Source organism: Falco punctatus (assembly GCF_963210335.1).
Source record: "Falco punctatus genome assembly, chromosome: Z".
NCBI lineage: Eukaryota > Metazoa > Chordata > Aves > Falconiformes > Falconidae > Falco > Falco punctatus.
In genome coordinates, this window is record NC_137586.1 from 18959063 (window position 1) to 19031151 (window position 72089).

A 72089-nucleotide genomic window follows, 5' to 3' on the forward strand; every position below is an offset into this window, starting at 1 on the left:
TTCCCAGACTCTGCTCAGGCACTGGGATGGTGCTAATGGGCCAGGGCCAAAATGGTTCCAGGGACTGCACTAGCAATTAGCAGTACACTCACTTGTGCACATGCTCAAGCCCATCAGTTGCTGTGATCTAGCACAGGATGCTCCCTGTCTCTGCAGCTGTCAAAGGCAGCTCCTGAATTTGGCACCCTCCTTTGACAGATTCAGTTAATAAGGTGGCAGCTCCAAATTCCAGCTGCCATGTGCTGCTTCTGTCCTTTTCCCACCCACAGTGGCATGGCTCAAAGAACTGAGCCACATGAAGCACAGCAACCTTTAGGTGCTGCCCAAACCAGTGGTTCCATCTCTGACAGTGAAAGAAGACACCAGATACAAAGCTGGATCTACCTTGATGTTCTTCAGTTGAGCTATGACTATCTGCTAGCATTGATGCAAAGTAGACAAACTCAAAAATCTTGCCTCAGTTTACAATGGAGCCCTCAAGGGCAACTGGTCTCACCAAACCGCTGATGCCTTTGAACAACTATAAAATCTTCCTCTGCTTCCAGAAAAGACAAAATATTTCTCTTAGCTGAAGTACTACAAAGGGACAAGTTTAGATTTGCTGAAGTAAATCTGAGCTGGTATGAATACCTCCTCTAACCTACAAACACTCACACATTAGAAAAAGATGTTGGGAGAGAGAAAAATTAATTAATTTCCTGAAACACAGATACTCTTACTAGGTCTATCTGCATGTGACTGAAGGTTCAGTGTGAGAGAAAATGTGCAGGCTGATAACTGATACAGTTAAAAAACCCTAACAAACCAAACACATAAAACTTTGGGGAACACAGTTTTTCAAGTCTTTCTCTCAAAATCCCTGGAAAAAAATTGGTAAATTCAAAAGTTTGGGATATTTTCCCACCTGCATTTAACAAAGGATATCACCTCTCCATATAACCCATTACAATTCATCATTGCTACAAAATTACTGCTGCTGTCTGTTCTACTACATCTGACTTTGAGCATATTCATTAATGATTGAAAGGTTAATTTAAAACACTCCTATCTGTAAAAGCACCGGATTTGTAAACCACTGTCCTTATTGTATCTCTGTATTATGTTGCCCAGAAAGATTTTTCACATTTTTTTTTCTGCAGTGTTGTTGCTGTTTTGAAAGGGAAAATCAGTATACAATTTTGTTTCCCCACAATTCAGAAATATTTGACAGGAAGAAAGCATAGAAACGTAACTATTTGAAAGTGGAAATTTCTAATAGGATTATTTACAATAGAAAGTATTTTGCAACCTTTGATTAATATGAAGACTATGAAATAATGGCTTTAGGTCTGCCATTTAATTAGGATTATACAACACAAGGGCGTTGCTTGTTCTTATCAAAAATTAATTTCTTGAAAGTTTGTTTAACTTTCCATTAAAATTATTCTTCTTCCACCTTCCTTTATTTGGGGCAGGAAAATGCTAAATTTACTTGCTTGTGCAGAATTTTGGTATCTGACCCTGTCAAACTGTGCTGTCAAAATTGAGAACAAGGCTGGCTTCTTCTGGAGGAGAAGAGAAGCAGAGAGAGTTAGTTAAATCCAACATCTCCTCCCGTAGGAATTTCATCACTTTTTTGTTTAACAAACTTCTAAGTATTTTTTCAGTTTTTCAGTAAAATTTAAGCTGAAACCTTAGCTAAGCTTTTTTCAAAATGTCAACAGATTTTTAGTATAATCAGAATAATTTTAAGAATACCACCTTTTTTTCCCCCCAGAGCCAAAATCTGTTCAGTCTTTTACAATATTATAGATTATACTATAACACTGTGCTTTTGCACCACACATTTTTGGAAACTTTATGCCATTTGAGGTTTTGGCACCGAAGACAATCATATTTGACTCTTGATTTATAGCCGTCTGTCTTCTTTAAACATGAACACAGCACTATAATGCTCCCAAGGCATAAGTACTGTTATTTACTCCCCTTTTACAGTTGATGTATTACAAATAAGTCTCCAAGAGAACAGGGGCTGTGCCAGTCGTCCTTGGTTGACTAGAGGAAATACGGCTGGAATTGGATTAAAAATAAGACAAAACTCCTGAAAGTAACACAGTATGCTACAGACTTGCTTATCTTAATGACCCATGAACGCAGAACCATTTTAGATGGTGAAACGAAGCAGCATGTTAAAAAACAAGTGCAAGAAAGTAAGTCTGATCTTCCATGTCTTTGTACAGAGTGCACCATTTTGCCTGTGAAGCGTTACCGGGATCTTTCCGGGGCCAAAAATACCCGTGCCGCAGCTTCTGTGCCCAAGCAGGAGGGGCTCCAGGCTCTGGGGACACCAGGGCTCCCTGCCCTGCCCCAGGCACGCAGAGCCGCCAGCCCCGCCACTCTGCCCGGGGGCCGTAGGGCCGTAGGGCCCGTACCAGCCTCCCGGGGCTCGTCCCCCGCCACCTAGAAGGCGGCCTCATGCCCAAAGCGGCCAGAAAGCGCTGCCGGGCCGGAGGTGCAGCCGGGAAAGGGGCGCCGGTGCCCGAGGGCGTGCAGGGCCCCAGGCCTAACCTTGCAGTGGGGTGGCTGGCAATGGGGTGCCCGCAGCCGCCCACCCTCACCGGCCCCTTTCCCAGCCCTGTCTGCACCGCACCTTACCCCCTCCCGCCGGCCCCTCCCGCTCCCTCTTTCCGCCCTCGCCTTCGCGTTTCCTGCCTGGGCGGAGGAGGTTTGGCCCTGCGACGCCGCCGTCTCCCAGCGGCTGCAGCGAGCGTCATGGCGGCGGCTTTCTCAATGTCAGCGGCTCTGAAGCACCTTGTTGCGAGGAGCGGGGTCGCCGTGGCCCGCCTGTCGCCGGCCAGGTAACGGGCACTGCGGGTGCTCCGCCGGCGGCCCGGCCAGCGCCGCTGCAGCCAGGGGCCTGCCGGCGGCCGGTCGCGGGGGCGGCCGCGCTCCCGGAGTCTGACCCGGGCCTACGGCTTTGCCGTGGCCGCCTCGGGCGCCAGGCCGGGGGGGGGCGCGCAGGGCCCCGCCGCGAGTGGGGGGCGGCCGGGCTGCCAGTGGGCGGCCGGGCTGCCAGTGGGCGCCCGGCCGAGGCCCTCCTCCGGGGCTGTGCGTGCCTGCCCGTGCCTGCCCTTGCCGTCTTCCTCGCTGCGAGCGCCCGGCCTGTGTCCTTGCGGCGCCCGGAGCCAGAGCTGATGCAAACGGCGGGGGGGGTCCCGGCGCGGCGGGCAGCGTTCACCTGGCTGCCAAGGATCCGGAGAGCGTGGTGGCTCCTGCTATGGCCAGCACGGTCCCCAGAGATCTTCACCCCTTTCCCCTGTTCTGAACCCTGTAGTTTTTCTGTCCCCTTCCCGAAATCTGTTGGGTTTTTTTCAGAAGGGACGTAGCTACTCTTTTGTTGATTCATCAAAATAATGCTGGAAATCGGTTTATAATTTTTGGTGGGACTTTGTTTCATTAGCGCAGAGACCAGTACTGAAAGACCAGTACATGAGCCGACCTCAAGCTGAAGAGGTGGGCGTGTGTTTACTTCTGTGCATGTCACAGGACTTAGGTTTCTGTAAGAGTCTCTTCTGTTCAGGAGGAAAAATACAGTTCAGTGCCATCAACTGTGATTTGGAGGGTTTGCTTTTCCATGCGACTTAGATCTTTATGTGTAAGCATACACAGTACTTTTTTAAAATCTGTGGGGTATTTATATATATATATATATTAAAATATAAAAATATAAAAACACACAGAGAAAGCTATGTATACACGAATACGGAGAGAAAGAAGAAATATGGCCATACTGTTTTTCCCCACTTTTTATGTTCTGACTGTCCCGTTGGTTACTGCTGCTTGCTCTTTCTTAAGGTAACATGTTTTATAGTACTCAAGGTAATTATTGGTCTCATAAAAATGCTTTGGAATCTGTGAATATAAATTCAGGAGTTCCTTTATGCTATGCAGAAACCTACTGTTCATGTTTGACTACTTGTTTCTGCCCTTCTTTTAGTCCTCTGTGGTACTGTTGCCTGTGCCATGTGGTATCTCAGATCAGTCACCTGATTCCGGTTAAATATAACTTTGTTTGTTTGTTTGTTTTAAAGTTTTTCCTCTCTACCTTTTAAGCAGTTATTCCAGAACAAACAGTAGGGTGTAGCAGGGTTGGAAATGAACAGCATGGAAATGTGAGGTAGGGGCTCTTAAGTTGGCATTTCTTCCAGGAAATTTATTCTTTGAAATAGTGCCACAGAGGGAGACTGAAGAATTAAGTGTCCCTTAATTTTTTTTTTTAATATGAGGGATATTGAAGGTATTTGCCTGAGGGGCACTGCAACTTAAGCTTCACATTCTGTAAGAGAGTGGCCTGATGCAGGTTTCTTGGAGAAGAGGGAGGGAAGAGCACTGTGAGTCTCTTTAAAGTTTTGCACATCTTTGCTATCGTTGCATGTTGGAAGAGCAGGAATAAAATTTTTCTTGGAACAGATTTTCAGAGAGTTTCAGAGTAAGATAGTTTTGGCAATATGGAGGAATGGTTGAGGCTGTCCTTCAATACATAATTTTAGTAAAGTAATTAATTATCTTCTTCATGAAGTAGGCACTGAAACTTAGATCTTTCCTCTCTTGTCAGTTACTGTTTTATGCAAAAAGTGTTAAGTAGCCTGTGCAGTCTCCGTACTTGGGAGGGAGAATCAAGATGCATAATTAAGAAAAATTCAGGGCTCTAAATTTTGAATTCAGCATGTCTTCCTGCAGTTCATAGACAGGTAATAAAATCAGATAGAGGCGCATGGGAGAAAGTGTGTCTTTTGCTTCTGTACTTTCCATTGCTTCTTGAAAGCAGCTGTTTGGTTTGTTTTCCTTTTGTGGATACTTTTCTTGCATACCATATAATCCTGCCTTTGTGTTTTACCAGAAAGATAGATGACTCTAGTATAAATTTCAGTGAACAGGTAGATGCCTTAAAGCTTGGCAGTATACCCGTCCCATTTCTAGCTTTAGTATCTTGCATCTAATTTTCTAAAAAGGGGGTAAAGGAACTTCCCTGCCTCACAGAATTTTGAATGGTCTTCTAATACAAACTCTTTAAGCTTATTTTCCAGTTATAATGATCAGCAGCTATCCAAAAGCCTACTTCTTTGAGAAGCCAATGGTTTGCAGCATGTCTTGCAATTGGGTATAGAGATCTAGAATACTTGTTTCCTTTCAGAAAAGCATTTTGACAGATACAGTTTGGTACAAGCAGCTGCTTTGTTACAATAAATTCAGACTGTATTTAAAGTTTTCCGAGTAATCTGTGTATTTGTCAACCTACAGAAAGAATATACTAGTATGCTAGATGTCTGTCTTAAAGTAAATATCAGTGTTAGAATCACTAACAATAGAAGGCAGCACTGTTCTTAGGAGATGGCTGGAGAAGATACTGGAATTGGCAACTGTGACGGCATATGAATGATTCTTCTGTCACTTCAGCAATGTGCTTTTGTTTACACAGATTCAGGGTAAGGTTTGGTCAAGTTTGGTACAACTTGGTTAAATTACAGTTTCATGTTATTTACCGAAATTAGGTTATGAGAGTAACATAGCTTATTGTTTCAGCACTGTAGGATTAAAGTTTTTAAAGGATTAAATGATTCAAGCAGTGTTTTTTGCGGTTTTTTCCATGTGAAACTTCTGATAGTTCTCCAGTTTTCAAATTTTCAATTACAGAATAGTATAACTGCCCTCTGATTTTGAAAACAATTCCCAAGATCGCTTTCTGGTAGTCACAAGAGAGATGCTGTTCTCATTTCCATGAGTTGTATTTGTTTCTTACAGATATGACACCCTCTAATGTTTAAGCACTTCAAAATATGCATGCCCAAGCTGCTTGATAATTTGGAAGTAGTTACTGGTAACACAATAAGGAAATAAGCGTTTAGTCTGGAAAGTTAGAAGAACTGGCAGCGACATTCCTTATATCTTTATGAAGTTCTGTGTGCCTAGTTTAAATCACTGAAGCAGTGGTTACTGAGTCCATCATGATTCTGTCTAGTGGTGAGCCTAGTAGACCATCAGCAGATGGTTTGAGCTGATCCAGAAAGTGGAAGTGCCTCCTTTTCTTGGATCAGTTTTGAAGCTTTTGTGCTCTAAGGTCTGTCAAGGCTTCAGGAGCCTGAAGTTACGTTGAATGTGCCCTTTTGAATTTGACCTCTTTAGGATGAAAGTTGTACCTTCTTTGTCTGTCTTACCTAATTACTTCAGGTTTTACCTCTTATCTGCAGCCACAGTTTGATTTGGTATAATGTAAGTAATACGGTTATATTTCTTTAAGTCTCATGTGAATTGGATGAAAGCATAGGAGGGACTTGTAAGTGTCGTTCATTGTCTTGGGAAAGATTGCAGTGTCTCCTTGCATTAGAAAATGTGGGTACATGGAGCTGGGAAGAGACTTAAGATGAATCTGTAATGAGCTGGGAATCAGCTGTTTGTTCCAAAACCACTTAGTGTTTCAGAGTCCCTTTATTTCACAAAGTATTGCAGTCAGGGTACAAAGGTACCAATTTCTGTTGCAGAAGGGAGATGTAGTACCTGGCCACATAGTCCCTACATACCATGATAATGGCTTGTTCTTCTCGCTTCTCAGTGATAGATGATAATTCTTCAAAATGTATTACCTTCCTCTTGTAACTGTTTTAAGAACTCTGAGCATGACAGGAAGTGTTTTGCTGCTTCATCATAAATGGAAACATGAGGCTATGAAAGCAAAAAGTTACAGGCATTTCTGTAGAAGAAAGCCTGTTATTCAATTCATGCTATATGCTCAAGAGAATGAAGAAACCTGGGATGCCATTTAAATCTTGCTCTTCAGTTATGTTCTACATAAGCAAGCATGCCCCTCAGTAGAAAGAGGGGGAAACCATTTTTGTGGGAAAGGAAAAGACTTACAGAAGATACCTGTTTCATTTTCTGTCTTGCTTTTTCATGAATAACAGAAAAAAATGTTTATTAGCTTTTCAAAAAAAGGTGGTTTTTTTCCCCTCAAGATAATGGGCTTGTTGTTTTATTATTTGTTTTGTTGAGGGTTTTTTTCTTTCTTCAGAATAGTGTTGACTTTTTTGTAGCACATTCATACTAAGCCATATGTTAAAATATGGCTTAGTAGACTTCCCAGATCTGGGTAGACCAAAGTGCTACACAAAGACGCACAGAGATGCATCTGGTTAATAGAAGCACTATTTAGCTGGTGTTAGTGCTAGCCAGTGTGACAATTTTGTAAAGTTTGGAGTAAGTAGTGTGTTGCAGCAGTTACATCACTTACTATTTCATCCAGCTGTAATGCATATCTTCTACTTCCTCTCATACACTGTGCAGGATAATGTATGTGTGCTGGTGCCAGGTTCAGATGCATCAGAAGCTTTGGTTTTCGTTATTTAAAAAAAAACAGTTCTGCAGCACTTCATCAAAATTAATTTCAATAGCTAACTGCATCTGCAAACAGTACCTGTAGTAAAATTTCAAGATAAGACCAGGATAAAAAGTTTTTTGAGGTCTTGCCCTTGCTGTATAACTTGTATTTATACGTAGTTTCACTTTGGTTATTCGTAGGGGAAAAAGACCTGTTAAAACATACATTTAACTTGAATTTTACAATTTTATCTTGAATATTGATTTTGTTTTTAATGCATATCAGAGAAAGTACAGTGAATCAGACTACACAATAGTACAACTGAGAACTGAAATGTGGAATAAAGCTCCAGGGAGTTTTTTGGTTGCAAGATTGTGGTGATGTGAGGTTTGGAGCAGACTCAAGGTGAAAGATGTGGAGAGACAAATGGACGTGGCAAGGGGAGAGAAAGATGAAAAACTGCCATTTGTACGCTTAAAGAGCACAAGTTTAAAAACAAGACTCGAGGCAGCAGTGAGTATTCGCTTGATCTTGCAGACAGCCTGAAGCAGTAGTTTCAGAGAAGTAGATGTTCTGTATATCTAGAGTGTAGAATTTATTTAAAACCCATTCCCTTTGACTTTGTCCATGCAGTTCAAATAGTGATTGTGTGGATAAGACAGGGTTTTGCAGCCAAATCTTGCATATTCATAGTGACTGAAAGCATCATCAGTGGTGATTTTTTAGTCACATGTCTTTTAATGATGATCTGGTGTCTGGCTCTTGTGAAGGAAGGCTGTCTTTCCCCATTAGTTTTGCATGCTTTAAGGGAGAGAGAGGAGAAGATTTCTGACAAGTAGAATGACTTTGAGCCCTTTTACAGTACTGTATATAGAATATCAAAGTTGCTAATCCATCACTACTTGCCTCTGTAGTGTAGGGTGTGATGGGACAACAACATACCAGTCATATTCATGGCTGATGTCTTGTCCATGGGTGCCTTTATTAGAAGGTCAGAGTGGCTCTGGTGAACCAGAATGGTGTTTCAGATTTCCACATTTGGCTTCTCTGGCATTATGGGAAGTAGGCTATAGGAGTGGTCCCGCTTTCCTTTAAAATTGAAAGAGGAAGCTTTGGAAAGCCCCCATGGAGAAGTGGAGATGTTGGGTGTGATGAAACTTCAGAGCAGTAGGATGTTGCTATCAAAGTGAAGAATACCATCACAGATTGGAGAAATGAAAAAGTGAAAAAATTCCATGTATCATGTAGTTTAGCTTTCTTCTAATGCACAACTTCTAGTGAGCTAAGATCCAGATCATTCTTACTCTTAAAGTTGTATGGAACGCCCATAATGTGTCTTAACATTCAGGTACTTTCAATATTGGTCTAGGTGAGGAAGAGGTAGAAAGATGTAAGAGGGGCAGAAGGGGGAGATAGGGTAGGAGAACCAGAGTTTGAGCATGGGGGCAAGGGAGAGAGGTGTTGTTCTGGAAATGGCTGTTTTTCTAAAGTGGTTGTGGAGAAGTAAGCAGAGCAGGCATTATGACTGCAAAATGTTCCTGATGAGGCTTCTTAAATTGCTGTTCCTTATTGGACATATGCTACAGAGTTACATATTTTAATACATTTCATTCCTTCACTTTTAGAATTAGAAACCCAAAGGGGAAGGAATGACAGTCTTTTCAGCAATAGAGACAAACAGACAAACGTTTAAGCTGTTTCTGTCTTGAAAGATAACTAGTAAATAAGTGACGTGCTTGCTTCTGCATTAGAACAGCTGAAAGCTCTTCTTACCAGCTCTGTGGAACTAGTCGTTGTGGGCTCAGAACTACAGGTCACTTTACCTAAAGTTTGGTGCAGCATTAAAAAAAGGATTATTGCATGTTAGAATAACTTTTCCTGTAAATCTACTGGTCTGAGAACCTAATAATCTTCTCTCTACTTTGAAGATTAGAAGAAGAACGGAGATATGAATAGAACTCCAAACCCCCACCAAAAGAGAAAAAAAACCCCAAACACAAAAGCCTTGGAGGGTAGAGATGAAGCTTGTTGGCACTAGTATCCCAAAGTAGATGGACCTAATACTTTTCTTCAGGGACTAAACAATTTAAATTAGCTTCTGACACTGTGTTTGAAAATGACGCTTACTTGGTTTTCAAAACAAAACCCAAGACTTTTTTAATGGAAATTCATGTTGTTATTTCCTAATACCAAATATCTGGTATCTTGAAGTTTAGCAGAAATGTATCTTAAAGCACCTTTTTGTTTTTTCAAATGAATAAATTGAAAGAAAGATTATGAAATGCCGTATGAATACATGGAGAAGGCAAATTTGAATGCCAGCTGTCAATAGATAGAATTTCAAATCTGTGTTAACAAAATAATAAAATTTGCCTTAGTGGTGGTGGCTTAATATATACTATTTAGCAGATTTAACTCATACTGGGAAAATAATATATTTTGGGTTATAAAAATGACCTTGATGTTGCTTTAATGTAGGTTTGAGCATTACAGCTCAGTTAACCATGTTATTCCATTACACATATGAACTTGATGCAATATTTTTATATGGTTGGAAAAGCCCAGTAGACAGTTGGAATGGGTTGTATTTCTGACTGATGGGAACTGTCGCTTTCAAAGCTGTTCTGCACAAAAGCAGGCACAATCAAAATGCACGAGTGAGATTCAGAAGTTGTTAAATTCCAAAGCCCAAAGTAACTTGCAAATTTTATACCATCTGCCTCAGTACAGTGCTGCTTTGGCCTTTCACTCACAGCTAGACACAAGCAAAACAGTATCCAATACCTCTGGTTTTGGCAGGAGATAAATGCAAATGAAATCAACAGTAGGAAATTAAACTATTGTATAGCTCTTGGTGTATTAGACCAATGTGATAGGTCTTCTGTGGCACTGTGGGAGATCTTGCCTGTTTTTAAGTGCATATTGATGAATATTGAGGGTGGAAACACCAATTACAGTTAATATGGTTGATACTTTCAGCTTTTATCTGTATTCTCAATTTTGAATGTTGCTTTTGCTGATGCCTTTGTATAATATTCTATGGACAAATCATCTATTTAGTATAGTAATAATTACTCATCATCACCAACCTTGTGACTGTTTCCGTCAGGTTGTTGTTTTAAAAGGAATCTGAGCTGTAAGCATGCTTGAAAACAGTGTTAGGCATAAGGTAAATTTCTGGAGATACAGGCAATATCGTAGTTCATAGTTACTATGATTTATGCAATTCTCTGTGATGTAGTAAAACAACTGTTCTTAAACTTGCACGTTTGGTTCTTTAAAAGTGGACCATGCCTGTTTGCCTTTTTTGTTTGTTTTGTTATCATAAGGCATGACATAAATTTTTTAGTATTTTAAGAAAAGCTAGAAATTAAACATACCCCACCCTTCCAGGCTGCTGTTGATTTTTCTGCTGTTGGCCAAATCATCTGCCATAGATAAAATCGTCTGTTATAAGAGACTGAAATGCTGAGAGGCTTATACAGTTAGCATGCAAGCTTGAACCTCCTCACAGTTTAAAAAACCCTCAAGTTTTTAAAAAAACTTTTTATACTCATAGTTTAAGTAAGTTTGTATAATTTATATATTTTATCTATGTACATGTTTTAATTCTCATGACAATGCAGTGGATTTTGGTAAGATTTTTAAATTCTTTTGTAAGAATTTGATTCTCTGTGTTACAAAGTGTACTTCCAAACTGTCTTTTAAGATTACATCTTTTATTGTTTCTAATAAAACTGTTAAGCTAGCAGGAGGCAGGCCAAAAACTTAACATTACCTTCTTTATAATGCATGTTTCTGTATTTCCTAAGAAATGAATGGTGTATTTCTGTCTGAGTTTCAAAGTGCAGTTGTTTCCTCCTGACAGTATAACAGTATGTATAGGTACTGTTTTGTTAACAAGCCACTTTCTAGTTGCAGGAATTTCTGTCTCTCTTAATATTCCCTTGACCTGTGACTGATGTTGAGGAAGTAAATTAGCTTCTGACTCAACTAGACAGACTGTAGGCAGCTCCAGAATGTGTGTGGGCAAACAATTCTTACAGCTGCTTATTCCTGGAGTGTTAACATGAAAGATTTCGTAAACAGCTTCTATTCATTAGGTTTTAAATAACAGATTTGATGTATTTTATAGGAAATATTTGAAGACCTATCTTTTTTGACTGTATACTTTATATGTAAATACTTCTGATGTCATTTGCTGTCAGTCTACTAAAGTATTGTTGGTGATACCATTTGTATTAAAGTCCAAGCCAGAATTTTGTTGCAGAGGATAACTGTTTAACTTTCCATCTTTTCTGTATTTTTCAGTAATTTTAAGTAGAGATTTTTCTGGATGTTGTATCTGATGTCAGTAATGTTCAGAAGTACCGTCTTTCATTATAAAACCAGAGATGTATTTTGTGGCTATTTAAAGACCCAAGAATAAACAAGTCGCTTACTGCTTTCAGTAAACCCACTGTATTTTAAATGAAGGGAAAAAACAGCAGAGCTCTTCATGCAGTAGCTTTGACTTTTCTGTCATGTATTCAAGGAGTATTTGTATGTGCTGCTTAAGTTATTTGAAGTGAAATTCTGCAGCCGTGATGTTTTGCCATATGTCAGTGTTGATTGTGCCTACTGGAGAAAGAGACAAATAATCCAAATGTTGTTGTCTGAACTGGAATTCAAGAATAAGGTTTGCATTTGAAACACCAGTTTTGCCTTAAGGGTTTATTCCACTTTAGAAAAGAGTGAGCAATAGCAAGGCTAGGAGTCTCCTTTCAGGGAGCTAATAGCTGCTCAGATAGTAAGAATATGAAAAGAGACTAGAAAAAAGAAAGAGTAGTACCAGTGGAGGAGGAGAAGGTCAGCATATAAGAGAACACACAAATAGGGTAAACTGATGAGGTTATTTTTATTCCCCGGGTTGAGTTCTCCAAATATGCTTGTAAGGTGTGTTTATGTTAATAAACAGTGATAAATGGGGAAAAAATGAAGTAGGATACTGATGGAACAACAGGGCACTCAGGCTTTATTTTAAAGTGGATGTCATTTGAGTACCTTGGTAGTTTCATTACATTATTTTTCTAATGTACAATAATTTATCCTTCATCAGACTACAGATGCTGATACAGTGCCCTCTAGAATAAAGGATTTCCCCCACCCACCCCCAGAACTAGTGCCTTGTAATTGTTAGTTGCACTTGCACGTAGAATAGCACTTAAAAGTTCTGATGTGGTAATATTTTAAGACTTGGAGACACTTGCATATGTTGCTTACATTGCAGCCAACCATTTGTTTTAAGCTAAAGACAGATGTGTATTGTAGAAGCTAATTAATCACACTGGTACTCACAACAAAAAAACCTGTGTGTTTAGTATCTTTTTTAAAAAAGAGATAAGTTTTAGAATTGGTCATTATAGAGAGATTACATAAAAATTAAGTCCTGTGCATTTGTTTCAAAGTAATGAGGCTGAAAAACAAGTGTAAATATGTTGCATACACTGCAAACACTCCAATCTCCCTAGAATTTGATGTGGATTAATGACTAGTGAAGAGTCTGGAGCAGCAAAGGCTGGCTGCTCCTGAAGGTAAGGCAAGCTGGAAGCCAAGCCTGATCCCAGCAGGCACAGTGCCCTCATGACCAGTGCACAGTCTTACAGCATCTGTACATGAGGAGAGCTGGGTGCTGGTTATAGGGGTCCATCAACCGTCCCAGACACAGCAGTCATAAGTGAGGTCCAGGGTCTGTCTGAGGAGTCCTTTCAGGAGCAAAAGAGACATGTTTGGAGACAAGCTGCAACGTGTTTCTGAAGTCCATCCAGGCAACAGGGTCTGAACAGGACTGGAGTCATACTGCAGCTTGGGTGAGGAGTCTAGCCAGGCTGAGAGACAGGAGCCAGAGCCAGGGCTAGAGGCAGATACACTTAATGATGTCGCTTAGGCAAGGGTGGAAGATCCAGAGCTGAGCTTAAATGGAGCTCCAGGGCCACAGGCAGGGGGTGGTGATGGAGGCCCTGGATGAGGCTGGTCAGGGCCATTAAGACCTGTTAGTGCCTGTAGGGTCCTGATGGCATGGTCTGACAAGAGTTTGTGTTCAGACTGTTAATGTTAGTGCAGAAGCTGACTTGAAAAATCAGATTATATTCTTTCTTGTAAGATGTTATCTTCTCTGCATGTAACTCAGTAGGCAAAGATTTATTGAGATACCATGGGGGTTGTTCCACTCAGAGGTGTGTGAAAAGGAAGTTGGAAATATGCCAACAAAGGAATGATGTGGATAGGCAGAAGAATTAACAAATGGGCTGTGGTGTGATTAAGGTGTGTGATACAAAGGAGAGTAGCCAAGGTACCTGATAACTGTGGAGTGGCAACAGTTCAAAAAGGAGTTGAGGACAAAAGCTTAATGTTGGGAAGGAAATTGAAGAGTAAGATGGCTGAGACAGGTGTTTAAAGGCCAGGTTGGGTGGAGCTCTGAGGAACCTGGACTAGTGGAAGGTGTCCCTGCCCATGGCAGGGGGATTGGGACTAGATGATCTTTGAGGTCCCTTCCAACCCAAACCATTCTGTGATTCTATGAAAGCTGACAAAGCAAAGGTGGCATAAAATCGTACACAGTAATATTAGCTATATTATCCCATTCTTATCTAGAACAGCTGCTGAGAGCATGTGGTTCTGGAAGTGACCGGCTTCTGTATGTTGCATTCCATTTGTGAGGGATTTGCCTGCCTCTTAAGTGGCTTTTACAAAGTACTACAAACACATATCAATATATAGGTCTTAAATACATTTTTTCATAGCTGCCCAACACCTGAGACTTACTAGCCAAATAGCTTCATGGACTTTTTTTAACCATTATAAACCAAGATGTAGTTTTCCAGTATCACTTTATAGGATTGTTTTTTGTACCATGGTTTAGTTCAGTAGTTTAAGTTCAATTGTTTGAGGGCATTAAATATATGTAAGAAAGAAGTTGCCTTTGTTTATATGCCATGTTTTACAGACATTGCTATTACTTTAGGTAATTAGAATAAGTATTACTTAAGCCTACAACTGCAGTCGGATAGAAAGGATAGTCGGATAAAGAGGAAAGGATGAGGCTGAAACACAGGACCATACTATGCCATAAACCAGTTTGCAAACACAGAGGAATCTTTACTAATTTTTTTTTGCTTAATGTTACATGATTCAAAGGCTCTTGTTCAAAATGCATAAACTTCCCTAAGACAGAGGTGGGTAGTGGAACATTAGTTTCATTCCTCACAGTTTTGGAATTAAACCCTTTGACTTCTGTTGTTCTTACTATAAAGAGAGCACAGTTTATAGTTACTGTCTAGTTGTATGAATGCCTTAATGTGTGTGTGGGGGGAGAAGTTTGACATTTAGAAAGCACAATCAGAGCAAATATGTCACCTGTTTATTTTGTATTTACTCCCTACATAACTTTCCCCTCTTCCTTTATAACTTTATTAGGCTTTCTAACCAGATACATAAAATTCAGTTGATAGTTGATATGGGCTTTGTAGCGTTTCTAGTATTTGCTTTTCAGCTGACGTGCCTGCAAGAGGTTTCCACTGGTTCACAAGGGAACCTGCTGTTCTCGGATTGTGATTTGAGGCTGATTTCTCAGATTAGATCTTCTCGTTTGGAGAGTAGTGTGTCATGAAATTGCTGATCAGCAACTGTACAGGTGGCAGTGGTTCAGAATTCCTGTCACCTGGCAGCAGTTGGACATCTTACAAATTATGTATTCTATTGCTGTAAAAGTAGTACATCAGATCACCTTTTATTAAAAGTTTTATAATTTTTATGACAAAAGTATTTAAATAATTTTGGGTCATTTTGTTCTTAGCATGCTAAGCCCCTTTCACCTGTTTTCAGTCTGTTTGCTGTAATCTGGGGGAGACTACTAGCATACTTTGAATCTCATGCATATGAGGGTCTAGAAGCACTGGTATGACTTTGTTCAGAAGTTTAGTTGCAGATAAGTGACAGAGTTTGCATCCAAGCACATGCAGAAACAGTCTGCTGTCAGCCTGGGACTTGCAGAGAATTGTTTCAGTATGTGCAGCTTGAACCCAAGCTAGCTCTGTGCTTTTTGCCTGAACTGTTCCTCAGCTGAAGCTATTTTCATCGTGTATATGCTTGTGCCATGCATGTACCCACCTTATTAATGCTGCTACAAGGCACAACGCTAAAAAGCAGAGTGGAGACATTCGTATAGCTCTGCGGGAGTAGGTTGAATGGGCCTGTGCTTACTGTATGGCTATTGCAGAGCCTTCTGAAGGGTTGTGCTTGCCTTTGTTGTGTGCGAAATGGTGTCAGCTCAATTAGCTAGCTGGAGAGCAGCTCAGAGGGGGCCTGTTTAAGTTGGGGGCAGTGCAGGCTTGGCACTAAGTCAGAGCTAATCTTCATCTTTGTTGACCATTAGAAAGCTGGTTGAATGAGGGAAACTGATGGTGGGCAAGTCAAGCTGTGTCTTAAGAGAGCTGACACTTGTCCTGGGAGTTAACTGGGGTGCCGGGAGCAGCTATACTGCTCTGGTCCCGCAGTAGTTCTGGAAGGACTATGGCTATGTTTGCATAGTGCTGTGGTTCAGTTGATACCTTGGTTGTCTGCAGATACATCAATAACGTTTTCCTATCCATAAGATAATTGAAGTAGAACATAAAATAACTAAAATTAGATTCTTTTCTACTTAAATATTTACTACTTGAAGATATAACTAATTTAATGTTTCTAAAGGCAGTTGAACAGAAAATTTAGCTTTGAAGATGCACGCTGAGTTACAAGTCACAAGTCAAATGTTTAAAGTTATTTTCATGTTTATTCAGTACCTTTATATGACCATTGCTTCTTTTAATAATGCACATTTGCGTAACAAAAGCACAATCAGTTCCTGCCCTGTTTTCCACATACCTGGAATATATATGTATACACGTTTTGCATAGAAGCAGTGTTAATAAATTTCTGTATCAATGTTGATCTTTTTTGCCACTTAATATAGAAATTTCAGTAGTTTAAATTAAATAAATAGGTATTCCTTTCATCCATTCAGAAATGTAATTTACTGTGTTTATAATTTAACATCATTTTGTAGGCGAAGGAAGAATTACGATGTGTCAATATTGCCTGAGAATGTAACTGTATAAACAGGGAGCTTGCTTTCCTTCCAAACCCAAAAGTTATTCCTGCAGTTCACACTACAAAATAGAACTACATGGTCTCCACAGGCAGTATTTGGCATTATATTTCATAGTTTGTTTATGTTGGGATGTAATAGGAATAATAAACGTATCCTGGTAAAAATAAAATACCATTGACTCTGTTAGGTCTTTATCACTTTAATTACAACTGTGAATCTAATACTGAGGAACTATTATCCCACTCCACTTAAAGTTCATCTCTCACAAGTTCAACTTTACAAGCTGTCTTTATAAAACACATTATATGGGGGCTGCATTCTGTGATCTGTACTGTATTCGACATCATGTAACAGGCAGTCATTAATGTCTGTATTTTATATGGCAGAACATTATACTGGTTTGGTTTTAGTCTACTTAATTGCAGCGTGTGGCTAGGTTGGATGCTGTGGAAGTTCTGAGCTGGCAGTGTTTCCATGTTCTTTTTGTTCAGAATTTAATGTCATTATGGTGGCTGTATGCTGTGAAGCTTTTATTATTCCTGATAAATGCCATAATATTAAAAAAGGTTGGTTTTCTAAGAATCTGTTCAAGGTTTTTAATGGTTCATCACGGCTTCTGCTTCTGCATGTATGTATATCCACACCTACTGGTGCCCTGATCATTCAGTATGAGAACAGTTAAAACAGCATTTAGACTTACTTCTTAATGACTGCCCTCATTCTTCATGAGGCTCATGAGGTTTTCATCAAGGATTTGCTTCATCTCTGTGTTGTGATCTGATTACCTGTGCTGCGATACCTGGTTTTCTTTAACATGTCTCCAACAGTTGACCAAAAGGGGGTGCTAATAGATCAAACGTGTTGCCAAAGGTTAAGAAGCCTATTTTTGTGCAATGGATTAAATCTCAGCTACTGAATTAGATCAGGTAAATATGAGTGTTTGCATCTCTGTGTTATGTTACACGCTAGTCACATCATTGCTCTTTGTGGATGGCAAATTCGTGCTTTGGAAATATGGCAGCTTCTTGCCTTCCATTAGGCTTGTGGAGGATTCTTCGTGGCATTTCCACAGGCTCTGTGGCTGGCATTCTCTTCTGTAAGACTTCCGTTTATATCGTGTAGGGTTAAGCGTAAGTTATTTAGCAGATATTTAAGAAGTTTAAGTTTGTTGAATTTTAGAGATTGGCTACAGATATCCAAAACTACCAAGATAAACGTTCACATCAAATGCCTTAATATCCTACATCCTGATATCACAAAATACTTTCACTGTTCTTTTTTTTACTGTTTGGTTTCTCCAGTTCAACAGAGCTTGGCTAATGGCATCAACAGAGCTGGGGCCTCTTAACATAACAAGGGAAAAGAAGCCATAAATACATCCTCTGCAACAAGGAACCTTGTTATGTCCTTATCCCACAGTGGGATAAGATGGTCAAGAGACCTGATACTGATGTGAATATTGTGGCATAGGACTGGAGAGCTTCCAGCAGCTTCTCAATGGACCCCTCCATTTATGTAGCAGAGATGTGGAACCCATTTGTGACTTTGCTGGAACAGCATATAATGGTGGGAGCACATGCTTCTTGTGGACGACACATGGTTAGATGATCACATTATTATTTTTTTTCCAGGTTACCCAATACCTATAGAAATTTTTTAACTCTACAAATTCATATTTTCACTAGTAGTGATCATGAATTCATTCCATGTCATTGAGCTATTGTGAGAGTGTTTTTACAAGTATTTAATAAGAACACCATGTAGTATAGTCTTTGACAGATTTCTGCTCATGTCTCTCTACACAGTATAAAAGACATCCACATTTACTGTGGACTAAGTGTGGCATCTCTACAAGCCATACACCCGGTTCTCTTTGATGAAAGAAAAACATTTTAGGGACTAGAAGACCTTGTGAAGGGTTGGTTATAATGAAAGAAGCTACAGATTGGATTAACCACATACATTAATGTCGGATACTGTGGGAAAGTATCAGCAAGATCATGAAGGACATAGGTGACTTTTCAAAATAAACCTTAATTTTATTTTTGTCTGTGTAAATTTGAAGTATTTTTGATTGAAAAGGCTAACTATTCTAACCAAGCCAGGCTTTTACATTTAAAAGCTTGTTTGGTCATCACTAGGGAGCTCACTATAAGATAGATGTTTGGGCAGATCCACAATGGAGCTGTGGCCAGCTTGGAGTCTTGTCACACTGTTATTAGATAGTAACTGTGAGGGAAGTTTGTCTGATACATGTTTTGAATGGGACATTAATGAGCCTAGAAGGTATCAGGGTTTATTATTGCTAACTATTACACGTAAAACTTTCTGTATAGTTTCTGAACTTTAGGATTCTGTCACTGCTATTTATTATTATTTAAAGTATTCTGCATACAGTAATTTTAAGTCAGAGTTTGAGTGGTCTTGGAACAGGGTAAGAAATGGAACTTCCTGCTTTTAAGGCCTCATGCCAAGATCTTTTTTGACAGGAAAAAAATAATGCGTAAGAAGTCAAAAAGGCAAAACAGGATAATGTGGACCCATATTGCTTACAAAGAGAAAGGGAGAAAGCAGATTACCTTTCTGGAGGTCAGTAGTAGAAGAAAGGAGGAGAACCTTGTGAGAATGGAACTGTAAACAGTTTACTTACAGTTACAGAACTGTAAGTTTATCTGTCACAAAAGCTACCTAAAGGCAAAGGTACATGTGGGCAGAGGCAGGTATTGGGAATTTTGTGAGAATTACTTTACTGTTGAGCACAGAATAAAAGATTTACATTGAATGGTCACTTAAGTGATTTAGATGGCATATTCATTTAATTTGAAGGTAAAAGAAATGTTGTAGAGTTTATACAATTTCCAAGGGGAAACTTGAGTGACGAAATGATACTTGTAGTTGTGGGAATTTAAAAAGGGAGGATTGTGCGTAAGAGATCTGTTTACTGATTATCTTCTCAGTTAAGTGCCTGACATTAGGGACAAACTTGCAGTGAAACCTGTTGAAAATTAAACAAGTGCTCTGGGAATCAAGTAACACTTTCTATTAACTTCGAAATAGTAGTATTTCAGAGTTGCTGGTATTTCTCCAGGTTACTTTCCTATGAGAGATGCAACAAATGGAAATACCAGCAACCTATCACATTTAAAGCAAAACTGGTGTTTTATGTATTTTTACACAGCCAGACCTCCGTGGACTTACAGTTCACATTCCTAGTCTAGTCCAAATGTCAGTTTTCAACCACTTTTCAGATAGGAAATTCTTAAGGAAAGTATGTTCTTTCCAACTCATTGCAATCCAGGGATGGCAGAAGGCTGGGCATTTAAGAAATGTACAAGGCTGCAAATTCCAGTAACAGTTGGGCTTTTTCCAGAATGCTGTAGTCAAGAGAAAGGGCTTTGAGAAATGATGAAGAGGAGCAGAAGTTGACAGGTTAGTAAACTATCTGCCTGCTTTTGTAGAAGAGCTGAAACATCATGGACCAGCTGTAAGGTGTGATGCCTTGCAGTTTATCCCAGCTGACAGAGACATCTTGTGCAAAAAAAATCAGCTCCCTCTGCATGCAGTGTAGAGGCATCTAAGAGAGATTCTGCTCACCTTTGATCTGGTGGGATTTTTACCCTGCTCTTCCCTATCAACTGTAATGATATGAAAAACATCTATTTTTTTCCTGCAATTACAGAAATTTCCAAAATGAGCAATCATCTGAGGAAAAACAATTTCAAATGGCATAATGCTGAGTGGAAATAATTTTGGAAGGGCATGGCGCTTACATTTTGCAAAGCTGATTAATGCTTTTCCAAATCAAAAAATAAACACACAAACACACATCACACACCCCCCCCCCCAAACAACAACACAAAACAGCCAAATGCAAACTGAATTGTGCTAAAATCTGTTCCAAATGTCATATACATTAGAAGAAAATCCATGATTCTGATTACCCTGTTGCTTAAATCATGGCATATTCAAATGTTTACATAGTCATCAGACCTCTCCACAGAGCAAGGTTCATCAAACTTCTTGTTTCATAGTTTAGATGATTTTCTATCCAGAAAGGACCATTTTGATTGCATAATCCAATGTCCTGTTTTGGTCATATATTAAGAGGTGTACTGAACACTGTATCATGTGATGTTCTAGAATAGCTGCAGAATAATACTTCGATACTAAAATTACTGGAGCGGGGGAGAAACTGATTTTCCTGTAACAATGGTTTTGCCTTGTTTAAGGTTTTAAATTTTGTGGCTTCAGCTGCTATCACTGGAACTCAAGCATAATGCTCCTGTTCTGATTTAGGATAACTGCTCTGGCGTGTTTTTGAATAAGGACATCTAAGAGCCATTTCTTGTAGCATTTTGCAGTATCTGTCTGTTGTGTTTTTATGATGTATTTTTTTACATGTTCAAATTAAAAAATAACAGCTGTGTTGAACCAAAAGCTCTCTGGGACAGAGTCTAAGCTAACATGGTAGTTATCATTTTGATGTTTATGAAATTCTTGTGCTCCCTTATGCTTGAAAACTTCCATCTTGTTCTTCAAAATACCCTTCTGGTGGATTTTGTAATTCTAAACAAGAATAGATGTCTGTCCATGTCATGAAGTTGGGTGATACTGTAAACTTTGTACTTTGAATTAGTTTTTCATGATGTGGGGATTTTTTTAAGTTGTTACTGGCGGATGGAAGGTAATTTAGTAGACTGTAATCTGTGTTAGAAGTATGGATTTGAGGAAATCTGCATTTGAAATATTACTGAACTGAACTTCATTCCATTTGCTTAGTTTTGTAAGATTCTTGTGGCTTTCTTTAGTCACTGATTTCAAATTCCTGTCTAGTGTAGGTTTTACCCACTAAAAACTTTACCATGCTAATATTGCCTGAAAATTGAATTCTTATTTAGTTACTGTGTTAAATCCAGTGCAGCTAGACTAATTAAATGATCAAGTTCATATCTTCAAATGCATTCTCACCAGAATCAACAAAAATTAGGGGGGGGATTTGAGATCAGAAGACGTGGCAGATGCATGCGTTACGGAGACTGTTTCCCCAGTTAGGTCTTCCATGTTTCCATGGTTTAGTATAATGTGGTAGAAGATAATGATTTTTTAAGTCTACAAGTTTTGGATGATTGTGTGCAAGTTATCTGGCCCTGAAACACCTTTCATTTTATTGACTATTTAACAGTTACAGTTTATGTGGGGAAGGGTTAGTTTGGATAGTATTGCAGGTTTTATGGAAGTCTTGGAATTTGGCTTTAAAAGCTGGGTTGTTTTTAAAGGCATCTATGGATGCTTTCCTCAAAAATTAGATAAAAATTACGAATAGCTTAAATTACTAGCAGTACGGTTTTAAGTTCCCATAGGCAAAATCTCAGAGTTCATTTGCATCTGCAAGCATGCCTGGCTTTTCAAAAGTAGGTAATCATCTGAAGAACAGTCAAAATGAAAGTGGGCTTCATCCCTGTTACTGTTCTCATGTCTGTATTTTTGCTTTTTTGTGCCTTATTTGTTTAAAATGACCTTAATTTAATGTGAAGCACACTCTTAGCTCAGGGAATTGGGCTTTTTGGCTTGTTTCACTCACTGTTGTATTATTTTGTCAAAAGATGATATATACTCGGAGGGCCCAATCCTGACATTAGTGACAATGCAAATGAAGGGAGATTTTACTTCTTAAATCATTAATGTGGAATTGGATTCTATGTTTCCATATGTACCTTACAGGTTTAGTTGTTATGCAAGAAGATTAATCATATTTCTTGGAAACAAATAAGCTGACCAATACTGATTTAGTGATGAAGAAAATACTTGTGAGCTTTCCCACTCAAAACCAGAAAATTTTGTTTGAATTCTCAGCTTAGGGTTTGTTTTGGTTTTGTTGTTTTTTTTTCTTTTTTTTTTTTCTTTTTAATTTGTTAATGTTCTGTTGTTAAAGTGTAGAACTGGAGCTTTACCATTACAAATAGATTGAGGATTTTTTTCCTTTGATGCCATCATTTTAAGGATCGGAGTTCCAGAATGCTTGCAGCAGCCTTGTATTTTTCTGTCTGTTCGTGACAAACCAGCTACTGTACATTCATATAGAGTAGTACAGTCCTTGCCACTGGCAGTCTGTCTGTGACAGAGAGCCTGTAGGCTGACATAAAGTGCAGCCTGTTGTGAACTGCTAAGTGGGAGTCTGCCAAAAACTCAGCAGACAGAACTAATTGGGGAGAAAAAGGATTTTTGTGCCCTCATCTCTCCCTCTTCAATTTTTTTTACAAGACGGATATTGTTAAAGTAACTTGTTTATGTAAGATTTGTCTGCCTCTATTTTCTCATTGCATGAATCATTTTTTAACTTCAAGTCTTGCACCGCAGGTCACTGAGCACTTCCACATGGCGGCTGGCACAGGACCAAACTCGAGACACGCAACTCATCACAGTTGATGAAAAATTGGTAAGGGTTTTCTACTGCATACTGCTATGATACAGCCTTCAGGGTTATTTTTGCACAATAGACATTCAGTATGGTATTCTGCGTTCTTCTAGGAAAGCTGTATAAATGGGAACTACAAAGCAGCAATGCTTCATACATTTTTAAGAGGAGCATTAGTAAAACGTAACTATGTGAAGGCAATATGGAATTCAAAGTATTAAGCAATATAAAATGATGAATACCTTGTTTATTATTATTATTATATCATGGCCAAGGATCAATATGAACTGTAATTTATAACAGTTTGTTCTTTTTGAAATCTGGATATATAAGTATACATTATTTGCCAGATTCTTGAAACTATCTTCATTAGGACCCATTTTATTAAAGGAACTGTGTAAAGAAGCAGCATGCAAGATTATTGTTACTATGCACATATACTTTAGCTTTTGAATATGCATGAAGGTTAGATTACAACTAGGAACAAATGCATAACATTCTTCTGCTAATCAGTAGCAGATCAGAAATTTGGCAATCTTTTCTTGTAAGTTCTTCCATAATGTGTGGTCTGTTACTCTAGGTGCAACCTGACACTTATGTTTACATTATTCAATAGTATAATTTTTGTAAGACTTCTGAGGGGGAATGCATCACAGCAGAAGCATGCTTTTCATTGGTTTTCAAATCACTTTTGAATCTTCAGGGGAAAAAAAATATTCCCATCATATATACCAGACAGTTCATATTGTATGTACTGCCTTGTATTCCTAAAGCTATATTAACTACTTGAGAAATATTTTGAATTTGTATTTATAAATCGAAAATTTGTAATGTCAGCTGTCACAATCTAGTTAACGTTTAACAGGCTATTGGAAAAAAATGCACCTACTTTACTCTTTAGGGCTTTTTTTTCTCATGCTTTGTAATGTAGATGTAGCAATAATAACCTACTCACAGGTAAAAAAATACAGTTCTTTATGTAAACTTTTTTCTGATTTTAGGAAGTAGTAGTATAATTTTAGGTTTAAAAATCAGGGAAAAAAATAATACTGTATTCTAGTGAATGTGATTGTCTTACTAATCTAGTTGCATAACTTGGGATTCAGGAAATTTCATTTAATGGATAGGGTTTTGTGAGTCACTATGTAAATAAGATTCTCCAAGTCAGTAGACCTACATTTCCCTAAACAAATTATGAATGAGTTTGATTATTGTAGCACTGTTCTTTAACATAAAAAAAAAATAATTATCTAAATAGCATTTTTATAATGCCTGAATTTACAGTATCATATTTCCCTATTGTGACCTCAGGTGATGAATACATAGATCTGAAAGAGGCTACGGTGCGAAGAGAAACCCACAAAATAAATACTCTTCTATCCTCTGTTTTGTATTTAAATGTACATTATCCTAAGTTAGGGTTGTACATTACCCTGTCTAGCTATGACAGTTTACACTTCCAGTTGAGTTAAAGTGATACTGATTTGCAATATAACTATTCTGTTCTCTTAGTGTTAGTGTAAATGAATTGTAAGTTAAGTGGGTATTTCTGTCATAGACGACACTCGTATCATAGTTGCTGGGGCTGGGGTTTGAGATCTCATAGTAGCAGTTGTTGAGTAATTTTAATTTTGATACATGTAATGTATCTGAATGATTGTTTTATGCTCATTTTTTTCAAGTATTACATTAAATGTCAGACTGGATAGTATTTTTCTACAGTATGTTGGTGCACGTTCTAGATGCGCAAATCTTTTTGTTTTCCAGGTTATTGTAGAGCCCTAAATAAAATGATGGGAAATTAGAATAACAATTTAAAATTTTCATTTGTAGATTTAGTTAAGTTTTTGAAGTAGTTTCCATAATGCTGTAAAATATCCAGTAATCTATGTTCTTTTAATGGACAATAATTTGTATCCCATTAGCAAGGAAAGTCTTCACAAAGGGGTTTGATGTGGTTTTCAACTCTTTTCAGGACTAGGAGAAGTTCTCTGGGCACCTATTAAACCTCATGGAAAAGTAGAGTACTGTATTAACTTATTTTAAGTTGCTGCAATATATTTCCTAATTTAAATAGGATTAATTACAACCCATTAAAACCAATTTAACACATTACATGAATGTTCTGTTTTTCTAATAATGTTGCTAAGCACAATAAAACTATTATTTCCATGCAATTTGTAACTAAACTGTATTCCAGAGGTTAATATTTAACTTTTAATTAAAAAAAGACCCCTTCGCTCGTGTTACTTCCAGATGTGTGAATCTTATTGTTAGAAATCATTAAGTCCTATTTTGATGGATTTGTTGGCTTTGTCATGCTTGGGTTTTTTGGGGTTTGGTTGTTGTTTTTTTTAAAGCCTAACATCACCTTATGCGTGGATTTTATGTGCGTATCAGAAAGAAGAAGCAAGAACAGGTGTGGAAAATGGGATATGGTTGTGCTTGTTTGCCTTACTGCTCTTGTAACTTATTTTGAAACTGAACTCTTCTGTGAGCTGGTGTTTGCAAGGCTAGTAGAGTAACACTGTGTTTATTTAGAACTTTTAACTGCATATTGTGGTTGGGTTAATCTATTTCCAGTGCTTTTGTAGACCCTGTATTCCTATGTATACATGCATATGCTAGAACTTGATCAACAGGGATTCCTTTGGATTATCTAGAGCCCCATTTGGTTCTGTAAGTACTAAAATGTTCCTTGTCTTGTGAACACAAATGAAATAGAAGGGAGAGGAGCATCCTGACATTGAATTATTAACCAGTTGTCAGTTATCTTCTTACTGCTGCCCAGCATGTGTTGAATACAACAGAAAAATGAGTTCTAATGAATTAGCAAAAAATACAGTAGTTTAGGCCATGTTGACCTTTTATATTAGGAAAAAGTGGGACTGTTAAATATAAGAGGAGCTAAATGCTCAGCTTGTCTAGAACACATCTGAGAAATGGTACCTATGTCTCAGTTACTGGCTGTTTTGGGTGAACATCGAATAAAATAACTTTTAGTGAATAGTTAAATCCAAGGAAAATAACAGACAAAATGAACAAAGCTGAACAGAAATAAAGCTCTTGCATCACATTTTGAATCTCTGGCCACCAATTAGGTCATATTCCAAGAGTCTGGACAAATAGTTATGTGAAAAATAGTCTCTCAAGACCCGGCTTGTGTTAGGAAATTTGGGCTATAGAGGACAAAGGCTGTCGGCAGCGAATCTCCCTCAGGTAATGTTCCAAATGATTTAACTGTTTGTGCATATGGAATAGCATAGCTTCCATCATCATTATAAAAAGCTTCAGTGGTTTTGTCTGAAATGTGGGTTTGAACTGTTTTAAATTGCTATGATTTGATTCAATCGTTTTAAGTAGGGTACATCAATACTGTTTGTTTTAGCTAAAAGTTGTCCAGTTCAACATGTGTGCTGTAAGCGGCTTCCCAGTCAGGGCTGGTGACGCTGCATTGTGGGTATCTAGCCTGGAGTTTCTACAGGATAGGCATTTTTGTGAAAGTTGCCCCCTAATATATGCCAATAAAAGGACTTTCATAGTGAATAAATGATACCGATTTCAAAATTAGAACAACTGCCAGAAAATATCCTTTCCATCTCTGAGGCAGAATATTCCACTGATAATGTATATCCTGTAGTTCAAGAGAAAAAATATTGGAAAGGCAGTTTTAGGGTTTGGTCACTGTGGAGACACTAGAAACATTGTTCAACTGTGCTAAGGATCAGCTGTTAGTTGCAACCATCTCACAGATGTTTTTAGTCTGTATCAGGCCAAGACAAAATAGGATGAGTTGCTACTCAGGACTAAGCATTCAAGAGCAGTGCTATCAAGTGCACTTGAGATGGTACTAAAGTGGTTTTTCCAGCCTTATGAGAACATGTAGAAACGGACTCTATTACACACATGACAGGCTAACTAGAGTGATAGTATTGACATTTCAGCACCTGTCTTGAAACTGTTTTATATATACTGTGAATTAACCTTTGTTTCAGTAATGGTTCAGAAGTCTCAGTTCTGAAATTCAGCAGAGGGATGGTTTACTTCTGACTGTAGATGAAATCACATACATAACTCATTAAAAGTAACTTGCATACACCAAACTGGGCACAGAAAATCTGAATTCTTTTTTGAGGAAAAGTTCCCATTTTTTGGATGATGTTCAAGAGGAGCAGTAAAAGCTGTATACTGCAGCAGCCTAGGCCAAAGCAGATTAATAAGTGGACTTAGTGGATGAGGGAAAGACTGTGGATGTTATTTATCTGCTTGAGTAAAGCCCTTGACAGCATTTCCCACAGCTTTCTCCTCAAGAAACTGGCTGCTCATGGTTGGACGGCTGTACTCTTTCCTGGGTAACAAACTGGCTGCATGGCCACTCCCAAAGACTGGGTTAATGAAGTTACATCCAGCTGGCGGCCAGTCAGAAGTGGTGTTCCCCAGGGCTGAGGGCCAAGTTCATCAGCGATCTGGATGAGGGGATTGAGTGCAACCTCAGTAAGTTTGCAGGTGACACCGAGCTGGGGGGAGCGTTGATCTGCGGGAGGGCAGGAGGCTCTGCAGGGGGTCTGGGCAGGCTGGAGCGATGGGCCCAGGCCAGTTGTGTGAGGTTCAACCAGGCTCAGTGCCGGGTCCTGCCCGTGGGTCACACCAGCCCCTGCAGCGCTGCGGGCTGGGGGCAGGGGGCTGGGAACTGCCTGGGGGGAAAGGGCCTGGGGGGGCTGGTTGGTGGCCAGCTGGGCATGAGCCCCCCGTGTGCCCAGGTGGCCAAGGTGGCCAGCAGCACCCTGGCTGGTGCCGGGAACAGCGTGGCCAGCAGGGCCAGGGCAGTGCTGTCCCCCTGCACTGGGCACTGGCGAGGCCGCCCCTCGACTCCTGTGTTCAGGTTGGGCCCCTCACTGCCAGGGGGACGCAGAGGGGCTGCAGCGTGTCCAGAGACGGGCAGGGGGCTGGTGAAGGGTCCAGAGCACAGGTCTTATGAGGAGTGGCTGAGGGAACTGGGGGTGTTTAGCCTGGAAAAGGAAAAGAAAAGGAGGCTCAGGGGGGATTTTATCACTCTCTACAGCTGCCTGAAGGAAGGTCGTTGCAAGGTGGGTGTCAGTCTCTTCTCCCAAGTAGGAGGTAATAGGACAAGAGGAAATGGGTTGGTTATTAGGAAAAATTCCTTCCCTGAGAGGGTGGTCAAGCCTTGGAACAGGCTGCCCAGGGAAGTGGTGGAATCAGCATCCCTGGATATATTTAAAAGATGTGTAGATGTGGCATCTGGGGACATCATTTAATGGTGGGCTTGGCAGTGCTAGGTAAATGACTGGACTTGATCTCAAGGTTTTTTTGCAGCCTAAATGATTCCATGATTCTAGTAACTATTGTGAAATGGATATCAAGAATCTCAGCAGCTTCCTCTTGGCTGTCCAGAGGTAGCAGGCAGTGTCTGTTGTGTTTACTACTGGATAATCCAGGAGTAGCACTGTATTATTAGAATTCTCAGAACGTGAACCTCTTCAGCAAAAGAGTTGCAGAAACACTCCAGTCCAGTTTTTCTAGAAGCAAACATCATTTTCATTATTAGCAAACATCACACAATGTTTTCAGTATTGACTCATTGTTCACCATCCAAATCCCAACTTTGGCTAGGCTTAGAAATTAATGAACTTGTATAATCTTTGTTTGATTAGAGAAGTATAAACTTTACTATAATAAACTGTGGTAATACTGCGGCTCAAAATAAAATATACAAACAAGTGAAAAATAGGCTGGAATGACAATACTTCTTGAAATCTCAATCCTGATAGGCTACAGTGCTGTGAAACAAAGGGCATAGCAAATCAAGCTTTAACATAGAACCATAGAATGATTTGGATTAGAAAGGACCTTAAAGATCACCCAGTTCCAACCCCTTGCCATGGGCAGGGACACCTTCCACCAGCCCAGGTTGCTCCAAGCCCCATCCAGCCTGGCCTTGAACACTGCCAGGGATGGGGCATCCACAGCTGCTCTGGGCAGCCTGTGCCAGTGTCTCACCACCCTCATATGCTTTTTAAAGTGTGATCAATGCTAGCAGCATTTCCCAAGAACCACAAATAGATAATATACTTTACTCTGATAACCGGAGTAGTATGTCACAACATTACTTGCAAGACAGTGTGACACTGCATTTGAAGACTGTGTATAGGAACTGATCTTGGAACTTGGTGAAGAGAAACACTTGGCAAAGTATGCATTTATTAAAGACAGGCTTACTAGATTTGCTTTTCTTGAAACTGCTATTCAGCCAAGAATTCTCCAAGCATTACCAGTGTGTTAGATAATAAGGATATACTGGATGTTCTGTGTTGGGGTTTTTTTCCAAAATGCTGTTAACCCCTTGTGGGGTTATTACTTGAGGGTGAGTTCAAGCTGTTCGTAAAGTAACTTAATGGGATAGAAGAATTTAGAATAATCTTTTCTTCATTTAGACCACTCTAGCTGCAATATTTATTCAACTCGTTACCATATAAGATGATAAGTACAGCATTCCTCTTTAGACGAGGAATGTAACTTTGATATTTTTGTGTGCTTTATATGTATGGCTTTATGATAGGCAGTTGTCCTGTTCAAAGGGTACAAGGTTCCACATTCTAGAATTATTTCAGAATTAAAAGCATTATTTCAATAAAACTGAAATATTCAAAGGAGAACACTATGCAAATGAAAATACATCTGCTTTACTAAAAGTGTATTATTTAAGAGTGGACTTTGTATAGAGTCAAATATTAAATATTAAATACAAATAAATAAAAAACCCCACCTTTACTTTTTGTCATCACTGATAGTTTATTTGTGAATCTGCATTTTTGCTGCAAAACAATCTACGAAAAAGTTTTTTTCTCTCTTTCTCTTTTCTCCCCTCCGGCCCCTTCCCCCCCCCAACAAAGAAAGACTGCTCTGAGGAGGGAAAAAACTGTGTTGGTTAATTTTGTCAAGCAGCTAATGTGAAATTTAATATTTAAAGTTTTTATTGATTTTGGGGATGGTGATAATCCTTGTCACTTCATGTATACAACACTGGTCTGTCAGAGCATACATGTATTTCTAAACAGTTTTATTTGTTTGGTTGCCTTTTTTTTTCTTTCTCTTTTTAAATATTTAAGTAATTTGACAGTTTCTTCTTCATGGTTTTGGCTGGTAGTTGTATTCGGTCTTAAATACAGTACAAACTCAGGTGTAGCTGTGTGCATACTCGCCAGATTATCTAGTTCTGTACATGTTTTTAAGTACTGCAAATTCACTATATTGTGCTGTTTGGCAATTAAACCCCTTTTCACTTGGAATAGTCTAGCTCAATTCAGCCTATACTGCTTGCTACAACTTGTTTTTCTAAGCAATTGTAGTTTGATGAAGCTTGCAGTGGTTTAGAAAACCTGGTTGGCTGGATACCAATAAAGAGCTTTCTGCAAGCATGGCTGCAGGCAACAAGTTACTCTCCACGATAAAGTTTCTGTAGTTATGACAGTCCAAGTAAAGAAATTGCCATCACCTTCAGCTGTCCTTTAAGAGCAATAAATAGTGCTGTATTACTAAAGTTCAGCTTGAGATAATTTTATTTTTCAGTTTAGAAAACTACATAAGTTGCAAGTAGCCCAGAACCTTGTATGAAGTGGTACATAGTTGAATAAGTGATAGCAATTGCACTCTTACCCCTGTGGAGGTTTGTTTTGGTTTTAGGACAGGGTAAAGGATTTGGATTTCTTTGTCTCAGAGCCTTCTCTTTTGGTGCATGGTGGTGCTATCTCTGCTGGGTATTGGAAGGGGGAGTGCCTGATATTGAGGTTACATAACCTAACATCTCGAGTGTCTGTTTTGTCTGGGCTTCCTTCATGCAGCATTCTTGTGCAAAAATTTCAAGGCTTTAGTCTGGAGCACTGGGTCAAAGAATATGTCTCTTTGAAGGGTATGCAGGCGATTTTTTTTTTTTTTTGTTTCATGACACCGTGTTTAATTTTCTATCAAAGAATACTGGTTTTGAAGAGCTTGCTACGATGGCTGCTCGAACAAATTAAAGGAGTATCATTGTACCATGTTTAGTTTGTCTGGCTTCCAAAGGGTTATTCAACATGCAAATACTTGTTTTTTTAAGTCAAAGTATATAAGCAATGTTTCTAATCTGCTAGAAAGAATAAAAGCCATTGATACAGTCTAGTAATCAACAGGAGTAAGAAGTAACATAATTTCTGGAGCTGTTTTGCTTTTTAAAGGCTAGATAGTATTTTCATGTTCTCATAATACAATGCCATTATCTGAACACCTAAGTTAGTATCCCGTGTTATGAAATATTTTTGTAGATCACATGAATTCTTGTCCTGTTGGGAATACTGAATGTACAATTAATTGTAGGGGGCTTGCAGTTCAATCAATGTGTCTTTCTGAACTTCTGCAGCATATCTAAGTTGTAGATTTAAGACACAAATCCTAGCCTAACTAACAGAGTTCTATGTACAGACTTGAAAGCTGTTTCTAGTTCTGAAGTTCTAGCTGAATAATTTTATCAAGTCAGAAGGGAAAAACTTTCCTTGTCTAGAAATCCTCATAATCCTGTGGGAATCGTTGAACATCTTAGTCATACTGCAAGAGAGCTAGGCTCTTCTGCAGTACTATGTCTTTCTACTCAGAAAATGAATGATGAAATGGAACCAGATGCACTTCCAGTTTGTGATGGCTTGTTTTATGAGCTATCTTTGAACTGCTTTTATGGCTGCTTTCTCAGATTAGGAACATTAACCTGCATTAAGTGGGGACATGGGCCGTGGAGGCAGCATCTGATGTTCAGGTCCTGAGTTTTAGTATGCAGTTTAGTTCTTGTGTTGTGAAGCATGCACTGTAGGGAAATTGCTCAGTCTTTTTATGTGTTGTGGCTTACAAGTAGTGCAAAAGAACATCTCAGCTTGATGGTGAAGTAAATTTTATCCTATTACTTGTTAGCCTGAAAGCTGGGTTAACAAGTGGGCAGAAGCTGAGCTATAAGGAATTTCTACAAAATGCTGATAAGACATACCAAATACAGTATTTCTTTAAAGATGTTACAATTATTTTGCAAATGTTTTAAAAAAGTTAAGGCTATCATGATTAATTCCGATTACAAACGTGAAAAGTGGATAGTTTTTCCTTACAGATTGATTTTGTAGATGTGCACATATATTCCTGTATAAAAATAAATAACTATTTTTCCATTTTTTATTGCCATCTCCACTCCATTTGAAAGCCTTCTTGAGTCAACTAATTCTGGTTCTTTAAGTCAGAAGTTTGTTATCTTCTTCCCTAGTGTCTGTTTCCAGTACAGTGTCTTAATTTTTATCATTGTTTAGTAAACACAATTGTACATTGTAGCATCCTTTGATTTTATTTATTTTTCCTCACAGTAATAGAAAACTGAAAGGAAAGATGTAGATACACTACATGTAAATTTGAATTCAATCTGAAAAATTAATTACTGAATTTAATTGGTGACAGATTTCTCTCTACTTTATCAGGAAGTGTAATACCATGATTTCTGTCGTGTAAATAACCTTCAAGGCCAAGCATATAAAGGCCAAAGCAGAAATCACAGGGACAGACTACTAGACAGAATGAACTGAAAACAGGTTGTGAAATAACACTAATACATTCTAGTTATGGTTCAGCTTTTTAGAAAAAGATTGTAGAAAGCTTCTATTTTAACTAACCATATGGATGAATGTAAAGGAACTGGTTTTGTCTAGTGATGTTAAGCTGTGTATTTTATTGATGATGTTGAAACAGTTGAAAACCCCATCAATTCCCGTATCCATTGGGGAATAATGACTGTGTTACTGTTAGAAAAGAACCTTCTAAAACACATTTTAAGGCTTAAAAGCTGTATGCACTAATTAACAAAATAGAGTGAACATTTAAGCTGTTAATAACCGCAACATCCCTCATGCACAGACCTTCAGTATGCTAGCACTGCATAACAGTTCCTTATTGTGCATCTCTTTAACGTGGGTAACTGTCAGTTCTTTCTTGGTTCACTACCTGCTGTGTATGGAAGTTATGTACACTGTTCAGCACTTGCTTTCAACTTTTAAAGGCCATGCATATTACACAGAAGCATTACATCTTTCATTAGGGTAAGGGACAGCTTTTACCAGGTCTGTCTGGCTTGTAATTTCTTAAAGGAAACTTTTCTTCTAAAAAAGCATGCACCGATAGCAATTTTGCTTTAAATTTCTGTTTCTTGATTGGGGATTTGCTCCTGGTTTTCTCCTCTGTTGTATACCACTTGTTACTATGTGGCAAAGATCTGTTACAGAAATCACTTTCTTTTTAGAGGAGGTGTAAAGACTAGAGAACATACATCACCATGAAGGCAGCCATCCGTTTACATGAACTCAGGGTTTCTCGATATTGTTTGTAGTAGCAGACCATGCACTAGTGTGACATTATTGTCAGGTTAAAACTTTGAAACACTACTTTTTGCCTTTTATCCACCCCCATCTTTGATGAATTGTCTTTTTTAAATAAACCAGACCCTAAACAGTTTGTTAAATTGTAACCCTTAAATTATGTTCCACAGTTATAATTAAATAGGGAATTAAGGGGTGGGAGGTGAAATGCAAAGAACACCAGAATGCACAATAATGAAATGTAAAAACAAAACAAAAAATAGTATTCTTTGTTGTAGCTACCAGCCCAGGGAGATTTTTGACTAGTTAAAACTGAATTCACAATGGATGTTTCATATTATGTAGTGATAATGTCTCTGATGGTTTCATGATAGGAAACTACTAGAGTTCTCAAATCTTAAGACTGCACTTACGTCCAAATTTGAACTCAGCAGCTCAAACCTTAGGATATTTGCTTTCCAGATTACAGTATGAATTGGCCAAGGTGTTCCTGCTTCACTGCACTAATTACACTGCTGCTGTGTGAGTACTGTCCCAGCTCACTGCTGGGCTGTGAACATCATGCTTCCTTGGGTCTTTTGCAGCTTGAACTGGTAAGGGACCTTTCCACAAAACTGAGAAAAGGCACCCCAGCCACACATTTAACACAGATTAGACCCCTTCCTTACAAAAACTGAAGACGGTGAAACAAATGGTGCGGGTATTTGGGAATTCCACCTGGGCCTTACTTGCAAAATTTCTTAGTGAGTACTTTAAAGGAAGCTTTGTAAGTTTTTCAAATAGGCATAAAGCAGATGAGTACTGTTAATTTTCTTGTTTCTGACAGAATTCCTGAAAAACAGTAACTTTACAAAAATCACTTAAGTTGTATGCTTATCATTTATTTTGTAAAGACAGGTAACTTTTAGTGAATGTTAAAAATAAGGACTTTACTGAAGTGGCATTAGAAACACACACAAAAAATACAGAAAATTATTCCCAATGTGCAAGAGTAGCCTGAATTTTGGCTCTCGCTTAAGATATGGAAGACCCCGTGCTGAGCTGCAGGCTGAGGCTTTGCGTCAGCAAAACTACATTTTATAACTGTAAGCTCAAGAGTCACCTTTAGTGAATAATTCACCTAGATGTTCTTGAAATACTATGTTTAGCTTTGTGAGCCAGTTTGCTTATTGTGACTTATGTTAGGAGTATAGCATAAATCATCAGAAGTACAATCTGAATAAATTTTGTTTGAAAGAACATACCATCACTGAACTGGAGGTGAGCTACAATATACTATTTATGTAATAGTGTATACAAATATGAACTAATCGGGGGAATCAGTACAATGCTGTCTGGTGGGCTCTAGCTGCTAGTACTTTGTCTTCTTTCCTTTAAAGCTCCTTCCTGCCTGCTTGTTTTCCAACTGAGAAATAGTTTATTTAAGAACAGTTGCTTATGGTAGTAAAGGAGCAGAGTGTTGTCATAACTAAATTATTCTAAGAGGAATCAGATTATTTCAATTATATCAGCTATATTCAACCAATTATCTCCTTTCTAAATGTAGGAAAACTAAAACTGCCTCTCCTTTTATTTGATAGTTTAAGGTCTAAATACTCTGCTGTAGTCTTACTCTTAATTGATTTTTTTTTTTTTTGCACATTTTTTAATCTGAAGATTGTGAAGTTCTTGGAAAATGCTTGAAAGTTGTGCACTGTAGAAAACTGCCTTACGGGTAGTAAAAAAATCTCAGACACCTGTGTGTAAGCAAAAGGTTTGCTTACATACACTTTGAATGGGTTCTAGAAAATACATTCCCTCTAAATCTTGCTGTGTTACAAGAAAAAGTATTCTACAATATCTGCTGTAAGTAATTAAGACTTTTTTTCCCCCACCTTGTTCAAGATAAGCCCACTGTGTATAATCTCCTTAATTTGAAGAATGTCATGACCACACTTAAGTCTCTGATGACTACTACTAGCAATGTCAATCTGTTTGTATGAAATCTATTGCTCTCCCTTGACTGCACCTACTTTTCTCCATTTAATATTCTTACTTAATATTTCTTACTTTCGGTCATATGGAGAAGCTCTGAAGTGTAGACCCAGATATTTCATTCCTCTTCTCTTTAATTTCATAGTATTTACCCAGACAACATTTACAAAACTAAGACATACTGTTACAGGAAAAAAACCGTACATGATTAATAATCAAATAATCATTTTGTCTTGCTCTTTGATTATTCCTTGGCAGAAAAAGTATACTAAGCATGAAATATCTATCTGTGCTGAAAGTGGGACTTAAGTGTTTCGACTGTTTCATTTTTAAATTTCTAAAATGTTGTTTACCTGTCCATGAAGAATGCAAGCTGAATGATTGGTATTTGTCACATGTTTGTCAAGAAAAACACCTCTCCGTTTTGAGGCTTGGCAGAGCACTGAGGTGCGAAATCTGAGATTTTTTGTTTTATTTTTAGTATTGTGGTTTAAAATAACAAAAGCATAGATCAGCAACTTTTGCCATAACTTTTACCATTAATTGCTTTTATAAATACAGTCTTTCTTTTGCAGAAGACGAATATGGATATGAAATTTGGGAATGTAATGCAGACTATAATGAAACTGTTTTAAGATGAGAAAGAAGAGTTAGTAAGCAGGAAGTTTTCTACTTACTAGGGTGAAGTCATGTTTCAATTTGTAGAGAGCACCTGGGATTTTTAGAAATCCAGTCAGTTATTCCTGTTTACTGTTCTATCCCGTTCTCTGAACAAATCCAGGTGATGTTAGTTTAATGTGCTTGTGGGATGTGTTATGCCATTGTGTTTGTAGTATGTCATGCAATCAGCATGGAATAGTATTGGGCATGCACAATATTGTTGGGAAAGTGGAGTGAGCCTTTGTGCAGTGGGATGACAGGGAAGTTCTCAAGGAGGCTTTGCGACAACAGCAAATGTTTAGCTATCATGGCTGTTAAAGTAGTATCTCCTCAGCTGTGAAACACAAACTGATGAATAGAGTTTGCTGAAGCTAGCAGCGCTGGCGGATGTTGGACTGTTTAGGATGCTGAGAACACCTTTACATAATGACAGTCAGTAATCTAAAAAGTATTGTAATAGACTTATGTGGATTCCAGTATTGTGACAGTATCTGCTTCTGTTAGACCCACTTTTCAGCATATCGTTTTCTTCATTTCCAGTTTCTCTTCAGTGATTTCTGCAAAACTGCCTATGGAAGGAGATACTCTTAAGTAGAAGCTATCATGCAGTCATTATTATCATTGAATCCTGTCTCCTTAAAATAGGGTTCTTTCAGTGCTTTTCTCACATCTTTGTTAATCGTTCTGCAGGATGGTTGGGTGGGAGAGCATGTTACAGGCAACACCATGTTGTTCACAAATTACTGTGATAATGCAAAATGATTGTGAAACCTGAAAGAAAACTCTGTTCTGTGTAATACAGAGTTTCCTAAGGGCAGATATGCTTTTTTCCCCTTGTTATGTCTGTAGCTGTTAGAGAAATGTTGTCTGACCACATTTAGTTCATTTTGCTCCATTTTTCCACTGACAATTTGCATAGTAGATTCTGTTCTCTTGCATTTGTTTCAAAAATACCGTATTGAAGTGTAGAGACATAAATGTTCTCATCCTGACTTGCAGCCTAAGCAGCTGAGCACACTACATAAAAAGTCCCTTTCACGGCAGCTATTTTGTGGGTATTATGCAAGATGTTCTGTGCTTTGATATAACAGCTACTAAAGAAAGTGTATTGCAACATTAATTTATAGTGAAACTTTATGCACTTAGTCTTGTAAAACATGTTGGGGGTGGGGAAGAGAGCAAGCTGTTGTAAGCTCCAGAAAACTTCTCCTCCTTTCTAACAAGTGTAAACTATTGAGGTTAAGTAGGTGGGGCAACCGGAAGTAATTACTAAGGCCAGTGGCATTTTTGCGGTTTAATAAAGGCAGAAGCTAATTATTCAGTTTTTATTTAAGTGAAATGATGCCAGAAAGGAGGTTCCTGCAGGGCAGCTGCACTCCTTCAGTGTTACCCTAATTTACCACAGACACAACTGTCACAAACAGAACTTTTAAACTTGATATATAGCCACGAAAGTAAGGAGTCCTTTGTCTGGAATGCATGCAGAAGAACTCCTTTATACAAATCAACCGGCAGATGACGGACAATGATGAAAATTTGATTCTTTGAAGTCATAATGGTCATTGAAATGTGTGAAATTCTGGTATTGAAAAGAGAGCAGCTAGCAAGACTCTAAATCCTGGGTGGTTGCTGGAAGCTTGCTGGGAGGTTTTTCTGTGTTTTGACATCAACTTCCCATTGCTTGTTCCCTGTTTCCTTTATTAAAAAAAAAAAAAGAGGGAGGGGGATGCTAAACAGTAGATAGTTGGTAGTGGTTATGTACAGGTTTTTTCTACAGTGGAAAGAAATGTCCTAGGAGAAACATGACACCTTTATGCACACCTGACCCATTTGTTCAAAAACATTTGTTTTCAGAGATTCTTTCAATCATTGGTCTTTTTCCCTTGAATGATAGAATTCCGTTTATTGTCCCCTTTGGAATGTGTGCTATTGGTAGAGTACTTAAAAGAAGGAAATTCTCATTTCCTTTAAAAGTCATCTTCATGCTGAATATTGCTTTCATTGACACTGCCTCCGTGAACCAGTTTTTCTCACTGCTGTATAGCACGTTTATAATTTCTTATTACTCTTCCTAGAACAGCTTTACTTTCCACCGTGGCAAGCATTCATAGATAGCAGTATAAGTTATAATGAAGAAAAACCCTTATCTTCATTTGTAAGCAATTTGATGTGATTTCTGCAGTTCAAAAAAAGTGTTTCATCCCTCTGAGCTTATTCCAGGAAGAGCCAAAATGTTTCAAAATTAGTATTTTGGTTTTTTTTGAATTACAAAGAAATTCAGAGGTTGCTATTAAAAGAAACAACACACTGTGTATATCAAGAAAAATATAATGTCAGAATGCAGCTTTTAGATGATAGCCTGCCTTAAAATGTGAAGCAGGATTGTTAATTTCTAGTAAAGCAAACCTGTACAGTTCAAATCTTAGGTCTTTTATATTGTCACCTTATTATTTAGAATTTTGAATGCTGAACACCTCACTAATATTTTAATATGCTAATGTGGCAAAATTCAGTAAGGAACACTTTAGGGAAAAGAAAAAAAAAAAAAAGAGATAGTAATGTGAAACCAGCTGTCAAAAAATCTTTGTTTTGGAAAGTTGGTTCACAGGTAGTTTCAATGAGAACTTGAACTCAGAACAAAGCACTGAAGACACAGTAAAGAGTTCAACCCAGTGCAGCATAGTTCTTTTCAAGTATTATATTGTTTTAATGGCATCTTGGAGTGGGAGCTTTAGCCCATTGAAATGTCGCTTAAAGGACAGGTTCTTCTGTCACTTGCTGGAGCTGTGTGGATGAAATGATCACAATAGAGTGTTGTAATGCATTTTAAAAGTGTGAGAAATCAGTTTGTCTAGACTAAGAGTGCGCCTACAGGGAATAGGAATTTTAGAGCTTCTGTGCTCTTTAGGTGTCAAGTATGTGATAGATGCCAAGCCTTTTTATTCCATATCTTTGGCAACAGCTCAGCTATGCTACAGTACCTTACATGTCTACAGCAAGCATAACCAGTGATTTTATGTCAGGACAACTTGGGTTTCAGAAACCAGAAACTCATTGTCCTAACAACTGTCTGTTCAATTGCCAGCTTTAAAACAGGGAAGATATCAATAAACGATTGCTAGATTCCCAGAAGGCATGGAAACTTTAGCTATAATGAATCAAAGTATGAAGAGCTAGCAACACCATGTAGATATTTTAGTTTTCAACTTGAAAAGATTTTTTTTATGGGATGAATCCTGTACTATTAGTGAAATAACTTTGATTTGGAGCCAACTGAGTGCCCAAAAAACCATGGCTTGAAGGAACTTACGGTTTGTCTGGGGTTTTGGTTTTATTTTCATTCAGATGAACAAGTCTAGGCATTTCTTTTCTATGGTTGCCTCATAAATACAGCATTTGCTGGTTTTTAATGCTCTCTTTAGATTGTGTTCTGTGTACACTAACATGTAGTATTTTTATGGTTCTCTGGTGTGGAGGCTTCAAAAGAGGAAATTATATATGTCGGTAATGTTATTTCATGTAGTATCTTATTTTAATAATTCCAGATAATTCTGGAAGAATTCAAAACCCTCTAAATCTGAAGCATGAATTGCTGAGAATAATAGTAGTTAAGAATACCATTATTCTGAGCTACTTTGAAGCTTGCACATTTGGAGGTATTCGATAACAAACCTAGAATTTTTGCCTGTAGCAGATAGAGGGGGAAAAACCAAAATTTTTGTGAATATTTGTATGTTTTCTAGATATGCATGCTTGTTTAATACAGAAATAAAGGCTAATATAGTAGCCTGTTCCTATAAACAGGCAAGCTGAAACATTGAACCCCTGCCAAACTTTACTGCAGGTAAAACCCCCTTTTTTGTTAAACAAAGCACTTTGCCAATTCAAATAAGAAAACTTTAAGCAATTTCCTTCCAAAACTGTGTTTAAGCTTCAGCAGTCAGAAATGCCAGTCTGTCAGGAGATATTTTACATACATGTTGCAACATTGCAGTGACTGTTCATGTTTCTCTTTCGTATCACTGCTAGACTCATTAAAAATAAACATTACTCGGTCCTAATGAAAGCATTTATAATGGAATTGTTAAGATATTTTGACACTTTCTTTTGGTAGTCTTTGTAGAAATGTCAGACATTGAAAAATTAAATGTGCATGCTTGTTTGTTTCTCCTGCTGTTCTAATTGCAAATACAAGTCACATGCTTTAAACTTGCTCTGTTTTGTAGTTTAGAGAGACTATCTCCCAAAATCTATTTTCTGAAGTAAACAAAAAAAATGACACTTGCCTCATTTCAAAGGATGATCTGGTGACAGCACCAAGAGCTTTCAAGTTTGCCACAAAACAAAATCCCAGTAAGTTAGTAGCTGCAGACATTTAAAAGCGACAGTGTTTTATTTAAACTTGTTTGCCTTTTAATTCAAGTCATGGCAGTACTGGTGAGACGAGTTCAGTATGTCCAACGTTTTGCTGCACTTTTTTTGACTTTTGCCAGTTTACTATTTGTTCCTGGAGGGAGAAGGGAAGCAAAGGGCAAGAAAGGAGACCGAGGAGCTCCCACTGGCCTTTTAAGTATGTAAGGAACAGGAGCAGTTTAGCATTCTTAGAGATGGATTTGATGTTTGATTTCACTCTTTACTCTACTAGGGTGAAATGACAGGTTAATTTTATGTAATTACTGTTTAGTTTTTAGCAAGAAAGTTCACTTTTATTATACCAGATGCTGCTGAGGGTAATTTTTCACAGCAGTTCTTGTGAAGTTTTTCCCTATCTTATTCTTTGTTAAAGTCAATTAATATTTTATGCTGGTTTTGTGATCCTTCAATTTTTATCTTTGTTAAGTTTATTTGTTGAGTCACAAGCCAAGCCTTAATAGAGGAGGGCATCCTACTACTGACTGTGTGCAATATTACGAGCCCTTTTGTGTCTTTGAAGGTTGGAATCCCTTGAATCCTTTTGTCCTTCACAAAAATGCTGATGAATGTTACCAGTATCAATGTTCCTCTCTTAATCGTGAATATCAAGAGAAGAATTGAGAAGAATTGACTGTAAAAAGCTGATACTCATAGCTTGAAACAAAAGGGAGTCAATTTTATATAATAACTAATGGTTAGAGAATCAAGAGAGCTGGATTCTAGTACCTGCTCTGCAGTCTCAATCAACAGAATATTGTGCAGAAGAGAACCTCCTGCCTCTTCTTCTTTCATGCTAAGCATAGCTTCTGGGGTCAGTGTGGATGTCGGTGCCTCTTAATAACATACAGACTTCTGTCTGAGTGAAAGAGCTTACGCTGTGGCACGTAGTAGGCTGGCTAGGAATTTGGTAAATAGCCCTGCTCCTATGAAATTCAGGCTCCTAATGTTAATGTAAAATTCCAGGATTTGTCATTTCAGTCTGTGCTCCAGTATTTTCTTTAAGGGTGAAAGAAGAGTTTACACATCTCCACATTTACTTTAACTGGTGCCAGTTGGAGCAGTCCTGACTTCGCAGTTGTGGTCAGAGGATGGGAGGGAATGTCCTGTCCCTTCTCTGACACTAGCAGTTCCATAGCAGGGAAATGAGTATGTTCAGGTAGCTGATCCATGCAAAATTTTAATTCAGCCAGGGGAAGTAGGGTGATAGCAGCCCCAGCATCTATCAGCTTCACTTTTTTTACAACTGAACTCGTAACATACTTTTTTGAAATTTTTTTTCTTTATTTGTAACTTTAAAAATTAAGCATGAAATTATGTAAAAAGTGTAAGCAGTGTTATTTTACAAGCCTTTTACATGAACCCTTTTTTAACAAGTTCCCTTGTGTTTTTCATAGGATATCACTGCTTTAACTGGTGTTCCAGATGAGCACATCAAAACCAGAAAAGTTCACATTTTTGTTCCAGCGCGTAATGCAATGCAGGCAGGAGTTAACAATACAAAGAAATGGAAGATGGAATTCGATAACAGAGAGCGCTGGGAGAACCCTTTAATGGGCTGGGCATCTACGTGAGTAGTTACTGAATGGGAAATATTTTTCTTCTATATTTGGCTCTTACTGTTCATGTAAACGTTAAGTTTGAACTATCCTACCTACCTGTAAATCTACTTGTGTTTTAACAGTTCTTACAGCAAGTGCTTGGGTTATTTAGTCATGTGATTCATGATCTGTTATGTTTAAAGATTTTAGCTCCCAGCATCATCTGGAAGAGTTTGAAAAAAGTGTTAACAACAAGAAATGTGAACAATTACATTTGCAGTGATGTTACTGTATGGCAGCATCAGGGAAAGAATATTATTTGTTAGCTGAAGCAGTAAATCCTCCTTAGCTGTCAGTTGGGTCTTTTAAATTTGGTTAAACATAAAATCTGGATTATTTTTTTTTTTTACATAATTTTATAAATATCCTGAAGATCTGAAATGGAGCCATACCTAATTTAAGAAAAAAACAAACCAAACATATTTAAAATCTTACACTGCTTGTTTCAGTGTTGCTAATATTAGCAGTAAAAACTCTTAAATATGCCAGAAAACTACTAATCTTAGCTAAAAATGCTATAATTTGGAGCCATAAATACAACTTGGATGCAGCTAATTTTTAATTCTTTTTTCCTTATATAAAGGTACTACCTACATTTTACAGTGTACTTAGAATTCCTGTAAACTGTGAGGGCTGCGCTAGTAATTCTTCTGACAGTGTTGTGGTTTTGATTTGAAGCTGTTTTGTTTGAGGCATATTCAGAAAAGTTAATTATTCTACATCAACAAAAAATAGCCACTAGAGAATATTGTTTAAACTTCAGAAAGGATACAACATGTATTGAAAATTTCTGTCTGCAATCATATTAGTGCTTACAATGATAGAATACAAAATTACATGAAAAAAACCTTAAAACTTTAATTATTAAATAATTTGAGGACATTGTTTGATACCTTCTAAGTCCAGTCACAGAACATTTTTTTTTAATTTGTTTTTTTTTACTTTTTTAACATATTTATAAAATAAATGTATCCAGAAATATTCAGAGTATTGCTGAAATCAAGTCTTCCTGTTATGTTGGTTTCCTGTAAAAAACTGAGAAGACTCACAACCTGGAACATCTCAGTTGTATCAGTATTGCAAAGTACTGGGGAAGCCAAGCTCAGCTGTCATTAGACATGAAAAAATACTGAATATGAATTAACTTACTAATTGTATTTAAACAGTCTGTTAAAATAGCTGTTCTAAAACGATAAGCTTTTATATAACAATGACCTCATTTCAAGCATGTCTTGGGGTTTTTTCACCATTTCATCTTAAGCGTATTTAAATTGTTGTTTCAGAGGATAAGAGTTCAGTGATTTAATACATGTATGCCTTGGGTGACTCACCTACTGAAGATGGCTACATTTAACAAGTAATGACCAGGTTGTTGTTTCATGGGGCCTAAATTAATGAAGTAATAGACTGTTGACCAGCAATACACCTTTCCCTCCCGACTTGTGTGCCCCCTAAGTGTCTAGCCACTGAAGTATGGTGGTGTTTACACCACTGCACAGATGTAACATTTTAGCAGATGCTACTAAAATCTACTTTGGTTCAGTTTGAATTTTAACTTTTCTTCTGATCTCCTTTTGCTTTTCAGCTGTCTTTAACCTCCCCAGACAAATTATTTTATGTGTGGGATTTTGCATCATCTCAGCCAGAACAAATGCTTTTAACCTTTCTAACAGTTATAACCATTTGTGCTAAATAAATGACCTAGAAAAATGAGCCCTGGTATTAAGGGCTTACCTGTATGTTAAATTGTCCTGGAGTGATCTTACTGTGGGAATTTAAAAAAGGAACGACTGTTTTGAACTAATCCATCTCTGCATGTGGTTTTATTTTGGAGTAGGGAAAGAAATATTTCCTGTGTAAGCAAACTCCAGGTAGGTCAAAAGCAAGTGCTGTGTTGAGAATTGACACAGCTAGGTTAAGAGCTTTTTAAACTAGTTTGTATCTGTTAATTTTTAAGGGATTTTTGCAAAAACTATTAGTGGTCATTCTGGTAATTTCAAATTACCATTGAACACTGAGAAATACCTAAGAAGAGTTTCTTCTCTTCAGATTTAATTTCTGCAAAGAACAGTTCTTAGAAGTTTTCCCATTCACTCTTGAATAATGTAATGGGTTTAGTGATTTAGAGCCCTTTAGAGTCTGGAGATAGATCCCTTTTCCTCTGAACTCAATGTACTTGCTTACCTGTAGGTCTTTGCTATACTTGTATCATTTTACAGTCTCATTTGCTTTTTTTGTTGCATTTGTTGTTTCTTGGATATAGGTTTCAGTGGAAATAATCCAACATTAGGTCAAAATAAAATGGACTCATGGATTTTTTTTTTTAAATCAGGCAGTTTCATTACGGGAATGCCTATGGATAGTTCTTGAGTACATCTTTTAATATAAAGCTGTAAATGAAGGAACATGGGAAATACATGGTTTCAATTGTACAAGATGTCATAAGAGAACGAAACTTGGAATCTCTGTGACTGATAAGACAGTTTAGGGCAGTCATTGCACATCCTGCAGCAGTGCTGTTGCTGACGCTATCAGGATGTGATGCTGGCCATCCAGAACTCCAGTTTGCTTACAGCTTATCCAAACTTAAACACATGGATAGCTCATTTATGGGAAGAAATAAAAAATCTGTATTTAGATTGAATGGAAGATGATCCCGTATGAAAACAGCACAAATAATTTCTGCACAATCCTCATATTCAAACTACCTCTGTCCTGTAAGGTTTTCACCAGACTTGCAGTACTGAACAGGCAGTGGTCCCTCACTACACATAAGACTTAAACTTCTTTGTTTCCACTTAGTAGTGTTGAGAAGAGTTTTACAACCTCAGCTGTGGAAGAGAAGGACAAAAAGCAAAAGTTGTCACGATATTGCAGTGTGGGTCACTTGATTCTCCACTGTTCATGTCATGGACTATTTCTTAGTTCCTAATTCTCCTTACTGCTCTGTAAGAGAAATCTTTAAATGTCTTCAAGAGAACCCATCTTAATGGCTTGTGAAAGTGTAATTTCTGCCTGTATGCTGTTTTTTTGTTGTTGTTGGGGTTTTTTTGGTTTTGTTTTTTTGTTGTTTGTATTTGTTGTGGTTTTTTTTTTTTTTTTTTTTTTTTTTCTTGGGGAATATATTGGATATATAGTGAACTCCATTTTCCCATGTGTACATCAGATAAAATTACATTGTTGTCTTTGCTGGAAGCTAGATTCCCCCTTTTTCCCTCCCCCTCCTCCAGTCACAGGCTTTGTCCTTTATTGTAGAGAGTTCAGTGTAGCTTTGGTTGCTTTTTCTCTTCATTTACCTTCTAGCTTCAGAGAGAGAACAGTTGAGAGGTAGCTCCTTCAGTAATCTGTTGCAATTTGGTTTTGTCTTCCGAGTTGTCTCCCAGGCTCATGTGCAGTGTTGTCTCAGGGAAGCATTATCTAATCATTGTGCTGCTACAACCAGTATCTTATTTTCTAGAAGTTTTGTAGGTTAATTTTTAGAACCTATTTTTTTCATCACTTGTCACTGTTCGTAAATTGAGCTTTTGTAACAACAAATGCAGTTTATTTTTTAAACTGAGTTTTCAGTTTGTTTCAGAAAGGTTTTTGCTGTTTGATTTCTTTCAGAAATGCAGGTGAGGAATAGCTGATCATTTAAAACTAACCACTGTGTAGTTAGTTAGCTAGCAGTTTGTGGTTTTGAACTTTCTGTTCAGTGGTGGCCTGCGGTCAGCGTGCTGCACTGGAATAATTTGTGGAGGTCATGTGACCTCAGCCAAAGCTGAACTCCTGAGTTTCTGTAATGTACTTTTCAGTCTCTTATTGATTCCTGTTCTGCTCACTTTTGATATTCTGCTCTTTTCTGTATAACATTATTTTTCTCCTAGCTGCTCTACAGACTCCAGGTCTCCTTGAAATGTTCAAAACTACTTTAAGCCTCCTGACCTTCCAAAAAGAGAGGCACTACAAAGCTTTAAAAAGAAAAAGATTGTTGCAGAGCAGATATTACAACCTCAGCAGGTGGTTAGATATATTTGTCTAATAAAAAACTTAACACAGTAATTTCTGCAAGGAGTTAGGAGGGGAGGTTAACAGACTGAAAGGATGAAACAATACCCTACAGAAAAAAAGGTTAATCCCAGAAATAATTAAAGAGATTTTGAATGCCTTGTGAGGTGGTGTACATACAGCATTTGACTAGCATTTGAGATACAGATACAGTTATTTTTTATTTCAAATGTGCTTAAAATTTGTCATGTGATTTTCTTACAGTGCTGATCCTTTATCCAACATGGTTCTTACTTTCTCTACTAAGGAAGATGCCATTGCCTTTGCTGAAAAAAACGGTACGTTATGTATTGTACAGGTTGGGTGTGAGTGATTCAACTTTCTATAGGCAATCTTGATTCCGAAGTATTAACAACAGAAAAAGTACAGGATAAAGTATCTTCCCTCTATTCTGCAAAATCTGCAGACCATTAGTGCTCTGCTTGAGGAGGAGGAAAATGGGGCCGAATGTTTCCAAGGGCACTGAAGGCATGAATCTAGGCCTTTCACTTTCTGGATAAGTGTTCCAGCCTGTTAGCATTACTATTGCAAAAATAAAGCAAGTATCTGTGTTTTGAATAAGAACTGAGCCTTGCTTAACTCTCGGAGGAAAATCAATATTAATACTTCAAAACTATCCCAAGCTGCAGGTCCCAGCTATATGGCAGTTAAATTTTTGCATGAAGGCTTGACATGAGCATCTGAATTCTAGTTAAGGAAAGACTGTCAGAACCCTTGTCAGTGTTTGATAATCAGAAAAACTAAAATTAAGTGACCACCAAGTAATTATGTTGGACTTTAGTTTTGGCCATGTTGCAGAATGGATTTATCATTGAATCAGAGTATCTCATGTTGGAAGGGAGCATAAGGATCATCAAGTCCAACTCCCTGCTCATCGCAGGGCTACCTAAAACTAAACCATATGACTAAGAGTGTATTCTAGATGCTTCTTGAACTCTTGATAGGCCTGTTGCCATGACGACTTCCCTGAGGAGCCTGTTCCAGTGACTGACCACCCTCTTGGTGAAGAAGCTTTTCTAATGTCCAGTCTGAACTTCCCCTGACACAGCTTCATTCTATTTCCTTGCCTCTTGTCACGGGTCACCAGTCGAGAGGAGATCAGCAGCTCCCCCTCAACTGCTCCCCTTGAGGAAGTTGTAGATTGAGGAAGTTACATGTTACTTACAAAGTACAGTACTAAAGTCTAAACATTTACACTTGATCATATTTGAGAAAGAGAGTAAAGCCAGTATCATTACTTAATAATTTTAGTACTAATAGTGTAGCAGAAGGACTGTATCTGTAAACTTACTTGGTTATTCAGACTTGCATTTTCTGACAGAATTACGTATGCATAATCTCAGCCTTTTGAATATTCAGAAGTCATTCTATGTATTGGTATGAATTTTTCACTGCAATTTTTTTTTTAAATCAGTTCAGTTTTCCTTAAAGAGCTAGGCTTGATGCTTAGTGCTTATGGATGTGAGGGAGATTAATTGCACTGAGTTAAAGGCAGGAATAATGCACATGGAGTGCAAACTTGTTCAGAAGTCTTCTTACCTGTGGTCTACAGCTTTCAACTATATTTAGTCTGGGGTAGACAGGTAGTGAAGTTTTTTGGTCAGGCCAAATCGTGCAAAGTTGTTAGAAGGCTTAAGCTGTACACCCAAACAGGGTAAGTCCATTAGCTTCTACAATTAAGAATCTAAATCATTTAATGTGCAATTTATTTGCACTTTTTAATGATAAAAGCTAGTATTGAATTCCTCTGTTCCTCTTTAAATGGATTTTTTTAAACTTAATAGTCTTAATTTTGTTGAAAATTAAATTGTATTCACTAAGAAATTAGTAGGATCATCATGTTTGTATTGGATATACCAGTCACTGTGCAATTCCAATAGTATTTTGTAATCTTTTGTGAAGAAATAAATTTTGGAGAATCTGCTGTTGCTTTACTTATGCTTCTTTGTGTTTAGTATTGTTCACACTATTTCCACTTATTGGGAAATTCAGCCTATAAGAAAAAAAAAAGAATCCTGGCCTATGTATCACTATGTTAATGAGCTACTTATAACATGTCCAAAGATATGACATATTTTGTCCTTTTGAAATGCAGATTCAGGTAAAATACTTTATATTTGTTCAGTGTAGAAAATTTATGCCTTCACTGAATTAGTAATGAATCTCCATTGCACAGGAAAAGTGCAGAAAAATTCTGCCAACTAAACTAAGTGTTAATATCATTAGTTCAATATTCACTTACCTAGCACCCTTAATTGTGCCATAATCGAGATGCACCAAACCTTTCTGCAGATACTGGCTTGCCTAAATTATTATTCCATTTTTATATAAGGTGGCTTAGTTTTATGCATATGATATGTGCATAGTATTTTCTATAGTAATAGCTGCAGTATCAGATGTAGCTGGAAATAAAAATCACAGCATTTAGTTCTGCTTTTGGAAAAAAAATGAGAAACTTAGGCACACATTTACAGTAGAACTTAGGTTCTAAACTGATGTGCTATTGAAACATGTCTAAATCTAGGAACACAAATATTTACCTCTGTCCTTCCTGTATGAACCACCCAAGTTTTCCGTTACAAAATTCCTTAAGAACCTCAAGTTCAATTTCTGCAAATCCTAGGTATTTCAGGTATTTTGATATGATTGGGAAACCTAAGAGCTCTTTCTCACCTAAGAACTTCAGGAATGTGAGGCAAACTATCTTTATGCCTGCTCCATCTGATGTTTTTTTTAATGTAGGAATAACAGCACTGAATACAGTAATGGGAGAGATCTCTGTCCAAAATATGTTAGCTGACAATACTCTGAAGACAAGGCAAGGAGGAACCACTTTTAACTGAATGAAATTAAAACTATAGCCTGTCGCCCTAAATCCCTTTTTGTCCTGTCGCCAAGGTGGTTCTTTAAAAACATACAGCTTTAGTAACAAGTATGTAGAGTTTTTCTACTCCACAATAACCTTTAGTCAGATAGTGAGGGTGTACTTCCAGAGACAATTAAATCTGCTTTTCATCTACTTGGCTTGTATGCCGGGGTTCTGGGCAAGAACAACCTCCCCCACTGTTGTGGTATTTTTATAAAAGTGACCTCTGCTCTCTGTCATGAACAACTGAAGGTGCCTAACTCAACGAGACTGTTCCAGAGCGTAAAACCTTATCACATACTGTAGCCTTTTGCAATCCAAAGTTAGATGTAACTAACATTGTGGATTTTGGACAGCTATAGCAGCCCAAGTCGTTGTGCTGGCTGTTGTGAATCGCTTTTGGAGGCACTCAGCTCCTTTCGATCTGGTCTATAAAAAGATGAAGCAATAACTTGGGGCTACAGATCCATTCCAGAAGCCAGTGTCTCAAAGTTAGGTGTTACAATGCTAAATGTTGCAATACCAATGTCTGTCTCTGGATCTGGTTCTGGCTGTTTACTCAAGCTTGTATTTTTAATCGGAACAGAAGGCAAAAGCCAGTGCTCGCTCAGATGGAAAGAGCATGTTTTTAAAACCTCTATTCCAGTATTTCTTGCAAAGAATAGTTAACTTGGAAATGAATGTTGATCCAGCCTAATAAACATGAAGAAAATGTTTGTGTGACATTTTTGAATACACAAAATTGAGGCATGGTGACAAGACAACTTGTGTATGTTACAAATCATGTTTTGACATGTAGGTGTATCTTGAGTGTTTTCTGTGGACATAAATGTAAAAATTCATATATATGTTAAAACTTTTAAGAACTCTACAAGTTTTTATTTTAAAACTAAGGAAGAAAAGTATCATCTTATTAGTAACAGTTAAAACTGCATACTTAACCACATCTAGCTTCAACTCAAGTATCTCAACTTTGAGTGAAGTGTTGCAGCTAAAGAGACCAAACTCTGGAATACTGAGTGCTGCCCTGGCACCTTTCCAGGCACCTGGAAGCTGCAACCAATTTGCATTTTGATTTACATAAACACTAATGTCTCCACCTCCTCTTTTTGACATTTTTTAGCATTTCTCTCGCTTAACTATCACATAATTTACTTGTCTTCTATCACTTCATTCTCTTTTCTTTTACCCCTGATTTTTTACTTACAAAAATGTTAAGTATTAAACTCCTTCTAATGCTGAAGATTTTTCTTTGGTCTTACTTTCTTTTGGCCTCTCCACCCTTCTTTTTTCTCTAGCTTTCCAAGGTCTCCATTCTCTGCCAACCTTTGGGATTGATCTTCTGTATGCTACTTTTTTTCCATGTTTCCTTATCTTATTTTAATTTCCTGTCCCAGCACACACAGAGCCTTAGTGTTTCTGTGATTCTCTGGAGTTTTGTAGCCATGAACTTGCAGGACAGTCAGCGTTCACTGTTGAGCTTTTCATTGATGACTGTCAAGTTTTTTGCAGTAGTAAAGAAAATGGGGCTACGTAGTATGGAGAGGTCTTAGCAACTGGGAGAACGGGCTTATGTCACATCTATGATACTACTGCTGCCCACTACATAGGAATAAACTAGTGGATGCCTACGTGGAGAAAAAGATATTAAAGTTAAAAGGTTTTAAGTTGCATTTGCTCAATGTTATATGCTGAGAATATTTAGAATTCTCTTTTGTTTCTTGTCTCCTCCCACCATTCCCCCTGTAACCTCCAGGCTGGAGCTATGATGTTGAAGAGAAGAAGGTTCCAAAACCTAAATTCAAGTCTTATGGTGCAAACTTTTCTTGGAACAAGAGAACGAGGGTGTCTACAAAATAGGTTGGCATTGGCTGCCTGACTGCAAATAAAGTCAGCTGTGCTGTATTTATAGTCCATGTATAATACATCTCTTAATCTCCTAATAAATTTGACCTTTAAACTACAGATGCATCTTGTGATGTCTATTTAAAATGTTTTTGATGTCTCCAATTGAACCTGTTACAAACCTCCCTATAAATAGAAGAGATTTGAAGTGTTCATACTTCTAAAAAATTGCTGTGCTAGGAAACTATCTAAAGGAATGTTTGAAATCAGCTGCAACTTTAAAGATTATGATTGCTTTTCAATGGTAATTTTATATTGACTATCTTGTTTAAACTTAACCAGCCTTGCATATATAAATTCTCTCAATAGAAGCTAGGATTTTTTCTTGCTCTATACAAAAGAAGTTGTCAATTGAAGAGCAAAGTATGATATATAAAACTTAGCATATGAGTAAAATGTGTATTATATAACTTCCTTTCTGCCCTAATTAATATTGTCATTATTCCAGAAAGATTTATGACTAGAATAGAAAGCACTGATTTTTATGTTTGATATGGGGGAGGTTTAAACCAAAAGATTGGGATTGCAATTGTTTGTGACATTCTTCAAAAGTGAAACTAAGACAGTTTTCACAGATTGTCAGAATAGTGTCAGATAGCTTATATAATTATAATGCTATTTTTTAATTGCTAGTTACACCTTTATCTGCGTTGAAGTTTCCTGTTGCCTAAAAGAGATATGGTGATAGTATCTTAGCCTTCACACCAAATATGTAGCCTAAACTCAGTTTGTCTATGTGACATTAAATTGTTAATTTTAGTAATGCACAATATTCTGTTTGGAATCCTTGGTTATGTATCTATGGCATTTGATATATTCACTTTAACTTTTACTTAATAAATTGAGGTGTCAACACATGATCAGTGGAATCTGTTACAAACTGGGGGAAGGTACACCTCTTTCTATGCAACTGAGAGTTTTATCCCAACAGTTACAGAAGAAACAGGAGACTGCTCTCTCAATATAGATCTAAAGAATGGTGTAAGTCCTATAGCTGATTTCTAGCTGAAAGAAGGCATAAAACTACCTTGTGTTGCCCAGATTTGATTATATTCTTGTTTCAGTTTTAACCAGCTGCCCTATATGCTGGCTAACATTTCTTTAAAGCATTGTTTTTGACCCAGTTTCAGTGTAATCAGCCAGTTGGCTGATGTCGCTATTTTCCTATTGCAGACAAGAACTGTTATTCATCTTCCTATTGAGTTTTGAGTGCTGCATTGTGCAGTGGAGCCTAAGGTCCTCCAGGAACGCCAAAGTGCACCAAACTGGAATCTTCACAGACCAGATTCTACTGCATCTCTTTGTATTCCAGCTGAGCTTAATGTGCTGATCTTACTAAGGAGACAGTAGTTAAGAAAAGCCATTTGTTGGGGTTTTTTTTCTTCTGTCTTTTACAGGTGAAGAGCAGCAAGATCTTAATTTAATGGTCTTCAAGCTGTATAAGAATGTCAATATTAAATTGAAAAATGCTGGGTTATCTAATGTGGCAGGTGCACAGTTCCGTTTTTTAAGTTATGTAGTCCAGGGAAGTACACTGATAATGTTAGATACCTAACATTACCTCTGGACACCTAATATATGAAGCTGCTATATGTTAATCTAAACTCATAACTAGAATCAGTTTCACATAGAGAACAGCTTCTTTTGGTTTTGTTTCTGCTACTAAGATAATGAAAATATTCCAAGGTGAATTTAAGTCCCCTTCCCACGGAAGAAAGCTTTTTTTCATAATGCATATGTTCATTGTGATTCTGTAGTGCACACCGCACCCTAGGTCCTTAAGTCATGTATGAGCCCAGATCTTCTTTTCCTCTGATCGCTTTCCTAGGACTTGGGTTTTTTCCTCCTGATAGATGGCTTCTTAAGAATGGAAGAGCTGATCATCATCGCTGTACTCTTCGAACCCTAGAAGTGGAGTGCAAGAGCTTGCAGAGGACCAGCGGCAACAGGAATATATTTTAAAGATCAAAAAATCTTCTAGACCCTCAGCTTCATTACCCTTTCATTAACTTACCAGAATACTACAGCACTAGGCTGGAACTCAAGCTGTACAAGATACTCTGACTGTCTTCAGTTAAGTACCTTCAGAAGTGAGTGTTTCATTGGTGAGCTTCTGTCTACTCTGCAGTGTATTATGACAGGTAATACTACTCCCAAATCTAGAATATGTAAAAACAAAAGGCGCAGCAGGTAAACTACCATAATCGGTTCTTTTAGTATCCACAGCCATTGATCTGAAAATGGAGATCTAGAGATTTTGAGGACTCAAGGCTAATACAAATGCTGAAATAGATTACAGATTCATCTTGGTGGTAGGCGTAGCTGTACTGCATCCTGCTAAACAAAGCTTTTAATGGAAGTAATGTTTCAAACCTATGGAAGTGTCAGAATCATTAATGAGAAAACAAAAAGTTTAATGCTCCCAAGCAAATAGAACACATTGTTTACTCAGTGGGATTTACATGAATCTGAGTTATCTTACCAGCTTACACGGTAATAACAACCAAAAGAGTATTAAAGAATTACAAGGCAATTGTATGCCAGTATTGCCGAGGAGCCTTACATAGATACTACATTCACATTCTCTTGTTGAGCTGTGTGGATTTGAGACGTTTTCTTTACAGTTTTGTGGCTTCCATTATTGTTGTGGGAAGTCTGATGCAAAAAATTAACAGGGACTGATCTGAAGTAGTTTACACTTGGCCTTGTGTAGATACATTGTGTGAAGTTCAGGAGGCAGAACTCTGCACTACTGGACAAGTTCCAGAAAATTAGATCCATGGTGTCACCAGCTTTCTGAAAAAAAGGCTTATTACCTGTCATTGCTGTCTCAACCAGCTACATGACACAATGAGATGTGGATTATTCCTGTCAAGTTTGGGTGAAAGTTCCTTCTTCTAAGAAAGGAGGATATTTTTAACAGATTTTTTTTTTAAATTTTTGTAATTTTTTAAAAATGTCTTAACTACATAAAAGTTTTAATACATGAGTTTCAAAAGGTTGGCTACTGCAGTACTATAATTTGTGTTGAAAACCAGACTATTTTGGTGAAATCTTAACTTTAGTAATAACCTCTTCTTTTTTTATTTTATCTCACATTTGCATTTTCCCCTTCCTGCCACTTTTTCTCCAAGTTCCTTACAATGTAATCTGTTCTGTCAATTGTATGCCTGCTTACATCAATTCAGTGATGAGGCACAGAAAAACAAAACCCAAACCAACCCTGTGTAGTTGTCTTCTGAATGTTCAAAATGGTCCTAATCTTTGTATTTTATGGCATTTATTTTACCTAAGCCAAACTGAAATGCTGGAAGTAAATGCACCATGTTCTATTGCTGACTATAGATAGTAATACTTACTTTGCAGTACAGGACTTCTTACAAAATGTGATTGCATACCTGCAAATACTTAATATATTTTGCATAGTTCTGTTGTGATAAAATGACATTTGCAGGATACCAAGTGATTTTGAAGATTGGCAGCATTCATAATGCCAATGAACAATTTTTTTATTGTAATAAAGGCCCTGCAACTCTCAAAGTCGTGATATTGTAATGGAACCTAAAGGATGTCAGGAAACTAAAAGCACAGATTCAGATTTCTAGCAGTATATTCCTTAACTGTGCAGTTTGACGGATAATTTAAAACAAATTAGACTATTAAATGATACTACAAAATGGAGAATTTAATTTCCCTTACCTGCAAAGTTTTGTCATCTGGTAGAAAAGGAGAAGCAAATACAGACTCATTTTAGCTTTTGCCTGTAATTTCACAGCAGGAACCTTCGTCATTTGGTTTTGCCAGAGATACAGTTATCTGACCTTATGTTTGGTTACTGGGCATGCCAACATATTTTGCTATTCCAAAAAGAAAAAAAAAGTGCAAATAAAAAAAACCAAAATAACCTAAAAAAAAATATATTTACGCAGTTGTATAGTAAGTTATGGTATGTCTGGTAAGGCAGCTTGCTTTGATCAGTCCTTGTTCTTATTCCTACATTCTGAGAGGGATTTATTTTTAATTGGTATTTGATTAATGCTGCAGTATATTACCAACATCACTAGATTGCTGTAATAAATGTGCCTACAGCAACTTAATAGAACAAAAAAAAGGAAAATTATTTTGAAATGGTATTAAAATATGGATTTCAGTTGGATTTTAAACATTGATTCTTCCATCCACATTCATCACGAGGGAAGGTAGAAAGGTCCCTGTCTTGAACACTTCCTGCACAGAAAACGTGAATGAAATCCTTTCTGGGAAAGTTCATTAGGATAAATACAAAGGTCAGGCAGTAGTCTTGTGAGAGTCCTGAAGGAATTAAAATTTGAAGCTACGTAACTATTATATCTGGCTGAAACAATTTGCTTAAAACTCCCTCTACCTTAGTGACAGGTTTTGGTTTACTGAGGTTTAGAGATTTGGGGGAGGGGAAGGGAGTGGGGTAGGGGTGGGGAGGACACCTCTACCACCACCCCTAAATAATGCTGTGAAAAGACAAGATATAAACATGATGTGTCAGTTTGGCTATTTTAAACATAAATCACTTCAGTGTTCTTCAGAGGAGTTGGTGAATATGAGGAGAAAGCGATTCAAGTAGTCCGTTTGGATTTACAGAGGGCTTTCAAAAAAAGGTCTCTTACCAAGTTACAGAAGAGAGGCAACAGCATAAAGACTTGACTTGTTTGAGGAGCAAATGTGTAGGGTGAAATTAGCTCTTCGGTCTACAGGAAAGAGCACTGAGGATGAGTATAGTAGTGGCTTCTAAAATCACAAGTGGTGCACAGAGTAGTGTATTATGCACTTTTTCATACAGAGGTAGATCAACAAACTCATGAGGATGCAGCTTAAAAATAAATGAGTACATTTTCACATAGCAGATTGTGAATTTCATTGGCAACTTTTTGACTACCAGAACTAATTTTACACTAGCTCAAATTCAGCGCAAGAGATGCATGCAGTAAGTTTGCATTAGACATAAAATAGTGCCCTGTTTAGAAAAATCCCTGAGATAAAGGTGGCTGAGAGCTGGGAAAGGGTAGGGTATCCCTGGAGTAGCCCTGTTCTAATGTTCTTTCTCTGGCCGTTACTACTAGCCACTGCCAAAGCTGCGTTTGTTCAGGTGGATATCCTGATCTGGCACAGAACGGCTGTTCTTGGTACTGTTTGTCAGTACAGCATTCCAATATTTCACGCTATTTTGTTTGTCAGTGTTCTGTGATTAATTAAATACATTCTTTAGAGTCAAGAAATGACCACAAACAATTTTGAGTTTGAAGCTGTGGAGATTTACTGCTAACCATCATGATATTCAGTGATGATCAGATTTTTTTAAAATAAATTACCATACTCAGATACCTACATGTGGCTGAATTCCATAGATTCAAAATTACTGTCTAAGATCGCAGAAATATTTAAATGAATATTAAATATTTTCACATTACATGTACTGCTTACTCTCCTAAAACTTCCTGGGAAAACAATGGCTTGACTTGGTAAGTAAGTGCAATTATTTTTAAAAAGATACCACTAAGTCAGAGGAAGTATTCTGGCATTGTGTTTCTAAATACTTTAAGATATCTTCATGTCTCTTGTATTAGGTAGGGAAGATGAGAAAATGTTTAGCACGTCTATCAAGTAAAGCAGTTGTCTTTTAGCATGCCCTGGTTGTCTGTTGCGGGGATATGTATGCTAAGATGTAGTCAGTCTGCTGAAATGATTTTTCTAATCAAATGCAAGCTTGTCAGTGCTGCCTTCTGCCTTAACCAGCTAAGGGATTAAAACCTCAAGCAGAGAAATACTGTAAATTTAAAACCAGAACATACCACTTATTACAAAGCAGTGCCTGATAAATTCTTTGCTTGTTACAGCACCTTTTCTGATCAGTACTTGGATGTTCCACTGTTTTCATTTATGTATGATCTGATGTTGCCAAATAGATGTTTTGTTAAAATTACAAAGCTGCCTAGAAATGAGATTTATTTTTGCTTTCTTTCCCTTTCCCCTACCTGACAACTTTTATTGCTTCGCTTGGGGTGTCTGCACAGTGCATGGCTGCTTGATTCCCCATGGCTGGGGAAACACTGCAATTCCAGTGCCCTTTACACTGCAGACTGTCTTATTAATCTATTGTGTGGGCCATTCAAGTTTTAGCTTTCTGCTGGCACATTTTTTCTTTCTGGCAAGACAGATTTCCAGTTTATTATTGGGGTACTGATGGTAAAGTTCCTTTACCAGTCAACATCCTAAAGTATAGCCTTCAAATATACAAAATAATAACTAGAACAGGCATAAAATGTCATTTCTAACAAACGAAGCTTCACTGAGACACTGTAAAAGAAACTACTAAATATTTCACAACTTCAACCAAGTAAGATCTCTTTTAACTTGCACTTTCACGATCCTTAGTTTGCAACTGCTCTTTACAGCTAGACATAAAACAGAACTTGGGAGCAAAAGGTACATTTGCCTCATCAGGGAGTACTGAACCACCGCGCTGAGTGTGCCGGCAGTAGATTCCACAAGCTACACTTGCACAAATTTAATAACTATGTAAGTAAAATTATATAAACAAAATTACTTTAAATAACTAGGCTATGAAAAAAGCAAAACCTGCCACTGAATATAATCCAGATTTTTAAAATAACAGTAAATTGGAAACAACTTTGCTGCAGCCCATCACTGTAACTTGGTGTAAAACTGCAAATGCCAACATCTTACAGTATCTTCTTTAAACTGGGGTGATGTGAGAACAACTCACCTGTCCACAATGTGGATAGAATCGTAGGATGGTTTGGGTTGGAAGCGACCTTAAAGATCATCTAGTTCCAACCCTCCTGCCATGGGCAGGATAATCCATACTTAAACTGGATTCCTGTAATAGCTGGTGGATTTTGATTCATCTAGCTAGTGTAGAAATCTGAAGAGGTGAGGTGCACTGAACTTTGGAAGTACCTTTTTGTCTGTTGCCATGGGTGTGATGTGAATGCTAAATGTGCATGTCTCAAAAGAGACTAAAGTTATTGAGAGGGAAAAAAGTATCATTAAGGGTTATTAAACACATAGAAGCCACCTCCAACACAGAAGTCCCTAAAGCACAAATGTCTGGAGGTTATGAGAATACTCAAAGGTACATGACTCGGCAGGCATCCCTGTAGAGCTGTCTGCGTTTGCTCCCCATCAGAAACAGGACCTGGGCTAGGCAGTGCCACCATAACCACCTTTATGTTCTTACTACCACTCATATGACTATAAACAGAGACTAGTTAAGCTGCTGGCATCTCCACTGTAAACACCTGAAGTTAAATCATCAATACCACTCTTCCTGTCTGAGAGATAATTAGTTTTGATTAGTAAAATATCGTCTGAGGGATGTTGAAACTGTTGAATTTTTATCTCTATATCTGAATCTCCTTGCTTTGCACAGCTTAACATTGAATTGCGTACGTATTTTTATTTTGCTGTATTATCTCAAGTTCCTTTAGGTTTATTTTTCTGCCTCCTTTAAAAATGATGGCTGAAGCATCCACTTCTGCTACAAAAATGGCTAAGCGATGCCTGTTTTACCTTTTTTTTTTTTTTTTTTTTTCTCCCCAGTTTTGTTTAGTATGGAAGTCCTACATTGTCCCAAGATCCCATATGCTTTCTGAAGGAGGCACAGATGTGCAGTGAGTGCAATAGAGAACTGGAAAGAGTTAAGTATACTCACTTCTCTTGATGTGACCTCAAAAATAGCATCCTCACTTCCCATCAGTGCCTACCTTTGGCTTTCAGACTGATTAAGAAGCACAGGAGAAAGAAACTGCAGAGCCTGTGTTTGGATTTAAGCCTTTATCATCCTGAAGAGAGCCAGGAGAAGACCATGGAAAGACAACATAGGAATCCCATTTCAGGAGGGGCAGATGACTTACTACCTGAAATATTTTGAAAGAAAGAGCTGAGATAATATTCAGTTTCTCCTCTGCCTGCTTTCCATCCAGTGGAAGGCAGGTTATGAGGAAAAGCAGGTAACAAATTCAATTAGCACTTCTGCTGATTTTTACTTGTTAGAACAGGGTAGAAAATAATCAGCACCTGGCTCCCCCACCCACCAATCACAGAGTGCACCTTAGGAAATTGTCTCCATACCAGGCTTCACTTCTTGCCTCCTTTTCCCACACTACATGATGGCTTATCTTCAAAGCATTCCCACTTCACTATCTTCAGACAATTCTGTTTTGCAGGTGGAAGGCAGCTTTTTGTTTTTCCTCAACTTTGATCATTACCATATGGTCTTTCATACATACTTGGGGTCTCTTTGCAGGATCACAATTCATTTTTCTCCTCCTAGACAATTTTTGTGACCAGATCTCTATACAAAAACCAACTTAAACACAAAGCGACGTGGTTCTTGGGAGTATTTTGGGTTCCAGACAGAAATAGTTGTGTGGTGCCAGGGACACAGATCCATGGCCTGGCCTGGGGATGAATGTTTTCAGGTATGAGGTCTTATCTCAGAGGAACGTTAACCTAAGATGCAAATATCCATAATAGAAAACAAACGAACAATGTCACAGAAACAAAAATCCAGTTCTTACTGCTGCCTGTTAGCCTTTTATTCCTTTCCATAGGCATTGCCTTAAAGATTCACAGTCAGTCTGTGAGTGATGTGATTGTGTGTGCTCCATCCTAGTGCTATGTTTTCTGCAGCCTGGAGTTTCTTTCTTGGCCAGTAGGCTTAGCATCCCACATCTGTGGACTTAAATGACCTTCACCACCTCCTGAGGGCATAAAATGGCAGAGTGTAGGCAACTCTCTTATCTGTGATTAGATTTGCTAGTCATGTCTAGGTGCTTAACTCTTTTTATCTGTGGCATATCATTAATTTAGTACTAGGCTAGCTCAGAAAGGTTTTATTTTTAAGCTTCATTTTGAACTTTTTCAACTTTAATTAGAGTCCTGCTGTTTGAGTTGTCACCAACATAAAAAGTTCTCTGAATCTTGGCAGCTTGGAAATATTCTGTAAAAAATTAAGTAATATTGGGAAATGTTGAGTCGTTGAAATCATTGTGATTTGTGGGAAAATTCTGGCTTAAGTAAGCATTAGTTTTGAAATATTTTGCAGCCAGGCATAACTTCAGATCAAAACCACGGAACTTGCACGAGAGTAGCCCATAGCAGGAAGGTACAATGTCTAGGAAACAGTCAAGGGACTGGCACCTGCGGCTGCTGCAGGTGAACTACCGAGCTGCTACACTAAGGAACTCCACTCCTTTTTGCTGACCCAACTGATAGCCAGTTGTCTGCACAAAATAGGACTGCTCCAAAGAAGTGGCTGAAGCAAGTACTCCAGATACTGTTAGGGTACTCATCTCATATACAAATGACCTAATTTCTGATTAGGAGCCAGAACTTCAGTCTGGATCTTATGTCTCTTAGTAGCTGCTGTGACTGTAACTTGCTGTAGTTTATTTCTCTGTTGCTCTTTTCAATTTTTCTTTGCAAGGAACTTCAAAAGATCCAGGTTTTATTTCCAGGCAAGGTCCTCAGGGTTAATATTTCCCCACCCACTTCTAATTAATTTAGAGTACCTTCTTTGCCAGATCAGAGTCAGAATACGCTGCCTCTCAAATGTCTGCCAAATTTTAGCTTAGAACGAAAAAGAAATATAATTTCTAATGCTATCTTGCAGAATAAAATTTGCAAACTTCGTATTTCAGATCATCAGCAAGAATCAGTAAAACTCGCTTCAATTTTAGAGAAATCCCTGAGCAGTAATAAGCCTGAATCTGAGAATACTTAGTCATGTGCCATTGGGCATGTCCCATTTCTCTTTAAGCCAATTTTGCCTGTGTTACATGCAAGAATTTTTGGCTTGGCATCCTGGTTTAGATACTACAACATTATAGCATGTCTGGTGGAAGGATCCTGTTACAGTATATGTAAGGCTGTTCTCACAACCTTCACCTGCAGTGATGCTGATAAAAAAATTTGCAATTGTATGTTCATCCAAATAAACTCTCCACTTTGTTTCCCTGAGACCTAGGGAGTCTGGTCAAGTATCAAGGTTTCTTTGTACTTAGCTTAGCAGCAATCCATCCAGCTCGTTAGTCTCAAAAAAATTGCTCTGTGTCCCCTCTGCGGTTATGAGCTCTTCCTTTGTAGTATCACAGGTGAAATGAATGGGGACTGGGTTTTGACCCATTGATTTTGTTTCTTAAATTATCTTTGTGTAAATATAGGACCTTTGTAAGTATTTTAATCCTACTTCTTGAGTGCCAATAGAATTCCACCTTACCTTAATCCCGAAACAAAATTTCTCATTAAAATAATTGTAGCTTTCCATGTCAATCACTTCATTACTATTTAAAAAGTCTTCATACTCTGTGTATGTTAGAACACTTTTTGATCACTTACATCTTACTAAAATATTCACAAACTGATTGAGGTGACTGGCTTTGTTCAAAGAGTAAAAAACCAAACCATTCTGCAAGCAGTGCTGCAGATTTTCTCCCAAAATGAATCCATATGGATTGCTAACTCAAATACTCCACGTGAACAGATAGCTAAATGAGAACCTTCTCCCCAAGATAAAGATTTATGCCATAAAAACTTCTGCAACTTCTTTTGGAAATATTCCCATCTTTGGAGTACGTGCTATGCCACCTGTTTATGCATTTATGAAACACTGTTCCCTGCGGGACAAGTCTGGGTTGTATGCTTATTTTGATGAAGCGGTACTTTAATCTTCAGACACTAAGCAATTACCTCCTGCCACTGAAGTCATGTCCAGGAGTAAAATACGTGATACCTTTTCTCCCTCCTTCAAATTTATTTCCGCAAATTAACTGCCCATTGTATTGTGTACATGTATTCAGTACTCTGCTATTATAAAGCTTTTAACAGATTTATAGGTGATGGAAATATCTGGGACTCCATTGAAGACCATCTAACATTTTAGGATTAAGTATTCAGACTATGTATGTATGGCATATGTACAACAGCTGAAGATACATTGCATTAATAGTTTTTGTAAAACAGCAGCTGTAGGAGAAGCAACAGTTTAGTGTCCTTTGGGTAAGTGTTTATGTGTTTCACTATTGGTACCTTGCAAACGCTAATCCAGTGATAGGAAGAGATGCTTACTATCTAGCTAAATAAAGATTGAAATGGTGCTTAGTCAAGTAAGTTTATGTTCAAAAGTTTCCCTAAGGGCGTTCAACTGGTTTGATGCTGAATAACCATGCTGTTAACCAGCCCTGGGTATTACCTCTATATCCCACCCCATTTTATCCACAGCTGAGCTGTAATTCCAAATAGATGCCACTCACTCAGTAACAAATAATGATACATAGATGCTTCTTTTTTCAAGGGATAATTCTGTTCAGGGAATGGGTATCATATTAGCTCCAGCAGTATGATTCATGGTGGTTTTCCAAGACCGGTCGGTCCTTTCTTGAATAACAGATCTGTTCTAGTCAGTCAGTATGTTTAACAGAGAATTCATAATACACTGGAAGAGCACTTGTAGCCCCTATCTGGAATTTACGTTCTAGGAAGAACAGGGTTTCCTTTGCTGTGTGCATGGCAGCACCATCAGGATGCAGATGAACACATAGAATGAGCTGGGTTAGTAGGAGTTACTATTCTTCCTTCAAAAAATAGCTCACTCATCATAAATCTGTTTGTAGAACTAGAGCCTAACCTTTTACATCTGGAAGCAATGAGGTGGCCTATAGTTTCCAAGTGTCGAGACTGAGGACAGGAGGTGGCAAATGCCATCTTATAAAGCTGAGCAAGGTCTCTACTGTAGGTTGTCTGATCTTTTATTCTGCTTTCAGAATGGTACTAAAAAATAATGATAGGTAAGTTGCAGAAATTTTTTTAATGCCATCTGGCATAGAAGGCTGTGACTCAACATCGCATCTTCAGCATCACTGTCCAAAGACCAAATCCTGCTATGTTGCCAACCTGCCTACATAATGGAGTTAGAATGGAAACCTAGGTGAATTGACTATTATATTCCTACATTCCCAGAAACTAGAACTTACTCTTCCAGCTGATGAACTGGTGAAACTGAGCCTAGGAGGTTTTACTACCAAGGCACAGGAGTGCCTACATTAGAAAATAAAAAAAACGCATCTCCACTGTAAACTGCATGTTCTCGGCAAGTTCAGGAAAAGGATATATATGCAGCATTTCCCTATGTTTAGTGTTTTTCAGGGCACCAAAAATATTCCAACTAGTTACAGTTGCAGAGATTCAACAACTATTTGGTGAACTTAAATACTAAGAGACATAGGTCTTTGGAGGAATCTGGAATCAATCATAGCCAACCATGGATAGATGCTCCACAGCTGGCTACAAAAATAGCTGCTCTGACTGCCTTAAGTATGCAACCATGCACTTACATGTGAAACCTCAAAACCTTGCATAAAAGTTTCTGCCACTCTATAACTAACCCAAAAAATTCAGCATAAAACCAAAAAAAAAAAAAAAATCATCACGGAGCATAATATGCAACAGTGAAAGAGGAAAAAACAAACATGTCCCAACCGTGGCCTTAGTGAAGAGAAAATGGGTAGGGAATCCTGGAAAGCAAACGCTGCCTAATACCATGTAGAAAGGCAGAAACCAGAAAAGACTCTTAACAGATTCTGTCACACTGAATTTGGGGAGAGGAGTGCACCTGACTCCAAACCTGACAGTCGGGGTCTTCCTAAAGAAATGAGCACAGGCAGGAAAGGTGGTTATTTTTTTTCAGTATCATGAAAATACCAGTAAATTCTGCTCCAATTTCCCATCACTTTCTGTGGCCATGGTCTGACACTTCAAAAGAAAGTAACCCTGCCTACCTTCATTCCCCAAAAGCCAAATTATGCACTGAGGGCAAATGTAAATCTCTCTGGCCCCTGCAGGTAAACAGCTGGCAGGATTAAAGTATTCAAAATACAGTGCAAAAAAGATATATGGAAATGCAGTCTCCTTTCAAGCTTGTGTTACACATGCAAGAAGTTAACCACCCAAAGATGCAAATCACAAGTTTTAATTTTCAATAGCAGGATCACTTCTATCCTGTCATCAAATCCTGCTTACACAGTTGTGAGTTGGTAGTGTGAAACAGTGAATTCCTTGCGGTCCTTATTGCATTTCAAAGACCCATACAGAATGGCTTATCTCTGAAATACTGATTTTTCTATTCTTATTTCCAGACTAGATTTATTTATAATTAGTTCATATACCTTTCCACTTATTTAGCCAATATTCCCTCTCTGGTAAGTGCTTTCTAAATTAAAATACCTAATCAGATTCCTTTTTAGCCTTGATTACTAAACTAAACACATCAAACTCTTTCTTTAGTCTCATCTCATGCCAATGGCTTGCGATTTCCCAAATCATTTTAGTAGCCATTGCTGTGTTAAATTATTCTTTTTTTAAAAAAAAATAAATGCTAAAAGCTTTGGATGCTGTTCACTTTCAGAACACTAATAATCTCATACCATAGTTGCCTTCAATATTAAGACCACCTAGTCTACCAGACAGTGAGACAAGCACCACCAAGTTGAGCACACACAATTTTAGCTGCTGGCACATTTTCCTTTTGACAAGTTTTCACTATAGCTTTGTCTCCAGGCAATGTTAGAAGGTAAATGTATCTATAAAACTTTTTTTTGCAGGGCCATACGTAAAGAATGATCTTCTTCCTATACTCAAAGTATGTTTCATCATGAAGACAAAAGGGAAGGCTTACCTAAGGTTTCTATTCAGCCATTTTCTTTTCTTCTGTAAATCATGCCCATTGCAGTTCCAAAACATTATTCAGAATGGGAATATAAATTGGTTTATTGTCATTACAGCTGGTGACACTCTGGAAATGGAAGAAACCTGCTTCTGCCACAAAATGCAGTTAACCCACACTAGCATTTGATAAGGTAAGTATGAAACACTACAGCCTAAGAATTTTCTCAGAAGTAGAAAACGTCTGAAATTGGTAGTGACTTACAAATCATATTCTGAACTTGGGTTGTAAGAGCTCAGAATATCAATCTGGTCAATCTGTTGAATGAAGACATTGAAATTTTTCAGATAAGCACTGGGAAAACCAAATTATTGTTCTGATTTTTGTTGTTGTTTTCAAGAAAGTAACTTTAACTTATTAACAAATTACAATCAAACATGGAGTTGATTAAGCCAGTAGTTTTTAACTGCCTTCTGATGGCACTAAAATACTTCATTTTTAGCAATTACATTTCAGTATGGGTGACATTTCCATGGACCTAGATTAGACTAAATACAAAAATAAGAAATTTATCTTCAAACAGAGATAAATTTAGAGTATTAAAAGTACTGAAGATAGATCCCCATCTCCATTTTCACTTGCTTTGTTTATTTGGTAGTTTTTTCAAAGAAAATTTTATCATCAATTAGCCTAAAAATGTTATCACCTCTAGAAACTTAGTCTTACAAACTTCAAACAACAAGGAAAATGTCAGCTGAATATAGTCAACAAATAGCAAATGGGAGTTGTTTTCTTACTAGAATGACAGTGCCCATGGTGGTGCTTGGACTGCTGGTATTTACCTTCCATTTGCAACACAGCTTGCTAATCTGATGATTATTTGTGTGTAGTCACAAATAAGAGAGATGAAGGAGAAAGGGAAGTTATTCATCAAGATGGCAGACTGCAATGTGGCAATGGTCAATGTATATCAGGATTGCAACTGTTGAAACAAATGCTGATTTGCTAGATCCAAATTGTTTAGGCAATGTGTTAAGATATTTCTTTGATAGCTTTACTATTTTCTTCCTTATTTATAGACTGAAGAAAGAAGTGGTTATTATAAAAACTGTAAACTCTCACTGAAAGTATACTCCCTTAATCATGCAGCTAAGTTAATCATAACTTAACCTTAGAGCTAAGAACACTGTAACTAAATTTGTAGGTTTCGATGATATAAATATTAATAACAATTCAGTTAAATCATCAAACTGCCTGTTTCCAGCAGATCAAGACTTAAGCTTCCTCCACAACAGTAACAACAGTTTTTTTCTAAAAGAAGCAAAGAGTGTAAGCAAAGTCAGTTTTCATCAAATTTTCATGCAAATCCAAGCAAAGTTCACTTTTTTTCAGGCTGCCAAACAGAATGTGCACTTTAACTCGAAACTCCAAAGTTCTGTGGCAAAATTTACCTCAAAAATAGTGATATACTGAATAGGCTAATGTGTAGCACATAGCTACTTTAATTAGACAGTTGCTTTACTAAAACAGCTTTCGGGAACGAGTCTTTTAAATACATTGCAGTGTAAATACTAGAGGCAGTTTTTTACAGAGGGAGACGTCAGATGAGATGTACTTATATTCTAGCTTGGCTAAGGAAAGGGGAGAGGGAAGTGTGTGAAGACCTGAAACTTGGCTATGGCCACAAGAAATTCCATTCTCTTCTGGCATTAAAGTGGTTTTGGAAGCTACTGATCAATCAGATGGTATTAACAACACTTCTGGTTTGTGTCTCCGTGTTTTCAGAAAATTGTGATAAGAAATCAAGTAGTTGCTTACCACAGATGTAAGGTAGTAAACTTTGTTTCATAATACTGACAGTGAACACTAGAAAAAAATGAAAAATAAATGCATGATGAAGTATTTATGCACACAAATCTGAATTCCTTTTTTTTTTTTTTTTTTTTTGTTTTAACTGAAAGATAGTGGCTACTTTTTTCGACAATATACTGTTTCTTAGGGTGTTCTAGAGAAGAGGGAACTACTGGTCCTTGCAAAGGAAGAGCAGCCGGAGGGAGATTAATATTTGGAGTTGTCAAAAGTAACAACCCTAGACTGTCATATAAAATAGTAGCATGCAAACAATGGAAATAAAAATATAAGAATAAAATATACTATGCAAACTAAACAATCCTCAAGGCTCTGCCAAAGTCACCACTGTCATTAAGAGCAAGCTGAAGGATTCCAGAAGCGAGACAAAAGTTTGTACAAATGAGATCACCAAACCAGGCTGTGACTGGCTGTTCATTGTTGAATGATGCAGTTGCTGCTGTGTTTTTGAACATGGTGTCTTGAAGAGCATCCAGAACTGGTGGACTAGAAGGAGTATATATTCATCACAGTGTATCCAGTTGCTCTTACACCATCTGCCCAGAAAGCATCTGGCCTAAGATGCCAAGACAGCATTGCCTTTCAAAACAGTGTACCAGCAAGCATTTCTCCTCTTTATGCATTTCATGTGTGGTTAAAAATGTAGTTTTTTATGCTGTGAGCCATGATAACTTCTCAGGAAGCCCCAGAACAGAAAAAAAAGAAAAATACTGTGGTAAGAAACATACCCTGTGAGTGCCTTCTCCATGGCAGGGAGCAAGGCATGTCCTTTAAATCCAGTGTGGTAAGCCAGTAAGGATCTCACTCCATGACTTCACTGCCTGAATTCTCTTATCACAGTGGATACTGTGTTTCAAATAAGATTGAGAATTAAAAGCTTTATGGCTAATTTAGAAAACTAAACCAATCCTGAAACAACACCTATTAATAAAGGAAGGGATGATAACTCAGCTGAGCACTGTCTGTCCCTTGTGTTTTTTCCACTTGGTGTTTTTTATTGCCAGGTGTATGCCTTTCTGCTGAGGCATGACAGAAGCTCATGATGAGTGGAGTGATCTTAAACTAACCAGGCAAAGATCAATAATTCTTAATGTGAAAGAATCTATATGCCAGTTGGCATTATTGCTGGACCTGGCCAGTGCACAAGATCAAAAAAAGGTCCATGCCAAAGATAATTCCCATCAAGAGAAAGAATTAATCAATGGCTGTGGGGCTGAGCAAATTTTTTGTAATAACACAGAACCAAAGGTGCCTCTTACCCAGGGGGCAGTGAGGTCCATTACCAGCAAAGCTTTATAAACCTTGCTATGCCTTTGTTGCTGTGTCTTAATAAGGAGGGTGTAACACAATGGAGGTCTGAAAGAGCTGAGGCAATATGTAACACATTTCCATAGACGATCTTTTTTAAGGTGCAAATGTTTTAGCCAGTTGTGCGCTGGTGCACCCTTAGCCCTCTATGGGGATTTCAGTGGCTGTCCCAGAACTCACAGAGATGTGCATGCAGCAACATAAGAAAGATATTTCACATAATTATTTGTCATACTCAGAAAACAAAGTGACATGTAATTCAGGTCCATCATTTTAGCTACTATACTACTACGTTACTGCCACACAAGTTATGATTTCTAAGTCAGTCGGTCATTGAAACTTTTACTATATGTATAGAATATGAATCCGACGTGGATTCTTGAACACGTCATATGTCCCCACTACAGAGTGATGTGGACACTTCTACTTTAACAAGTGAGTAATGTCAATATACTCTTCTAATAGAAAATACGTCCAACATGAAAATTGAGGTTTTGTCATAGCTTCTGGCTCCTCTAATGCAATATACAGCACTTGCTCTGAAACCCCAGAGGCTGTAGCTTTGAGTTGTCTTTCTTTTATTACTTTGCACAAGCTTTCTTTTATAACTTGGAGGAGAGGAGGGGTTAGAAATGTAAAGATAAAATGAAGTGGACAATGATACCTATATGGAAACGTTCATTTTCAAATGCAGACTTCAGTTTTGTCTCCCAGTGTAATAGAGCTGACAGACTGCTAGTTTTTGTACATTCTGTGGTCCACAGCTCCTGTTTGCATCACTGTTATAGTGGAATAACAGCAATTGTAACCCTTTCTATATTGGCTAAGAAAGACTATTTAAAAATCTCTGAAGTATAATTAAAAAAAAAAAAAAGAAAAAAAAAAAGAAAATGAAAGAGTTACCAATGATACCTATGCTGGACATAAAAATTTCAAATAGCCCATAGAATAAAACATGAAAAATCACAAATATTTTTTAAATCTGATAACAAAAGGATGCTAAAGTCCAGCTGAATATATGTTTGGAGAAGTTTAGAATCCTATTAGACTTTCTACCACACTTTCTTACCTTTTTTGGCTGCCTGTCTTCCTGGCCTTGAAACAACTGTCTTAATTGACTTTATAAGCACCTATGTGAATCACAGGAAGAGGCCATAAAGTTCATAAATATAAAATGAACCACCCCAACCTATCCCTCTCTCCCCCAAAAGGCTCACTGCATATGTAAATGGTCTAATATTAATATCTGAAAATGCTGAATTTGTAAGTCAATCTAGACTTTTCCAGCAAAATCAGACTCACTTTCCCAGAGCTCTTTTCTGACTCGCTACCCAAGCAGAGGTAAAAACTCTGGTACAGTAATTTAGTATGTTACTTTATGCCACACAGACAGAAAAGTATCCTAATTTTTTTCAACCTTTAAGCATTACAGGTGAGCCTTTCAGAGAAACACAGCACCTGAATAATTTTATTACTTGCTTAAGCAAACTCATGACTTTCATTTTCCTGTTTGACTTCAAGGTTCTAAAGTACATTGAGATCCCCTATCTTTATATTGTATGTGTATGAAAGTTAGAAGTCTAACTTCCTTTGAGCTTTTCCACAAGAAATGAAATGTTCTTGGAACATGTTGCCCTAAGAATTGCAAGAACATGATGTTCCCCGACAGAAATAAGTATTAATGGTGTCACAGTGTTCCTAAATATTTTTTCTGCCAAAAGTTTACTTATGTTTTCCTGATAATGACAAGAGAAACTTTGTTGAATTTAATAGCTAGCTTAGATGTTAAACTTACCATCATTTCACTTATGTTTTATTTGTGAGTCAGTCTGGTCCAAGGACTGGTTGCTGGCAGTTATTTAGAACATCAGTTTTTTAGTCACACACATGAGATAATAACTTCACTTTATCAGGAAAACACATTTCTGAAACTTGATCCAGTGAAAGCTGATTATCAGAATTTCTTTCAGGAAACACTAGAAGACAGAGAATAAAGTAATAAACTAGTTCTTTCAAGGCCATTTTTGTGTTTCTGGGAAAAACAGAGCAGGTTTCAAAACACCATTTTGGTAAAAGCAACTTCTTGGGTTTTTTTTTTAAACAAGTTTTAAAGAAGTTTTTTTCAACTTCTTGTTTAAAGATGGTAGCTTTAGATTAAATATTACATTTTTTAACCTACCTGTGTCCAAACTGTGCTGTAAATAGAAAGATTAAAGAAGAAGGTAGTGAAATGGGAGGAAGAAAGTAAAAGAGAGGCAGGAATGTAATGACCTTTTTTCATGACCTTTGGAATTTCTAGTTGATTTTCATTATGCAACACTGAGCCCTATCCAGGAAGATAAACAGGTGGAAATGGAACATATTACACTTGAGGGAAAGGAGCAATTTCAAACATGGCAACCACATCTGAGCACTAACACATGTGAAGATGATGACAAAGCCTCCTCCCGTGCCTTTTGAAGGGGCCATTTTGCATGGAAATTTGTAGAGAAACTTGGTTTCAAAATTAATTATAATACTGCTATCCCACAGAATCACCAGAAACACCACTGAGGCTGCAAGTGAGGAAGGTCTTGTGGCTGTAATTAGCATGGCCTAGTAGGCACAAAATGTCCCAAACCCTGTCTTTAACTTATGTCTAAGAAAAAGATGAAGATGTGGAGAAAAACAACTCAAATGACTGAAAGGCAAGGCATTGGAACTTAAACCTTGTGGTGTATGATGAAAGGTCTGAATGCAAATGTAAATGGGAGAAGATTAGAGCAATTAGCAGTACAGAAGTAGTTATGACTATAGAAAAGCGTGGCATAATGTGAGTATAGATGCCATAAGAGCTATAGAACAGATCAATTATCCTTAACTGGGAACACAGAACTAGACCGGCAAAACAAGAAATAAATAGATCCAGCAAAAGGAGGGAAAAAAACAGTAAGAAAAGGACATGGGCGATAGAGGTAGAAAATGGAAAGGAAAAGAAAGGTGGGAGAATAGTCTTGTTTTAGAAAGAGGAAACTGATAACAGTTTATTTTTCAGTCTGGGGTGGGGAGGCAGTTTGAAAGAGTGGGGATATGGTGGAGACTGTGCATGGGAAAAGAAACTGCAGAGAGATACTTAGGGAGACATTTTAAGGTCATTTGTTTCTGTACATTGGCAGTAATCCATTGTGGGGAACAGACAGCTACTGTAGTTGTTAGTAAAGATAAATGTCATTGAATTATAGATTAACATAATGGAAAAACTTCATGTCTAGCCATTGTGTAAAACTAAGAGTGGGACATACTGGCTGTGTGGGCTTGGTGAATGCCAGGTGCGTGGGTGAGTGGTGAGCATTGGAAAAGGGTGTCCTATTCAAGTGGTCTATTCAGCTCTTACACCAGCACTGTAAAGTCATTTTTTCCTGCTCTGACTTCTAAGCAAACCCCAAAGAATAGTAAGTACTACGTACATTGGTAACTATCTCAGCACATCCATATGTTTCTGCTTGCATGTTCAATGCAATGGCAGAGAGGAAAGGACTCACCTTTAATGTGATGATTGTTCAGCTAAAGGCCTGTGTGGTCACACATGCTAGTGACACCACATCACACCAGTCCACAGTGCACAACAGGTTCCCAGCCGCAACCAGTCAGTCAGAGGTTCAACCTGATTAGATATAGAAATCTTTATCTCTTCTGACATACAAAATTTTCATTACCTAGAATTTATCATTTTAATGGGTGAAAATTTTCTTTCCAGGTCGTGGTCATCACTCTGGAAGACTTCAGCTTTCTAATAGGAAGTCTTAAGCCTGTCAGCACTCCTAGATATAGAGAGCGCTCCATGTATTCTTTCTCTAGAATGACACGTCTCACTTTTGCTGTCATACTGAATAGGGCTCTTACAGCCAGCACAGGGATGTTTTATTCTTTTATGAAGCATCTTTTTCCTTTACTCAGTGTAGCCTGAACAAAGTCATAGTGGTGGTGTCTCTCCCACTATTCCAGTGCTATACAACTATTTCTTCCTAAGTATCCATTTTCTGCCTTTTCTCCTTTTTGGCTGTTTTTTCCCACACTATTCTATACATCACACACTATTTGTCCTTCTGCATGAACATTTGATAATCCTTCTGCATGAACATTTGATAATGACACAACTGCTTTTCCAATAACCTGCTTCTTATGTCACAACTGTTAAATGTGTTAATAGCCCATTTACAGGAGATTGCACCATCTGAATACACAATTGACTGAGTTTACACAGCCTACCATGCAGGCAGTGTTGTACTCTATTGGAAGAGTGACCAGTTACAACCACTGGCCTACTCAGCCAGCAGACTGATAAAAAGCAGGAGCAAAATGAACTACACACAGCCAGCCATTACAGGCAGCATTTTAGAAAAATTATGAAGGCCTGTTATCTACAAATATAGCCTAAGAAACCATATACATTGAAGATTCAATAG

The 72089-nt window shown here is 37.8% G+C and overlaps 1 protein-coding gene across 1 annotated transcript; it reads left to right on the top strand.

The window, feature by feature from the left end:
* Positions 1–2439: 2439 nt before the first annotated feature.
* On the top strand, positions 2440–50810 carry NDUFS4 (NADH:ubiquinone oxidoreductase subunit S4). The gene is made up of 5 exons (XM_080373117.1): positions 2440–2837; positions 22836–22914; positions 41729–41901; positions 46184–46257; positions 50602–50810. Exons 1-5 carry the CDS (start codon positions 2455–2457, stop codon positions 50703–50705), a joined length of 813 nt encoding a protein of 270 aa, XP_080229243.1. The 5' UTR covers positions 2440–2454; the 3' UTR covers positions 50706–50810.
* The last annotated feature ends 21279 nt before the right edge of the window (positions 50811–72089 follow it).

Coding starts and splice junctions, on each gene's coding strand:
- NDUFS4 (XM_080373117.1), top strand. CDS start 2,455: ATGCCCAAAGCGGCCAGAAAGCGCTGCCGGGCCGGAGGTGCAGCCGGG. Junction 22,915..41,728: donor TCACAGTTGATGAAAAATTG/GTAAGGGTTTTC, acceptor TGTTTTTCATAG/GATATCACTGCTTTAACTGG. Junction 46,258..50,601: donor TGCCTTTGCTGAAAAAAACG/GTACGTTATGTA, acceptor TGTAACCTCCAG/GCTGGAGCTATGATGTTGAA.